Raw genomic sequence first — 70891 nt, 5'->3', positions numbered from 1 at the left:
GATATTGAGGTTTAATTCGATGTTTCTGATGTTATTTTGGTGATATGAGTGCACGAATAAGTCCGTGGTATATTTTTGAGGTTGTGTGTATATTTGGTTTGGAGCCCCGAGGGCTCGGGTGAGTTTTGGATAGGCCACGGGGTGCATTTTGAACTTAGAAAAGTTATAGATTTCAGCTGTGCATAGCAGGCCTGCAGGCTTCGCATTTGCGAAGCCTGGCTCACAAATGCGATATCGCAAATGCGAGTGGCTGATCGCAAATGCAAAGGAAGTCAGGACATCTTAGTCTTGCAAATGCGAGATTTCTTTCGCAAATGCGAAAATCCCTGTCCCAGCCTTGAGTTGCAAATGCGATGAAGTTGTCGCAATTCCCAAGTCGCAAATGCGACCGGCTGTTCGCAAATGCGAAGATCCTATTTTCCTGAAGGGTTCGTAAATGCGAACCCTGTTTCGCATTTCCCAGCTTAGCAGAGGTCGGGGTTCGCAATTGCGAACCCCTGTTCGCATTTCCCATACCTGCGACCATCAACTTTATACTTAGACAATTTTAATCCCATTTTTCACATCTTTACAAACACAAACTCCTTTGGGCGATTTTCCAAGAACAAATCTTCTTCCAAATCGATTGTAAGTTAATTTTAACTCATTTCCTTCAATCATTAACATCTTTTAACATGATTTCAACTCAAAATCAATGATTTTTATGGGGGAAATTGGGTGTTTTCGGTAGAACCTAGGTTTTTCAAAAATTGGGGATTTGAACCTCGATTTGAGGTCTGATTTCAAAACAAATTATATATTTGGGTTTGTGAGGGAATGGGTAATCGGGTTTTGGTTCGAACCTCGGGTTTTGACCATGTGGGCCCGGGGGAAATTTTTGACTTTTTGGGTAAAACTTTAGAAAACTCATTTTCATGCATTGGGGTTGATTCATTTAGCGTTTATTGATGTAATTAAGTAACTTGTGACTAGATACGAGCGAATTGGAGGTGGAATCAAGGGGTAAAGCTATAATTGAAACTTGAGTTGTATTCGTGGCATCGAGGTAAGCGTTTGGTCTAACCTTAACTTGAGAGATTAGGAGTTGTGTCTATTTGCTACGTGTTAATTGTGGAGTACGACGTATAGGCATGGTGACGAGTATCTATACGTCGGTGTCAAGCATGCCCGTGAGTCTTGTATTATAAATTGTTATGACTCCGTTGTGGTTTATTGTGCCTCACATGTTATTATCATCATTGTTCCCTTGCCGGGATATTGTTGAGATATCATTGTTCTCCTGTTGGGATGTTTGTTGACTTCCTTCAACCTGCTTGTACCATAGATTTCCTTATGTTATTCCATAACATCAAGCAAGACACCACATACCACTTTGGTCAAAGGTGCTCAGAAGAACCTCCGTGAACCTCCATAACAACAAGCAAGACATCACATACCACTGTGATGACCCAAATATTCCTTCCGGATAAATTTTTTTCAACTATGTATTATTCTGAGACCCATGAACAGAAGATAATAATATTTTTCATGGGAAATCAAGAATATAGATACCCCTGCTATTTCTATGAATAGAGTAATTTATGGCAACTGTGTATTTGCTCGTTTCTTCAGTATAATTTGGACCATGCCAAAAGAAAGAAGGGAGGGCCTTAACATAGATGTTTCTTGAATTATTTGAATGAATCTACTTCTGCGAAATATGAACGAAATTACATTTGAATTCCTTGAAACCTTGGACGAACTGTTTTGTTTTGAACGTTTTTGATCTAAAGAGTGGATTTACACTTAAAACTTGTTCCAACGTAAGTGGCTTTTGTTCCTAGCTTTTGAAATTTCTATCGAAATTTTCTAAGGGGTTGAGTTGTTTTGGACAAAATTGCTTCAAGTGAAGCTTTTGTTGTTGAAATGGAATGCTTCTGCTGACAATGTCCTTGGCTTCAAATGCCAAAGGCAGATTTTTGGTTTTGAAGCCTTTACAAGGCATTCCCACTAAAATGTTATGGATATGATTTACAAGTCTTTAAGACTAGACTTATATTATGGCTTGGTTAGTTTATTTAATAGTCATCTGGCAAAATGACTACTTAGTCATTTCAACCTTTGTGGCTTCTTGCCACGTGGGGGGTATTAATTTTTTTATCCACTTATTAGTTAACTGGGTAATGTCCTATTACCCGGTAATTAATAAGTTACTCGCATAATTTAAAAATTACCATAAATTACTTAAAATCTATTTATTTTTAAAAATACTTCATATATACTTTATATATTATACTATCGTGGTCACATGGTACCTTGCATGGTACTAGTTCATAATTATCGGGTATTGTTGCCCGACCTGTATTTTATTCCAAATTGTCCACTTTCAACGAAGCTCGTTTTCATTAATCCGTGTACCCTTTTATCCTTCATAACACTTATTTATCGCTTGTTAAAAATAACGTAAATACGTTAATGTCAAGATGATCTCATCCCCGAGTCCACATCGGTTAACCAAAGACAAAACTTTTAACATATGAAAACGCGAGATGTAACATCAGTGTTGTGTTACAATGTTTTTAGTAATCTGCTCAAGTACTCCATGACCAATACAAAGAGAAATGGGTACACGGGATCACCCTGTCGCAAGACCTTCTTAACTTCAATGGCTTGGTCAGGCTTCCATTTATCACAATTGAGTATGTGACAATACTAATGCACTTCATGATCCATTTAGTAAATATGGTAGGAAAGTTCAATTCATTCAAAACTTGCTCCAGAAATACTCACTCCACTGAGTCATAAGCCTTATGCATATCGATCTTCATCGTACACCTAGGGAAAATTCCTTTCCTCCCATATCCTTTGACCAGTTTATGGCTGAGGATAATATTGTCAGTTATTATCCTTCCAAGTAACTCCTTGACTGCTATTGACCAAATCATCAATCATGCATTGTAGTCTGCTAGAAAGAATCTTTGAGATAATTTTGTAAAGGACAGTGCAATAAGAGATTGGTCTATATTGCTTCACGCTTGAAGGATGTTTTACCTTAGGTACGAGGGTAATTGTTGTGCAATTTATGGGTTTATACAGTTCACATGTGTCAAGAAAATCCATAATTGCATTAGTGATATCTTCTCCTACAATAGGCCAAACCCTCTTGAAAAATTGTGCATTGAAACCATCACATCCAGGGGCTTTTTGATCATTGATTTCTTTGATAGCCTTATTTACTTCGCCTTGTGTTATAGGAGCAATGAGCTTCAGTAGTTGTTCTCTTTTAAGTACGGGGCCATTCCTCATTACAATTGTTGAACACAAGGCAGTTGAGATGTTGAAGAGCCTAGTGGATGCTTGTAGTAGCCAGTTATTTTCTCTTCAATAGCTTTGTCATTCTGCATAACTGTAGACATATGATTTTTTACCCTCCCCAAGATTTTTCATATTTTAGCACGTAAATATTTAATTTAGGCCTAATATCATTATTTTAACTAATTTTGACTCTTTTACTTTATTTTATTACAACAAAATGAAAATTACAAAAAAATAGTTTCATTAATGTTTTGTAGTCATTTTTAATCTTGAAAAATACCAAAAATAAAAATGACTATTTTCCCTTATATCCGTTAAAACAAAACTATTTTTGGTATTTTTTAAGATTAAAAATGACTATAAAATATTAATGAAACTATTTTTTTTGTAATTTTCATTTTGTTGTAATAAAATAAAGCAAAAGAGTCAAAATTAATTGAAATAACGATATTAGGCCTAAATTAAATATTTATGTGCTAAAATATGAAAAATCTTGGGGAGGGTCAAAAATCACATGTCTACAATAACCCTTCCATGTTCATCTACCAAACTTCTGATATGATTGTGAGCTTCTCTATTCTTCATACAAGCAAAGAAAAACTTAGTGTTTGGGTCCCCTAGTCGCAACTATTGGACGTTTGATTTTTGTCTACCGATGCGTTCTTCTACCAAAGACCATTTCTCTAGTTGTATCTTCAGGCCTTTCTCTTCTTCAAACAAACTACTATGTTGATTACATGTTCTTATCTGCCCCTACAAGTCATTAAGTTGCTGCCTCGCTATTTTAATTTTATCTTCAACCCTGCTGTATTGAGTTGTAGATAAATGTTTTAGTTCCCCTTTCACGGTTTGTAATCATCTACATACTTGCTGTATTTCACTTCCTTCACTTGTGCTTCTTCAGCTTTATTCTGCAATTCTCATGAAGTCTTGGTGATCCGCCAAGTAGTTGAAAAATCTGAAGGGTTTGATCCTCTAGGTTTTCCTCCCCCTAAGTTTACACATATGGGAGCATGATCAGAGAAAGAAGGGTCTAATAGTATTGCTTCAAGGCGAGACCATTGTTGCATCCATTCTGATTTCCCTAATGCTCTATCAATACGACTGTACACATGATTGTTGGCCTAAGTAAACTCTCTGCACACAGTTTTGAGTTCAGCCATCGTAACATCCTGTATAAAGTCATTGAAGTCTCTCACTTCTGCTTCTTGTACAGGGCTACCGTTTATTCTATCATATATGCTCCTAATAGCATTGAAGTCCCCCATTAATAACCACGGGCCTTTTTGAAAAGTAGCCAACCCATTTAATTTATGCCACAATAGTTTCCTATCATGTATAGTGTGTAACCCATAGACTCCAGTAAAATTGAATTCAATGTTTGCTAGCTCGACTATTCCATGCATCCATTGAGTACTATATGCTAATAACTGAAAATCACATTGAGTTGGATCCCATAGTACCTAAATTCGCACCTTTCCATTGGCCTGATAATTGTTGCACTATTTCCATCCTCCGGCTATTTTCTTTATTATCGCGGCAGCAACTGATTGGACAACTCTATGTTCGGTCACCTCGCAACCCTACTTTATTCTCCTTCATAAATACATTTAACTCCTTCTGCTTGTGAACTTTATTTATGCCCCTAGCATTCCAGGCTACAATCTTCATATTAGATTAGGCAAGTCTTGAAGTCAATCAACCCTCACATAACTACAATGCGCCTCATCTTGTATGGCCTCTAAAGTAGCATTTATTCAACACTCCAAAATCATTTGTTATGGCAACCGTCTTAGATAGCGGCCCTGGGGCATTTTTTACTGCTTTGCCTTTAACCTGCTTCCAATCATTCCTTGTTTCCTGATTTGCTCCTTGTGTGTTAACACTTTGTTGTACATGGAGAGTATTCCTACTCCGTGCACCTTCATTGTTCTTCTTCTGTAACCACACTGACTTTGTTATTTTTGGTTTCTGCTGGTTATCCTTTAGCTGTAGTCCAGATTGCATTCGCCCTTGTTCCCTCTGTTTTAGTTTATGATTCATCTGGCTTTGCTTTTTTCCATCATTAGATTGATGTTGCTTCGTTTGACATTGATGCGCAACTTGTAAACATGCATGACAGTATAATGGTTTCCAGTCATATTCTACCACTTATGTGGACGATTTACCAGTTGGATCCTGGACTCTAATGGTCGATGGTAGCTCATTCGCAACATCCATTTTAACAAGAATCCTGGTATATGATATGCGCTCAACAGCTGAAATGCATTCATCTGCATAGGGGTGCCCCCATTCCACTCCCAATTCTACTGAGGGTCTTCATTCCCCAACAATTAAGCGGCAGGTTTGGCAATTGTACCTATATAGGTATAGTGCGCAACACTTCATCATTCAAATTAAAATCAGTCGCTCGTGCCTTAACAATTATAGGCCTGTTGTTGATCATATAAGGTCCCGAGAACAACACATTGTCCTTATCCTCCACACTAGTAAATCTAATAGCAAAGTAGTCATCATTGTGATAGTATACCTTAGGTTTAGCCGCGAAATTCCAATTTGTTAATATAAATCGTTCCACTGCTCTAGTTGATGGTGATTCTCCCACAACATATAGTATTAGAGCTTGATTCCACTTTGTCGTTTCTTCTGCAAGTTCATCTTCTTGCAATTGAACTACTCGTTCCCCTTCCTGTATGACTGGAGGAACATATGTCAATTTCATACATCGGGCTGCTATTCGCCCAGGTTTTCCCTTCCTGTTGTGGTTGCAAATCAATTTTCCGTTGTGCTACTGGCAGGTTGATCTGCACCTTTCTCTCCCTCCTTAGCACCAGTGAGGCCGGAGTAACCTCATTCGTTTTCCCACTTCCTCATGTGCCAATAACATGTGTTGATTTAGGAGTTATGGTAGAACTCACTGCAATTGAGGACAACTGTGCGGAATTTGGAATTACAGTTGAGACCCCCTCCGCTGCAATTTGACGTTACAGCAGTTGCCCCTTCCATCAAAGAGTTGCCTTTCCTCAATATCCGTATTGTGTGCATCATCAGAGCTTTATTACCATTCCTTTTCGGCCTTCCCCTAGGCATTTTCCGGCACCGACGCAGTAGAACACCCTAGCATACACTGATTGAAGAAGTATAATACCTCCAACAAAGAGCTTGGAAGCTACGCCTCTGTCCATATATCTTTTAAACTACTTGTTTTAGAGTATGTTTGCATGTGTTTGTCGCGTCAATTAATAAACATCATATACAAGACGAAGACAAATGAATTATATAAAATATAAATTGACATTAAAGTATATGTGCAATTCTTTAAACAACATAAATAGAATGTTATTACTTGACGGGGGTATTGAATTTAATTCTGAAGATTCTCAAATAACAACAATTACTCCTACAATAAATATTTACTTTTTAAATTTCTGTAGTAACATAAATAGAAGTTAAGATGGCTAGCCTCGTAATAAAAAACGCATGTGGATAATCGTAGTGTTGATTAAAATTGAATTTCAACTTTTATATATTTTTTGTGGCAATTTAAGGTTTACTTTATTAAAAGTTACTACAAACTATTAGAAATTTCGATTGGAATATACTTCCTCTGAATTACTCTTTTTATAAATAAAATAAATAATGATTTCATATTAACAACTACGTGGTTCTAGCACTTCTCCCGCCTTGAACTCTTGACCTCATACTTCACACTTCTCCGGTCAATCATTCTGATTGCTTCTCGATTTTTATGTTATGAATAAATTTTGTTTTCTTGCTCATTTCTTATGGTTTCAAATTATTCTCCATTTTGTAATCCTCCACACTAGAGTATGTTGTGTCCTTAGATCAATTTTAATCACTATGTCAAGTTTCTCCTCGTGAGAATCTCACCGTTAACCCTAAAAAAACTCTTCACAAATCAAAAAGATAAATCATTAGTTAAATTATAAAATAAAATTAATCAGAAGTAACTTTCTTTTTCTATTTATGGAGGTTGAAACAATAGTAACTTCCATTAGGAAAATTCAAATATGAATACGCCAAAAATCTGAAATAGGTAATTAGATACCTCAGGCATGACGATCTTAGGCTAAAACAATCATTTGACACATTGAATATCATAGTTAACAAAATTAAGGTAAGAGTAACAATATTCTACAAAATGAACATACAAACAAACACAAAATAAAGAGCTTAGGAGTCTCGCTTGCCTAGAAGGTCAATTTCATGTGTTGTTGAAATAAGTAAATCCTTTTTTTTTTGTGTGTGTATATATATATATATATATATATCCAATATCTATTAACATAAATTTAGAATTTTTAATAATTATTAAAATTTCAAATTGCAAGAGGAAAATTCAATATATTACCTTAGACATCATTATATGTACAGTAAAATTAAGAGTTAGTAGAATTTGTAGAGCGCACACACTCTCTCTCTCTATATATTGTATGGCATATTTATCATTGAATTCTCAACCTTCTTAAGGGATCTAAAATCTTCTCATCATATTTTCGAGATAAAATTACCATGCTTGCAAAAATTTTAAGGAAAAAACAATTAGTGAATAGAAAATTAGACCAATCTCACCAGCACAACAATGAGTGCAAAAAGCATCAGATCAACAAATCAATCGCCAACATGTCTAAGAGATAATTTTTTCCTTCTTAATTATGTTCTCTTGGTTCATACTTCGTATTATATAGGTGTTGCTTACTAGACTTCTATTATGACCTGAAATCGTTCAAGAGGCACTTAAAAATGAACTCCAATTATGAGCCAAAATCTATGCAAGAGACATTGATTATATATTTTCGAATGTGAAGTTTCGTGTGTGTCGTTAATTAGCTGAAATCGGAACTATGAATAATAATAAAATTATTATGTAAGTTTTATTAAATATTCAAAGTTCTCATATAATTCAAACAAGAAAAGATTTAATAATTAAAATATAATTATTTTAAAGGTCCTAAATAAAAAATAAATAAATGACTATTTTGTCAAGTGTGAACCCTATTTTTAAAAGATTAAAAAAGCGACTAATATCTCGTTAAAGGCCTTAGTATTTTTAATATAAGTAGTCTTAGGATACACTTTTTGCGCGCATGTCCTATATCAACGAATACATAACTAGGAAAAGTTACATAACTATTATTATAAAGTGTGTTTTAGTTATAAAATTAAAAAAATTAAAGAGAAAGAGTAAGTTCCTAAAAATGATGAATCTAGCTCACAGAAAATCTCATGCCTTATTGTGATTTTTGATGACTTCTAAAGAAATACTTAATGAAAATTATTTTTATTTTTTATGATGTAATGCTGAAAATAAATAAGTAACACAAAAATTACTTTTATCACGATTCTTTAAAGATTTGTCAAATTATACAAATAAAATATTAAATATTTTGATCTTTTCGAGATTGAGAATGAGGTTAGCCTTCTAACGCCTACAAGAAAATTGACAAAATAATAATATAAAATTTAAAAATGACTAATATTGAGTTAATATTTTATAACAATTAACATATTAAAATATTGATATTAGGACTTCCTCAGGGAATTTTTGTTGATAAGTGACAGTTTTACTAACCATATGAAAGTTTTCGTGATATCAGTTGGCTTTGACCTATGTGTTATTGGATCTTAGAACTCACGCAAAGTTTAGTTGATAAGTGACAGATTTAGATGATAGTGATAAACAAAATTTTAGTTAATTTCAAAACCGTAAATATCAAAAAATGAGCATGAAAGATATTATGCTACATAGTTCAAATAATTCAAGAATTTTATAAGATAAAATCTAATTGACTTTAAAATTTTAAATATTAGATTTTTTATATAGTAATTTAAATAAGAACTTATCTTATGTGAAATCTATTTTTGAAGGATTATTTTTTTAATTAATTTAAATAACAAAAAGTTTCTAAAAATTAAAAGTGGTAAATTTATAGTTAGAATTTAGAATCCGAAATATGAGTTCCCTAAATAATGGTTCTATCCTATTCAAATTCTATCTCTTGCTGACTTTTAAATTTGTCGAGGGATAATTTTGACAATGGAGATAAACTTTGCTTACCCACTTTAGTGTTGACGTAGCGATTCGATCTGTCTCTTTGCTTTCTAGAACCATGTTTCCCTGAATAAGACTTCCCGTACTTGCTTTTACTAATTTATGACTTGCGGGGATGGTTGGTTCGTGATTTGGAAGAGTTTGGGTTGAAATCAGAATATTTGGTTCCTTAAGATTGACCTGAAAGGCCAAGTTTGACTTCGGTCAACATTTTGAGTAAATGACATCAGAATCGGAATTTGACGGTTCCAACAGGTTCGTATGATGATTTCGAAGATATGTTCGAATTGGGTTTTGGATGACCCGGGAGCATTTTGGCGCCTAATAGTGAAAGTTGGTTCTTGAAGTTTTTAGAAGTTCTTTAAATTTGGGTTGGAGCGGGTTTTGGTGATATCGAGGTCCAAATGGAATTTTGAGACCGGGAATAGTTCCGTAATGTTATTTAAGACTTGCATGCAAATTTTGGTGTCATTCCGAGTAGTATACGTACGTTTCGGCACATTGAAAGTAAATTGAAGAACTTGAAGTTCATAAGTTTGATTCAATTGGTTTTAGGTTTTGTGATTCTTAGTTTTAATGTTGTTTCGGGCGTTCCGAGAGTTCGAATGGTCTGTTTTATGATTCCAAACTTGTTGGTATGTTCGGGCGGGACTCCGGGGGCCCCGGGCGTCAATCGGACGAGGCTCGGACTAAAATGAAAATTGGAGCAAGAGCTGAAGCTCCAGTTGTTGTCATAACCGCACCTGCAATTGGTCAGCCGCAGTTGCGAGCTCGCAGGTGCGGTTGGAGCCTCGCAGATGCGGCCCAAGGAGAGGAACCCAGGTTCCGAAGATGCACCTCTTTTTCCGCAGAAGCGGACTGTAGAAGCGGGTATTCGTCCGCACGTGCGGCCCCAGCCGGCCCAGCCCAACTCCGCAGAAACGGACCCTCGTCCGCAGAAGGGGGTCAACGCACTGCAGGTGCGAAAATCGCTAGGGCAATGCACTTCATTAAATACGGGAGTTAGGCATTTTTCTCCCATTCTTTACACATTTGGGCGATGAGGAGCTCTCAAAGAGGGAATTTCGACTTAGCATCATGAGGTGAGTAAATTCTACACAATGTGAGTTAAATACATACTTTATGGGTAGATTATAACATGTAAGTTAGTGAAAATCATGGGTTTAGGTGAAAACCTGCTTTTGCTAAAAATGAGATTTAACCACAAAATTTGTTATGGAATAGTAGAAATCATATATTTATGTTCCTAAGGTTATAGGTAACAACTTTCTTTAAAAATTCCTGGAATCCGAGCATGTGGGCCCGGTGGTGAATTATAAGAATCTTGCAATTTAGGTTGGGTAATCACTAAAATGGTGGAATTGTGAACTTTTGAGCATATATTGATTAGTTTATGTAATGTTTGACTAGTTTCGAGTCATTCGGCGTCAAATTTAGAGATTTGGGTGCGTTCTTGAATTGTGAAGTAGGCTTGAGACGAGGTAAGTCTCTTTTCTAACCTTGTAAGAGTGAAATTTCCCCATAGGTGAACTTAATTAATATATGATTAATTGTGGCGGTTATATACGCACGAAGTGACGAGAGTTCGTACGTAGCTACTATTCTTGTTATGTCCGGGTAGTTCTAGGCTTACACCACGCTTTGTGGATACTGTTATCTAAATATATTTGTTGATTTGCTTTGAATGGAGCTAAGTTGTGGATTTCAAGATTTCAAAGGTTTCAAGTAAATTATTATTTTGAAAAGAATTGAGAAAAATTACGTTATATTTATATTTAACCGCGTTGCAAGTATAATCCGCGAGCGGGGTGATTATTTTCACTACTCTCATGGGAACGGGCCGTTCGCCTCGACAGGTTAATAGATGCATCTATGATTCGTGGTCGTTCGACCCTCAACAGTGCATATTACTTTTATGTTGAATCGGGCCAAATGTCCTCGGTGACATTTGTGTGTGATAATAGAACGGGAACTCTTTATAGTTCGTATGATTTGTTGCTTGAAATGTCACTTGTTTTAAATGAAGAAAGTGCATTGACTTCTTAAGCATGATGGAAGGATTTTCTAGTTATTATTCTTGTTTTGAGCTTGTTGTTATCTATATACATCATGATTTTCAATTTGAACTTCATATTATTATATTGTTGGCCCTAGTAAGTGTCGGAATCGACCCCTCATCACTACTTCTTCGAGGTTAGACGAGATACTTATTGTGTACATATTTTATGTTCTCACGCTACACTTCTGTACTTGATTGTACAGGATTTGAGGCAGGTGCATCTAGCCATCAGTTCGGCGCATAGACTTGACTCCCCAACTCGAGACTTCCCGGTGAGCTGCCCTTTTGAGCCGTTCTACATCAGCTGGAGTCTCTCATATGTCTTTATTTTTCCTGTCTATTTCTTTTTCAGACATTAGGATAATATGATTTTGTATATTCTACTAGATTGACCACATACTTGTGACACTAGGTATTGGTACACACATTAATAGACTTATGATTTGGTTTATTTACATGATTATGATTCGTATTTATTGCTTCCATTTATTTATATTTAAATTTTAAACTCCTAATTTTTTATCAAATAAGGGAAGCTATCACTTACTAATTAATTAAAATGGGAATTTACTAGTTGATTAGTGTTGGCTTGCCTAACAACGGTGTTGAGCGCCATCACGACCTATAATGGAATTTGGGTCGTGACAGTTGATTTAATTAATATGTTACATGTTTGTAATAGCTAAAACTTACGAGTTCTTATGTAGTTCAATAAGGAAACATTTAATACCCAAAATTTTAGGAAATTTAAATGTTTCAACTACTAGAAAAGTAACTTAAATTATTATTTTATCTAATTAATTATTTTAAAATAGTAAAAAAGACGAACAATATTTGGCTTTTAATATAATATAGAAGTTTTTAGCCAAAATTGAATATTTTGGGAAGAAATTCAATACTTGAGTGAGATTGTGAAAATTTTGGGGTGCTAAAACTATTTTCCTATAGTTATGAAACTTGAAACTAAATTTGATTTTTAAAGGTGTAAATCATTAGCGGTAGAGGAGAAAACAGTCAAATAACAAAGAGTAGGGTTTTAAAGGGTTTAAGGCAACTTCCTTTAATTCTCATTTCTCACCCTTTCCCCAAACTTCCCAACAAACCATTACCATTTGCAATCCAATACTTCGAACTAGCTAATTTCTATGGCTATGGAGGAACCCAATACCACGTATATGGAAGTAGAAGGAGCTGAAAACTCAGACGACGACAGGGAGCAGAACTGGGACGATTGGAAAGTAGACGAAAACGGAGACGAAGAAGATGAAGCGGAAGCTATGAGCTCAGAGTTACTCTGCTTGTTCTGTGACTCGCTATACAATTCCAGCAATGCCCTCTTTGAACACTGCTCATCCGCACACCGCTTCAACTTCAACACTCTCAAGACCACTCTCGCCTTGGATTTCTACGGCTGCTTTAAGCTCATTAATTACGTTAGGTCTAAGGTACTCAACGCATCAATTTTGTTATTACGTGTCTAATGACCTTTTTTCTCACGAGTTTAAGTTGTAGATGGTGTAAAGAATATTTATACAGCCATGTCATTTATTAGGTAATTATAGGTAAATCTCCGGATAAACGTTAATTGATAATTTGGTAAAAATGATAATTAACCTGCTATTACAGGTCAACATTTACTGATTGGTGTAGAAAAAATGTATATATATAAACCCTTTTTTTATATATATTTTGATATTAGGTTGCTGAGAACAAATGTTGGAGTTGTGGCATTGTCTGTCGATCAAAGGAAGATCTACTGAATCATTTGCACGATGTTATTAATTTTGATGAGGGCTTATTTCCTTGGAATGATGATGAGTTTTTGAAGCCTTTCTTGAATGAGGATGCACTTCTGTATAGCTTTGATGAAGATGATGAAGGTGATGATGTTGAGGATATTATGTCTATCGACAAAAAGGAGTTAATTAAGGATTTTGAGCTTATTAGCATTGATGAGGATGATTTTGAGTCTGAAACAGAAGAAAACAAACCTATAGCTTCCAGTCAACATGGAGGGAAATCTGCTTCAATGACTGATACTACTTTCAGCAATGGCATTGTCGCTGCAGAAGCTGGTGTTTCTTCGTATAGGAACCCGGATGACCTAGATTCCAGCGTATATATAGCAAAAGTTGCAGCAAATAAGGTCAAGGACGTAAATAAAAGCTATTTTGGTGGTTATAGTTCATATGGTATTCACAGGGACATGATAAGTGATAAGGTAATTCTTATCTTGATTAAGCCTTTTCTACGTTATTAGGTTCTGCTTTGGCCCAATTTTTGATGTATAACAACCATCTTTTGTTGTTTAGGAAGATATAGTCAATCAGATTGTTTTTCCCATGTTGAGCTAAATGTTGATTGGACTTTTTCAATCTCTATTTGTGGTATCCTAGTTTACCAGACCCAGCATTTACTTGAATAGATTTTGCTTGTAATTCTTGTCCAACAAGAATGAACTGCTGCTTACTTCAATACAAAGTGAACATACTTCACTAACCTAAGGAAAGAAGAGAAGACCAGACCTGATCTAATCTAGTTATTCTGCTTCTCTAACTGGTCCTTGGTAATTTTTTTAAAATTTTTGGATCAGGAAATACTTTTAATAGAAGAAGCACCAATAGAATGACAACTGTCACACATCAAAGTATGCTAAGCTCCAGAACAAACATTATATACCGCCTAGCACCTTGTCTTCATCAGAATGTATCAATATCCCTATTATAAACCACACTGCTCTCCATTCTCTTTAATTGACATTAAAGTGAATTTTCTTTCATCAGCTTTTAAATCTGATTGACATCCATTTCCTGCTGTTGCCTTCCAAGCTTTGTCCAATTGTCGTGAAGCTGATGTATGTTCTTCCATGGACTCTTGATAGTTACATTATTGGCAAAAACTATCTCATTATGCTTCTTTGTGCCATATAAATGTTTGCCTTCTTTCAGGAAAAAAGCTACTGCTGAAATATTTGGTAACAAGATTGTTGATATTGTGGCTTATGCAGGTAAGAACTGATGCTTATCGGCAAGCCATTTTGGGGAATCCTTCTCTCGTAAAAGGTGCTGTAGTCATGGATGTAGGTTGTGGTACTGGCATATTGAGGTTTGGAGAGATTTTACTCATATTTACTTTATATCATTACAGTTTTTACTCGTGTAGTTGATCATTTGATGCAGTATTCTGATGATTTTGGATCTTCTAAATCCTTTTTAGATCCCTTTGTTTTGTGAACACTTGAATCCTTGGCTGAGCTTTCTTGTTCTACTTTTAGGGGAGAAATCATGGAGAAAAAAACAGGAACAGTAAAAACTACGAAAGGAGGTAGTTGGAAGTGAAAGAAGATAAAGTGAACAAGCATTAAGCTCTGAATCTATTTGCTTTTTTATATTACAGTACCCTAGCTGAAGAAAGGAGAATTAAAATTTCATCGCCTTAACCATAAGGTGAAATAGTAGTACATGTATCTATTTCTTTCAGCCTTTTAGATGAGCCACTAGCAGGAAGAGCAATGAGCAAACCAAGGAAGAAAACACTTAAAATCCCTATGCAGGGACAGGGAATAGAGGAAAAGACACTTGTATGAGGTAGTATGTAGACTCGCCCACCAGATGATCTCTTAGTTGTCCTATTCTATTCTATGCTCCCATATGTTTTTGTAGTGAGCGAACCATCCTCAGCTTCAAGTAGGTCATGACCAAAGATATGTGAATACTGGTGGCCAAACTTCATCTTACAAATACTGATTTTAGTATTTGCAAGTGAGGTCAGGACCAAAGATCCCAAATCGATCAGAATTTTTTAAAAGCATGCATAACAGGTCACTTATACTGTTAATCTTCGTTTTTGCATTCACAATTAACTATTGAAGGAAAAAGCTCAACTTCTAAATTTAAAAAGGAGTCGTTCAGTAAGAACTAATTCATGCCGTTTTTAGTCTCTTTGCAGCCCAGGCATGTGCATCAAGGGTGATTGCAGTTGAAGCAAGTGAAAAGATGGCAGCTGTGGCAGCTCAGGTCAACAATCTTGCATTATTAAATTGTTATGCTGCTTTCCAAATTTAACAGTTTTATCTTCACATTTTGCAGCTCCAGTATTATTTACTAAATTCCATTACTTTCCTAACTTCTTACTATAATTTTAGATTGCCAAAGACAATAACATTTTGCGGACTGGAAGCGAGAATGAAGGTTCTGATCCGAGCAATGGTGTAATGGAGGTTGTTCAGGGCATGGTTGAAGAGCTACAGAGTACTCAGAAAGTTCAGCCACACAGTGTTGATGTGTTGGTGAGTGAATGGATGGGTTATTGCCTTCTTTATGAGTCAATGCTCAGCTCTGTCCTGTATGCTCGCGATCAATTTCTGAAGCCTGGAGGTGCTGTTCTTCCTGACATGGCAACCATGGTAACTCTCAAAAGCTTTTCTTGCATGTGTTTAACTCATCATTCGTTTCTAGGTTGAAGCTAACCTCTCTCCCCACATAACTTTTCTAGTTTGTTGCTGGATTTGGAAGAGGTGGTACAAGCATTCCATTTTGGGAAAACGTTTATGGGTTTAATATGTCTTGTATCGGCGAGGAGATTGTTAAAGATGCTTCCAGAATTCCAATAGTTGATGTTATTGACAGCTGTGATATAATAACTAATTCAACAGTTCTCCAGGTTTGTCTTTTAATCTGCGTGGAGAACCATGAAAACTTTATTGACCTTTAAATGGTCCTTATTTTAATATCAGTTGTCTGCATTACAGCATATTGGCATCGTCAAGTATTTAGGTTTTAGACACATCATGACAGTCTAAACTCAAATATGTTAATTCCAATATTTGATTAATATTATATTACCTCGGTCATCTTTCCACTCGATTCTAGGATTCACTTGTGTTTTATAAGAAGCCCATAGAAATTGTTTGGGTTTGGCAGGGTATATGGACTTTGTTGTAAATTTTAAATAGTTATGTGGATGTATTGTGTGAAAAATAAGAGACACAAGAGAGTATTGAGTGAAACCGTGAAGACGACTGTTGCTAGAAATGATTTTCTCCCTGGCTTTTCCCCACAGAATTGCTTGCCTCATGAAACAGTGCTTTTCGGGAGGATAACCATTAAACATATTTAAAACTGAGGAAAAATCTCTTTATGATTTTACAATAATTCTCTGACATCTCAGTATACTTGAACAGAACTTTGATCTGGTGACAATGAAGCTGGAGGAGATGGATTTTACTGCTAAGGTTGAACTGGAGCTGAAGGGAGAAACTTCTGCAAATGGGTCTACAGGTTCAAAACCGAATACAACTTGGTGTTATGGAGTTGTCATTTGGTTTGACACTGGATTTACAGAAAGATTCTGTAAAGAAAAGCCAACTATCTTGTCCACATCTCCCCATACTCCCAGCACTCACTGGTCACAGACTATCCTCACTTTCTCGGAACCAATTGCAATGGTATCCTCAAGGAAGTTAAACGTTGATAAAATGGCAGCGGTTGGTACTGAGGCCTGCCCCGCGGTTAAAATACAATGTCGCATCAGCGTAGTTCGTGCTGCTCAACATCGAAGCATTGACATTTCCATGGAGCTATCAGGAATTGGGTCTTGTGGTAGAAAACGAAATTGGCCAGCGCAAATGTTTAACTTATGATAAGTTAACCCAAGCATTGACTGCAAGTTCAAGTTCCTACCATACATTTCCGCCTGCACCTGAGCAGGTCGTCTCAGTGTGAGTGAAGGGATTATTTCCATCTCTATCTTAAGGTTTATACTAGCAATAGTTCTCCTATTCTTGGTGCATGATGAAGATGTGGATCATTCCAAGTTTGTTGGAGTAAGCACAAACCATATATTTACTCGCCCTGTCCACCTTTTTATTTTGACACTGTTGATATTGAGCACTTTGGTGAGCCAGGAATTGTAGAAGAGGGAATCAGCATATTCCAACACATGAGAAATGATTTCTTTCTAGTAGTAATATTTTTGATATAATCTTATCCTATACTTATTTCTTCCTGGTAATTTCATTGACAAAGTTATCCGGTTGCTGAGATATTGTAGTAGTCCATAGAGGTAACACTGTCTATTCCTTTCATCCAATTTAATTTTTTTGGTTTTGCTTTTCCAGAGGATCATTTTGACCAATTTTTGTGCTGAAATTAAAAGTAAGGTATTTCATTTTCTGATTCTTTTTTTTTTGAGATTTAAATTTTTACATGTATGATTTTTTATTTGTTTCAGAATATCTAAATATTATATTGATCTCCATTCTAGATTGGTCACACCTCACTCCATTTGCAGAATCTTAATGTGCGCCTTGCTAGCTAGTCTGACTCGCGACTTGTTTATTATAGGAATTTTTACCTCGTATAGCAAAGGTTAATACCTTATTTATTTTAAATATATATCATTTAAAAAAATTATATTCTATAGATACCTTTTAAGGTTTATAGCAAAATATTTAATTTTGGTTACCTCCTAGCCCTAAGCCACTAAATACGCTATTCAGTTACACTATTTTCTTTCTCTTTCTACTTTGATACATCTCATTCTCTTTCTCTATCCCATTAAAATTTCCCCTTTCCTCCTTCCATCGAATACTCGAGTACTGAATGTATCCCGCTCATTCTGTGTCGATTTTAATAGTTTACCTGTTTCGATTATTTATCCATGTTTTGTGTGTTTGAAGTCTTTAAGTGTCAATGGACTTTCAATCTCGTCATTCAAATTCAGACCCCACAAATCAACTTTCGGGTACCTTACCGGACTCTATGGGATTTCGGGTACTGGACTCTCCAATGCCACGGGGGCAAATCCAAAGGAGATGAAGCCTCTGATCGACGGCGGCGTAGGAACTTTGAGATTCAGGGTTTTTGCTCGACGGCAGATTCGCCGGAAATTAGAGTTTGTTCTTGAACAAAGACGACTGATTTTGGGGCCGAGCAACTTGATTTCCTGTTAATATATTTCAATGTATTTTCAACATATCACGCTGTATTTTCATGTATTCCATTGTATTCATTGTCTTTTTTCCCATTGTAATTCAATGTATCTCGTTATATTCCATATATTTCATTGTATTCACTGTCTTTTTTTCTCATTGTATTTCAATGTATCCCGCTGTATTCTATGTATTTCATTGTATTCACTGTCTCGCTATATGCCATGAATGTATTCATATGTTTTTTTAATTAATATAATTTATGTATTCAGATGTATTATATAATTTCTCTGAAGATTGCTACGTTTTTGGGGTATTTTTCGGTTGAGAATCTTTTTTATAACTAAAAAATACAAAATTTGTGTGTTATTGTTGAGTTATATTAGGAGTCTATTATGTTAATTGATTCACTTTCCATTTTTAAAAACAGTGTAATCCCCTATTTCATGCCATGAATACAGTCAAATACAATAATCTGTCCAGCTGTAATCCCATGTTTCACTCCATGAATACACTCGAATACAACAACTGATTAGCTGGATTTCCTTGATTCACGCCTATTTTTGCTATTGTATTCATGAATACAATAGCTTAAATACATCAAATACATCTTATAATTACAAAAAAGGTATCTAAAATCCGTAATATAGCAAATGGTATCTATAGATGACTAATTACTACTAAAAGATAGTGGTTTATGAAATTTATATGGTTCTCTAGCTCTGTGCAAAATAAAATGTCTGACCATTTTCCTATTCAAGAAGAGTAAAGCGCAGAGATGAACATGGTATAAGCACTTTGCATGTTCAGCTTCTTCCAAACTCCTGCTGTAAAGTGAATCATTTCATTGATTCTTAGCGTTCTTTTTCTCCAAGGAATTAATTAATTGGAATTCAAGTGTTTTGTTCTTCCCTTTTTTCTTTCAAAATTAGCCAGTCACATGTATTACTCTCGAAAGGCAAAATATGCAAAAATCACATCCTAAAATCTATATGGCGCCAACGTTGTGTATTTTCTCTTATAACTTAATTGCCTGTTATTGTTCTTTTAAATCTTTAGTTCCAAAATAAAGATTAAATAATCAGTTTATCAATAATATTTCGAGTACCAAAGGATTCAATATTAAAAAAAAGTGAAATAAGGCGTCACTTAGGTGTCTGATCAAAGAATATTAATATTGCAAACATTTGAGTGGAAATGACACCAAATAGCCATTTTTAAGTATGTTGTTTAAAATATATTAATGTATTTAAAGATTAGTCAATTTCACTCAAACTTCAGGACACAACGTCCTATAGTTTAACCCTCAAAATTCAAACTTCACGACATCGTGTCCTAAAGTTCGAAAATTGTGTCCTGAAGTTCGAATTTTATGTCCTGAATTTTAAATTAATACTTCAATAATTCAGGACAGCTAGTCCTGAATTTCAAATTAGCAGCTCAAAAATTTAGGGCACTAAGTCCTGAATTTCCAAATTCAGGATACTTAGTCCTGAAATTTGGATGAATTGGCTAATCTTTTACAATACATTATAAATTGTGAATATATTTTTAATAGCGGGCTTTAAAGTGGCTACGTGTGTTACATAACCCAACACTTGTGCATGCATAGAGCGAAAGTGCTTGCTTGACATGTACTCCAACTTTTTCCGTTTTCAAGAAAACATTTGTATGAGCCTCTTCTCTTCCTTCTTCTTTTTTTGCACTAATAGTAAGCTAATAATGCAAGATTAATCAGTGAAAATATAATATAAAAGTAATGTTATTAATAAAGAAATATGCTATAAAAGCCTATGGTTCCTCTTCTTATTGACAAGGAATTTACTTGCATGAGTACTCTATGCTATGGCTTCTCTCTTTCATTTTTCTCCAATTATCTCCTCACTCTTTCTGATCACTTCTTGCTATGCATTAAATCAGACTCCCAAGGTAAGTTTCTCTTTAATTTGGGAAAATTAGAAGAAGAGATTTCGACTATTTGAACAAATTGCGAATCTGTAAACATATTTATATTAATTCTAGTTGGAATGTACTTTGATCCTGGTATTGTGATATATGAATTTTTTCTCTTTTCTCAAATCATATTGAACAAGTTTTCCTTCTTTGTTTTTGGATTTTATATTCTTTTTTGCCAGCATGCAGACTTCTTAACTAGTGTTTTTCATATTTATTTTATAACTGAAAGGAGTTAAGCATAGAAGATTGTTTATTTTATGTTATCTCTGTTTCAATATTTTCTATCTGCATATAGTATTAAATCCTTCTCCTTTTTCCTTCAGCCTTACATTGTGTACATGGGTAGTCCTTTGAACAACAGTGGAGACAGCGCTGAAATTGCAGAGCTATCTCATCTTCGAATGTTGTCGTCCATTATCCCAAGGTTATAATACTATATATATTTAAACAATTTTTTTGTTTTTATCTTACTTGCACTTGAGTATAATTTCAGATGAATTCAAATCCCTTCCTTACCCAGTAGCGGATTTATGTTATGGGTTATGGGTGTTTGAACACTCATTATTTATATAGAAAAACTAGTAATTCATACAAATATATTACTTGAGCACCTAGTCTCAATAGTAATTTTCAAATAAAAATAGTTAAGTATATATCCATGATTTCTGGATCTACCAATTGTCCTTACCTTTAGCTTCGCCACTATGCTAGTATTTATTATATGATGCTAAATAGCAGCTTGATCCCGGTGCAATCTGATGATATATAAATTAAAGGAACTAAAAATAGAAATTTCCCGTTGGATATTATAAAGATATGAAAGATGAATTTTCTGCTAGTATTTTTAACTGATCCCATTTAGTTTTTTTTTTCCTTTTAACCTTAATCTATATCTATATTTATACTATATTAAAAGCACGAAGACGCTTAGCGAAATATCGTTCGTTTTTTTTACCCTTCCAAAACATATTTTCTGCTGGATAAAATCGTAATTTAAGTAACTTTCCTAAATTTTAGGACTTTAAAATCAACTAAAATTTTGCTTATTAAATCGTTCCTTAATTGATCTAGATACGGAGTCCTAACACATAGGAGTTTAAATTTACCTTATATAGTTTATTTAAATATCTTAATTTTCACAAATTATAAAAATTATGAAGTGACTCCTATGAAAGATGAATTCAAACTTACGTGAACTTGAAGCGAGGGAAAAAACCTAATTTGATATGACTAAAGCATAATTATTTACATAGCGAATACTAAAACTTGAAGAAAAACAGGGTATCATGATAAGATAGACTTTCGATACATGAGCAATATATTTAAGGATTGATGAGGAAACAAATTTCAATATACACAACTACAAAATCTCCAAAAGAAAAGACTACTCCGACTTAATATATATTATAGCATATGATCTAGGTTAAGACAATTAACTGCTCAGAACAAATTAAACTAAGTTAATATGTCCATAGTTTTTCTTTTTTAAGAACTAATTTTACAAAAAAAAAATATTTTTTATTTTATATATTTAGGTTTTTTTTATATTCATTTATCAAGGTACGCGCGCAGCGCGCATAGCCAAAAACTAGTAAGATAAAAAAAGCTTGACCATGCATGCAATGAGACAACCATGAGTTAAAATCTATCAAAATTGTAAATGAGAAAAGGTATAGCAAAGGAGGAAAAAGATACATTTTAAGATGTTATTATCCCATACGTTTAATTCGTTGATGATGATGATTGTAACTGATTCATCAATATTTCAATATTAATGATAATCTTATTTGTTTCACAAATAAGATTTTCTCCCAAAGAAAAAATTTATACGAGTTTCTGCGCATGTATCTTCCACTCAATAATAAAGGTATATATGCCTTGCTGGAAATTATTTTCTTTTATATATGAGAAACTAAAAATAATATTTCTTTTACTTTTTCGAACAGTGAAGAAAGTGAGAGAATCTCAGTGAGGCATTCCTATCATCATGCTTATAGGGGCTTTTGTGCCTTACTTACAGAGGACGAAGCCACCCTATTATCAGGTAAGATTCTTTCTTTATTCTTTTCTTATTACTTTTTAATTTCTTATAGTGTAAAAAGTATTTAAGTAGAAGAAAAAAAATATTCTAGGTGTTTTATTTTGTTCTTTAAATTTTTAATTTGTATGTTCCCTAAGATCTGAATTCATATTTTGTAGTTTAAGTAGAAGATATAAGAAATCGCTTTTAATTTGGAGTTAATTAACTAATATTTTAGCATACTTAATAAACTTAATTAAAACCTATATACATGAACATTACGCCATTTGTCATCAAAGTAGGAAAAAATATATTAACAAATATATATTATATTTAATTGATTTCTTATACAATCATACTATTTTCGCTATGATTTTGTTTCGCTAGAGTATTATATTAACTTCGGAAATTTATTGGTAATTTAGTATTTGTAAAACCATTAACATGCATCATTGCCTCATTGGTGCATTATTCGACTCTCACAAGATATTAACCCTCCTCTTCCCTTAAACATTTCACTCCCAAAGTAATTAAAAGTGTTGTTGATTTAATCTTTGTTAAATTATCTTAAATTAAGATAGTCGTTTATTTTTGACACACACGATCATTCGTTTATTTCACAAATTAAGATAGTGTATTAACTTTATTTAATTGGAAAAGCAGGTCATGAGGAGGTTGTATCAGTTTTTCCGGACCCCGTACTTCAACTTCACACAACACGCTCCTGGAATTTTTTGGGTCTTGGATCGTCTTATTATTCAAGATCCTCTAGCTATCGCTACAACCATGGTTCATCTTATGACATTATAATTGGAGTTATTGACACAGGTCCTTTTTACTAATAAAATAAATATGTTTCTTTTTATTTTTATTTTTTACCTTTTTTGTATTAAAAAAAGCCACTTTGATTTATTTATTCATTAAGCAAAATTGTTGGATTTATTTATTTAATGGAGGGAGTAAAACTTGGATTGTTTATAGTTTCTTCCCCCCCCCCCCCAAACCCCCCGCTTCATTTTTTTTTGCTTTTATGTAAATTGTCTTAATTACTCTTTATTTTTAGGCATATGGCCCGAGTCCCCTAGTTTTGATGACCAACATATTGGAAAAGTACCATCAAGATGGAAAGGAGTCTGCATGGAAGGATTTGACTTCGATAAGTCAAACTGCAATAGGTCATCACTTTTCTTTCTCCTCTTTTATTTTTCATTTTGGTTACTCTCGACCCCTTTGTCGATTTTTTTCCCCCTTTTCTTTTGGGTTTTCTTTTCTAAAAAGCGTTTGTCTATGAAATTTTGTAAGTTCTTAGAGATTTTTTGAAAATGAGTTCTTTTTAAATTTATGGAATTTTTTTCCTCACTCACAAAACTGTAGTATTTTTTCAAGTGAAACGCATGTCCAAACATAATTTTAAATTCCAAATACCATTTCTCAACTTAACTCCAAATACTACTTTTTCTTAAAAATTAACAACTTTTATTTCGAAATGCCTACTTAATGTTCAACACATTGCCAAGAGTTTATATAGACAATCTTGACTTGGAATAAAATGCCATTTTTACTTTTCACCAATCTCAACATTATGACTTACTCGAAAAAAAGTATCAGTAATCTCATCAGTCATAATTCTCATTTGAATCAAATCCAAATATCTCAGCATTTGAAAATATGATGCGTCCTAAATAATATTGGCAAATCATCAAACCTGACCTATAACGTCACATATTCTCCTGAAAATTAAAGTCTATCTCAAAATCTATATATTGTAGGAAGTTGATAGGAGCAAGGTTTTACAAAATTGAAGATCAAGAATCCAGCTTCACCAAAATACCTAACATTACCACTAAACCATCAAAACCAAATGGAACTCCAAGGGATAAAGTAGGTCATGGAACAAACACAGCTTCCATAGCAGCAGGTGCAATTGTCCCTAATGCCAATTACTATGGCCTAGCAAATGGCACAGCTAGGGGAGGGTTACCTTCTGCTAGGATAGCAACGTACAAGGCATGTTCAGAAGGAAATTGTCAAGGTTCTGCAATACTCAAAGCTATTGATGACGCAATTAAAGATGGAGTTGACATAATTTCCATTTCCATTGGGAGAAGTTTTGTGTTTCAAACTGACTTTAAAGATGATCCTATTGCCATTGGGGCTCTTCATGCTGCTGAAAAAGGAGTTATGGTTGTTTGTTCTGGTGGGAATGAGGGACCTGATCCTTATACTGTTACCAACTCTGCTCCCTGGATTTTCACTGTTGCTGCTTCTACTATTGATAGAAAATTTCAGTCCACCATTGTCCTGGGAAACAATGTCTCTTTGAAGGTAAACATCCTTATTACTCCATCTGCTTTTTTTTTTTCACTTAAACTTTTTGGTGTTTGAGACGCATTTAATATCTGGATTCGCACTACATAGGAAAAATTTAAGTGGGAAATGTTTCCTAGTAGGAGTTTCTTTATTCCAAAGACTCGAATCCGAGAGTTCTGGTTAAGGGTGGAAAAATCTCATCCATCCCACCACATCCCTTGGTGATTATTACTCGATATGTTTTTTTCCTTAATGTGTTGGTTTACTCATTCAGTATTCAGGATCCGTTGATCCGACTAATCCTAAAGCAAATTAAATGGAAAAACACTTTCTATTAGGAGTTATCTCCATTCCCACAACTCAAATCCCGCCACACCTCGGTGGTCTAATCCAAGTGTCTCATTCTATGTGTGACTCTTCTTTTTATATGTTTTAATACGAATAATACCTCTCTATATTTAAATACTTTTTAACATCCAAACCTTAATGTCACACTCTTATAGTTTTTATTATATAACATCTTTGGTTATTCAAATAGGGATCAGGAATAAGTTACAATCCTACTGGTCGCTCTCGCTCCAGAACTTATCCCCTTGCTTTCGGTGAAAACATTCCTTTCCACCCCTCGTTAACTTCTCAAGCCAGGTAATTTTCTAGCTATGTATTTTTCTTTTTATTATTATTTTTTGCTCTCGCTTTCTTTCATGAAATAAGCAAATAATTGATCATACGCATTCAATCAGTTGCATAATTTTATCTTATTTAGAATCTCTAGTAGCCCCTTTGTTCCAATTTAAATGACACATTTATATATACTTGAAGGTCAAAACTACGAGGACAAGAGTTAGCTTCTTAAAATATTTGTTTTCCATTTGATAAGTGCTTCTTGCTCTTAAATTTTGTATGTTCCTTTCTGCAAAAATGCAAGCAGGAATTGTATGCCAGGGTCATTGGATGCTAAAAGAGTTACTGGGAAAATAATTGTTTGTATGAATGATGACTGGACAATATCAAGAGAAATCAAGAAATTGGTTGTGCAAGATGCCAAAGCAAAGGGTCTGATTTTAATTGACGAGGCAGAGAAAAGTTCACCATTTGATTCAGGCAACTTTCCCTTCACTGAAGTTGGAAAGTTGGCTGGGGCTCAAATTCTTCAATATATTAATTCCTCCCAGTAAGAATTTATACCGCTTTTCTCTTTCAAATATGACTTACTATTATTTCTTTACAAAAGATTATCATGCTTTTATCATTATTACAAAATATTATGATAAAAATTCATTTGCACTCAGTGTTTACATCAAACTGTTGAATGATTTATGATTACAGGAACCCATTGGCAACTATATTTCCGGCAAATGAGATTCGAAGGTTTAAGCCAGCTCCAGTAGTCGCAGATTTTTCTTCACGCGGACCCGCAACACTAACCGAAAATATTCTTAAGGTTCTAAACACTCTTCTAGACGTTTCTATAACAACATCCCTATATAATAGCTATTCATTATAAAAGCCACTATGCTAGTATTTATTATATGATGCTAAATAGCAGCTTGATCCCGGTGCAATCTGATGATATATAAATTAAAGGAACTAAAAATAGAAATTTCCCGTTGGATATTATAAAGATATGAAAGATGAATTTTCTGCTAGTATTTTTAACTGATCCCATTTAGTTTTTTTTTTCCTTTTAACCTTAATCTATATCTATATTTATACTATATTAAAAGCACGAAGACGCTTAGCGAAATATCGTTCGTTTTTTTTACCCTTCCAAAACATATTTTCTGCTGGATAAAATCGTAATTTAAGTAACTTTCCTAAATTTTAGGACTTTAAAATCAACTAAAATTTTGCTTATTAAATCGTTCCTTAATTGATCTAGATACGGAGTCCTAACACATAGGAGTTTAAATTTACCTTATATAGTTTATTTAAATATCTTAATTTTCACAAATTATAAAAATTATGAAGTGACTCCTATGAAAGATGAATTCAAACTTACGTGAACTTGAAGCGAGGGAAAAAACCTAATTTGATATGACTAAAGCATAATTATTTACATAGCGAATACTAAAACTTGAAGAAAAACAGGGTATCATGATAAGATAGACTTTCGATACATGAGCAATATATTTAAGGATTGATGAGGAAACAAATTTCAATATACACAACTACAAAATCTCCAAAAGAAAAGACTACTCCGACTTAATATATATTATAGCATATGATCTAGGTTAAGACAATTAACTGCTCAGAACAAATTAAACTAAGTTAATATGTCCATAGTTTTTCTTTTTTAAGAACTAATTTTACAAAAAAAATATATTTTTTATTCTATATATTTAGGTTTTTTTTATATTCATTTATCAAGGTACGCGCGCAGCGCGCATAGCCAAAAACTAGTAAGATAAAAAAAGCTTGACCATGCATGCAATGAGACAACCATGAGTTAAAATCTATCAAAATTGTAAATGAGAAAAGGTATAGCAAAGGAGGAAAAAGATACATTTTAAGATGTTATTATCCCATACGTTTAATTCGTTGATGATGATGATTGTAACTGATTCATCAATATTTCAATATTAATGATAATCTTATTTGTTTCACAAATAAGATTTTCTCCCAAAGAAAAAATTTATACGAGTTTCTGCGCATGTATCTTCCACTCAATAATAAAGGTATATATGCCTTGCTGGAAATTATTTTCTTTTATATATGAGAAACTAAAAATAATATTTCTTTTACTTTTTCGAACAGTGAAGAAAGTGAGAGAATCTCAGTGAGGCATTCCTATCATCATGCTTATAGGGGCTTTTGTGCCTTACTTACAGAGGACGAAGCCACCCTATTATCAGGTAAGATTCTTTCTTTATTCTTTTCTTATTACTTTTTAATTTCTTATAGTGTAAAAAGTATTTAAGTAGAAGAAAAAAAATATTCTAGGTGTTTTATTTTGTTCTTTAAATTTTTAATTTGTATGTTCCCTAAGATCTGAATTCATATTTTGTAGTTTAAGTAGAAGATATAAGAAATCGCTTTTAATTTGGAGTTAATTAACTAATATTTTAGCATACTTAATAAACTTAATTAAAACCTATATACATGAACATTACGCCATTTGTCATCAAAGTAGGAAAAAATATATTAACAAATATATATTATATTTAATTGATTTCTTATACAATCATACTATTTTCGCTATGATTTTGTTTCGCTAGAGTATTATATTAACTTCGGAAATTTATTGGTAATTTAGTATTTGTAAAACCATTAACATGCATCATTGCCTCATTGGTGCATTATTCGACTCTCACAAGATATTAACCCTCCTCTTCCCTTAAACATTTCACTCCCAAAGTAATTAAAAGTGTTGTTGATTTAATCTTTGTTAAATTATCATAAATTAAGATAGTCGTTTATTTTTGACACACACGATCATTCGTTTATTTCACAAATTAAGATAGTGTATTAACTTTATTTAATTGGAAAAGCAGGTCATGAGGAGGTTGTATCAGTTTTTCCGGACCCCGTACTTCAACTTCACACAACACGCTCCTGGAATTTTTTGGGTCTTGGATCGTCTTATTATTCAAGATCCTCTAGCTATCGCTACAACCATGGTTCATCTTATGACATTATAATTGGAGTTATTGACACAGGTCCTTTTTACTAATAAAATAAATATGTTTCTTTTTATTTTTATTTTTTACCTTTTTTGTATTAAAAAAAGCCACTTTGATTTATTTATTCATTAAGCAAATTGTTGGATATATTTATTTAATGGAGGGAGTAAAACTTGGATTGAGGGAGTAAAACTTGGATTGTTTATAGTTTCTTCCCCCCCCCCCCAAACCCCCCGCTTCATTTTTTTTTGCTTTTATGTAAATTGTCTTAATTACTCTTTATTTTTAGGCATATGGCCCGAGTCCCCTAGTTTTGATGACCAACATATTGGAAAAGTACCATCAAGATGGAAAGGAGTCTGCATGGAAGGATTTGACTTCGATAAGTCAAACTGCAATAGGTCATCACTTTTCTTTCTCCTCCTTTATTTTTCATTTTGGTTACTCTCGACCCCTTTGTCGATTTTTTCCCCCCTTTTCTTTTGGGTTTTCTTTTCTAAAAAGCGTTTGTCTATGAAATTTTGTAAGTTCTTAGAGATTTTTTGAAAATGAGTTCTTTTTAAATTTATGGAATTTTTTTCCTCACTCACAAAACTGCAGTATTTTTTCAAGTGAAACGCATGTCCAAACATAATTTTAAATTCCAAATACCATTTCTCAACTTAACTCCAAATACTACTTTTTCTTAAAAATTAACAACTTTTATTTCGAAATGCCTACTTAATGTTCAACACATTGCCAAGAGTTTATATAGACAATCTTGACTTGGAATAAAATGCCATTTTTACTTTTCACCAATCTCAACATTATGACTTACTCGAAAAAAAGTATCAGTAATCTCATCAGTCATAATTCTCATTTGAATCAAATCCAAATATCTCAGCATTTGAAAATATGATGCGTCCTAAATAATATTGGCAAATCATCAAACCTGACCTATAACGTCACATATTCTCCTGAAAATTAAAGTCTATCTCAAAATCTATATATTGTAGGAAGTTGATAGGAGCAAGGTTTTACAAAATTGAAGATCAAGAATCCAGCTTCACCAAAATACCTAACATTACCACTAAACCATCAAAACCAAATGGAACACCAAGGGATAAAGTAGGTCATGGAACAAACACAGCTTCCATAGCAGCAGGTGCAATTGTCCCTAATGCCAATTACTATGGCCTAGCAAATGGCACAGCTAGGGGAGGGTTACCTTCTGCTAGGATAGCAACGTACAAGGCATGTTCAGAAGGAAATTGTCAAGGTTCTGCAATACTCAAAGCTATTGATGACGCAATTAAAGATGGAGTTGACATAATTTCCATTTCCATTGGGAGAAGTTTTGTGTTTCAAACTGACTTTAAAGATGATCCTATTGCCATTGGGGCTCTTCATGCTGCTGAAAAAGGAGTTATGGTTGTTTGTTCTGGTGGGAATGAGGGACCTGATCCTTATACTGTTACCAACTCTGCTCCCTGGATTTTCACTGTTGCTGCTTCTACTATTGATAGAAAATTTCAGTCCACCATTGTCCTGGGAAACAATGTCTCTTTGAAGGTAAACATCCTTATTACTCCATCTGCTTTTTTTTTTTCACTTAAACTTTTTGGTGTTTGAGACGCATTTAATATCTGGATTCGCACTACATAGGAAAAATTTAAGTGGGAAATGTTTCCTAGTAGGAGTTTCTTTATTCCAAAGACTCGAATCCGAGAGTTCTGGTTAAGGGTGGAAAAATCTCATCCATCCCACCACATCCCTTGGTGATTATTACTCGATATGTTTTTTTCCTTAATGTTTTGGTTTACTCATTCAGTATTCAGGATCCGTTGATCCGACTAATCCTAAAGCAAATTAAATGGAAAAACACTTTCTATTAGGAGTTATCTCCATTCCCACAACTCAAATCCCGCCACACCTCGGTGGTCTAATCCAAGTGTCTCATTCTATGTGTGACTCTTCTTTTTATATGTTTTAATACGAATAATACCTCTCTATATTTAAATACTTTTTAACATCCAAACCTTAATGTCACACTCTTATAGTTTTTATTATATAACATCTTTGGTTATTCAAATAGGGATCAGGAATAAGTTACAATCCTACTGGTCGCTCTCGCTCCAGAACTTATCCCCTTGCTTTCGGTGAAAACATTCCTTTCCACCCCTCGTTAACTTCTCAAGCCAGGTAATTTTCTAGCTATGTATTTTTCTTTTTATTATTATTTTTTGCTCTCGCTTTCTTTCATGAAATAAGCAAATAATTGATCATACGCATTCAATCAGTTGCATAATTTTATCTTATTTAGAATCTCTAGTAGCCCCTTTGTTTCAATTTAAATGACACATTTATATATACTTGAAGGTCAAAACTACGAGGACAAGAGTTAGCTTCTTAAAATTTTTGTTTTCCATTTGATAAGTGCTTCTTGCTCTTAAATTTTGTATGTTCCTTTCTGCAAAAATGCAAGCAGGAATTGTATGCCAGGGTCATTGGATGCTAAAAGAGTTACTGGGAAAATAATTGTTTGTATGAATGATGACTGGACAATATCAAGAGAAATCAAGAAATTGGTTGTGCAAGATGCCAAAGCAAAGGGTCTGATTTTAATTGACGAGGCAGAGAAAAGTTCACCATTTGATTCAGGCAACTTTCCCTTCATTGAAGTTGGAAAGTTGGCTGGGGCTCAAATTCTTCAATATATTAATTCCTCCCAGTAAGAATTTATACCGCTTTTCTCTTTCAAATATGACTTACTATTATTTCTTTACAAAAGATTATCATGCTTTTATCATTATTACAGAATATTATGATAAAAATTCATTTGCACTCAGTGTTTACATCAAACTGTTGAATGATTTATGATTACAGGAACCCATTGGCAACTATATTTCCGGCAAATGAGATTCGAAGTTTTAAGCCAGCTCCAGTAGTCGCAGATTTTTCTTCACGCGGACCCGCAACACTAACCGAAAATATTCTTAAGGTCCTAAACACTCTTCTAGACGTTTCTATAACAACATCCCTATATAATAGCTATTCATTATAAAAGCCGAGATTTCCTCGGAACCGATGATTATGTTATGTTATAATATTTGTTCTTTATAACAACAAAAAAAATATCGGAACAAACGATGTTGTTATAGAGAGGTTTGACTGTACATTAATTTCAAAGCTATTACAGTCAAACTTCTCTATAACAGCCTCGTTTGTTCCGAATATATTTGGATGTTATAGCGAAGTTTTGTTATAGAGAACATATATTATAACATAAAATGAAAATTGGTTCCGGTAAAGCTTGGCTTTTATAGTGAAGTGTTATTATATAGGGATGTTGTTATAGAGAGTTCTGACTGTATATGTATATATTCTTAATTATGTTCAACTTAAACTATAGATTTTACTACAGGCTGGTGGAGGTAAATTATTTATCGACTTATACTAAACTATAGAGAGGTTTTTGACTGTATATTAATTTCCAAAGCTATTATATATATATATTCTTAATTATGTTCAACTCAAACTATGAAGATTTTACTACAAGGTGGTGGAAGTAATTTATAAATTGCTTATCGACTTATACAAAAACAATTATATACTATCAATTTGAAAAGAAAGGAGCAATAAACTATGAGTTTACTACACAATAATATGACCTTTAAAATTTTGTGTGCAGCCTGATATAAGTGCTCCTGGTGTTGGCATATTATCGGCAATGATTCCAATTGTTGATGAAGTGAGTAGTAATCTTTTACCTGAAAAAAAATCATCATCCTTATTTGGCATCACATCTGGAACATCTATGGCTTGTCCACATGTTACTGGAGCCATGGCCTTCATTAAGTCTATCCACCCTACATGGAGCTTCTCAATGATCAAATCTGCAATCATGACAACAGGTATATCACATCTTTTGGCTATTAAATATTTAATATCATTTACAAATCGATGAAAAAAAAGGACAACCCAGTGCACTATAAGCTCTCGCTAAACGTGAGGTTCGGGGAAGAGCCAGATTACATTGGGTCTAATGTATATATATAGCCTTATCTTGCACTTCTGCAAGAGGTTGTTACCACGGCTTAAACCCGTGACCTCCTGGTCAACCTAACTGCTTCATTATTTTCTTTTGCTGGAAAAATGTTGTTTCATTTCCTTTATCTAAGCATTAATTTTCTACTTCAAATTTTGCTGATGATGGAAGTTTCTTTTTCTTCTCAAACAGCAACAATATCCAACAATTTGAGGAAGCACTTGACAAACACGTCAGGTCTTTATTCAAATCCACATGAAATAGGTGCTGGGGAATTACGCCCTATTAAAGCTCTAGATCCAGGTTTAGTATTTGAAACGACCATGAATGATTACTACAACTTTCTTTGTTATTATGGCTACAAAGAAAACGAACTTAGATTAGTAGCATCAAAGAATTATAAGAATTTCGGTTGCCCAAGAAATGCTAGTACTAGTAAAAAGGAACTCATATCAAACATAAATTACCCTTCAATCTCTATAGAAAAACTTAAGAAAAATGAAGGGGTTGTGAAAGTGAAAAGAGTTGCGACGAATGTTGGTTCTGATCGAAATTCCACGTATACTTGTTCCACCATTGCTCCACCAGCTGGTTTGGTTGTTAGGGTTTCTCCCAGAAAGATTGCCTTTGTGAAAGGAATAAAGAAAGCTTCTTTTGAAGTCTCATTTGATGGTAAGAAAGCATTAAAGGGTTACAATTTTGGGATTATAACGTGGTCGGATGGCTCTCATAAAGTTCAGATGGTATTTGCAGTCAACATTGAATAGTTTTGCAATTTGTATTTTGTAGAGGGAGATATATCATTGCCCTAATTTATAGACCGGAACAAAATAATGCCAATTTTCAATTCCAGTAATGTTCTTATGACCATCAAAATGCAGTCTAATGGTACTTGTAAAAATTTAGAATTTCTATATGGTCAGTGTGCGTTCAATTTTCATTATTTCCTCTCCCTAATCTTTAATAAATCTCTTATTAAAAAAGTGTTCTTATAATCTCTTGAATTTTCTAGCCTTTGCCATTCATGAAACCACAAAGCGTGTGAGGATGGTTGAAAAAGTTCCTAAGAAAAGAAAAAAAAGCTACTACTTAAAAGGAGGTTGATATTTTTGTGAGCTTGGCTCAAAACGGACAATATCACAATATGTTAAAAGTATTTTTAGGCTATTTTATTCCAACAATATGATCGTCTCTTTTCCTGCATTTTTTTTATTTTTTTGAGAATATGTGGTTTTGCTGAAAGTTACCAACAAATAGTGCAAGAAATCACCGAAAATAAACTAAAGTCCACACACCCGTACGCTAGTGAGAGTCAAATAAGTAAATAGTACGGAGTCATATTTTTATGTAACATATATCTTGTAAGTAAGATTTGAAGATATGAATCGACCAGTTAATGGTGTGTCTTTTTTAAAATTATTAATAAATCAAAATGGAACAAACCCCTTGATAACGAAATATATACGAGGGTGTTTGGCTAAGCTTATAAGCTGGTCGAACTGGCTTATAAGCACGTTTTAGCTTATCTACGCGTTTGGTAAACATCGTAAGTACTTATAAGTCAAATGCTTATAAGCTAAAATCAGCCATAAATCATAAGTTGGTCACCCCCAACTTATGATTTTTCAGCTTACAATCACTTTTAGTTTGACCATGACTTTTACTAGTTTATCCTTAATAATATTTTTTAATTCACGAAATATTTTTCTCAAAATAAATTTTCTGACTTTCTCTTTGTTCCATATTCGTTGTTCATCCTTTTCTTTACAAAGAAACTTTTTAATTTATAATCTTTTATCAAAAAATTAAGGGTATTTTAGTCATTTAAATAAAAGAACAACTTATCAGCACTTTTCTGCCAAGCACCTGGTTATTATCAGTTTCATCACGTTTATCCAAACACGTAAATATACTTAATTAAAAAATCAATTTCAGCACTTAAAAAACCTTTTCACTACTTCAAGTTTATCATCAGTTTACAATTAGCTAACCCAAACGGGCCCTATATGAGCAAATTACTAGTCTCAAACTATTCACCCTTCAGCATCTATTAATTGTTCTCATCAAAATAAATTGCAATGAAACAAAGTTCTACGTAGTACTATTACTAGAAAAAGATAAAAGAGAGAGGCTCGATCGGCCAGAATCACTTCAATGGAGAACCTTGACGAGTGAGTAGCACCAACACCAGGCCTACCGTGCTTGACAGGCTCGTACGAGATTGAGAACTCAGCTAAATAATGTCCAATCATTTCAGGCTTGACCTCAATTTGATTGAACCGCGCGTTTTCCATTGTAAATTCCAATAACGCTTCCAATCATCTCTGGTTTTCACTTACTTGAGCCTCAAGTTTCGCCTTCCGCAGCTTCTTTATCAAAGCCATAGGCCAAACCCTTGTCGAACCTTCGGCGAGGACGAGCAGGGAAAAGCTTAACGAGATCAGTAATAGCCATGTTAAGAAGAGTATCCTGATCCACTCCTCGATCTGTAGCTGAACTTCTTAAACGTTCTCTTCTTTCGCTGGCCGCCGGCGGCAATATCAGCACCTTCAACGTCCGCCATTGCGACTAGGGTTTTGAGGGAAAGATTAAGAGTGTTTTTATTATTGAAACAATATATACAAAGTATTTACACTAGAATGACTTGGTCTCCAAGTAATGAATGGCTTGGTCCCTAAGTCAAGAAAATTAATCTACAAGTAAAAAAGGAAAAAGATACTACAATAATATTACATATTCTAATATTAAAATTAATAGTCTTATTTTCCTTAATACTGGACTGATAGTTCTGAATTTCTAGAAAATAAAGGGGGCCTCAAATACTTATACACGTAATATTAAGTTAACCAAAAAAATAGTTGATCTTATAAGAAATCCACTACATAAGTACTTATCTTTGTATATTCTGAATGAAATAAAACTCTGAGTTCAAGAATAAGATATGACATGATGTGATAATATAGGTAAATCACGTACATTTGAAAAAGAATTAAAACATCATAGTAAAATAAAATACTACTAGTATACAAATGGGGCTGATTATTTAAAAGGAAATTTAAGCATTGCTTGAGAGGGTAGGGGAAAATGTCTTGGAGAGGCTAGTTGGTTTTCCACAAAAAGTTTGATAGGGAATGATTTTCATCCGATTTCACAAATATTTTTTACATAAATGATGCTTTTCTGTTTGTTTTAGTGCAAAATGAAGTTCCTTCATTCTAACTTCATTAATTGAAATTTTGTTTAATATATGCAATTTCAAGTATATATTCAAGAAAATTATTTAAAAAGAGCACAAAAAACCTTCTTCCAGACGTAAACAACATAGAAAACTTGCACAAGAATGATATTTTGAGTTAATATCATTACTAGTCCTATATTTCACTTTCACAATTTTCGTACTTTAACACATGACTAACATTATTTATTCATACCCTTATAGTTTAGTAATCATATCATTATTGGATGGTAAATATTTTTCACACTTAATGTTTATATCAACACAAATATTAAAATATTTGAGATGTATCTTAACATGTATTATTATTATTATTATCATTTTATGATATATAATTAATCCATTTTCCTTTATTTTTATACTTAATTAGAACAATAAGACGTGATTAGTATACATACGGGATGCAAATATTTAATTCCTGGTTGAATTGCCATTTGCCACTGCCAATGCTACAGTGAGTCAAAAGGTGGCTTGGATATTTTCTTTATTCATTTGTGAAAAATATCCGAACCCAATATATCATATTTTGTGGACATGCTTTCTTCGTTAACCCAAAACTTGCACGTGCGTCGCTAAACCGCACGTGTAAAACATATTTTATGGAAATATTTAATTAAGGGAAAAAGATTAAATACGTTACTAAAAATAACAATAAAGAATAAAGAATTAACATTAATAATAAATGAAAAGTACAAGTATAACCTACTTTACTTCTTCCCTTTCTTCTTCCTAGTGCGCAACTCAGATCACAAAGGGGCTGAAGGTTTCTAATTCTCTGATACCTTTTACTTTTTATCTTTAATTATTTAATATGTGTGTGCGCGCTCGTGCAGATGGCAAAATTTTATGTTTTTTTTTTGTTGTTGTGAATTTTAGTCAGTGAATGTTGTGTGTGTTTATGTAGGAAATTTGAGGAAGGAGATCTGATGTACTTGCTTGTGGATCTTAATTATTCGGGAGATCATGATCGCCGTAGAGCATAAAGGTATGGCTTTTATTTTATTTTTTAATATGGGTATTTAATGCTGTTATGTTTTATGTGTGTGGAATTTGCCATGGTGGGATCTCGACTTTTCAGAAATTATGGGGTTGAACTGAAGGATAGGAATTGTGGGTTTCATGTGTATTTTTTGAATGCAATGAATAAGCATTTGATTCACAGTGGTTTTTGGTTTTGAATGGATGTGAAAGAGGAAGTTTTTGATCATGTAGTGCTGTTGGTGTTTCTTTTCTTACTTTTTATGAAGATAATACATGCAATGCTATTGTCGGGGGAAGACTAGGAAGACTTTAAGGTCGAATAATTGGTTACCGAACTTTTTTTTGACAACAGTGGTCGGGGATAGCGTCCTTTCTAGTTTGTGCGCATATTGACTATTCCACCGAGTACATGCTACCTCCCACCGATTTAGGCAGATGAGAATAAATCACCTAGTTTTTTGCCGTCTCTGTTGAGGTTTGAACCCTAGTCCCCCAAGTTTACACTCACTTTATTGACTCACTACGCCAATACCTTGGATAAACATAATTTCTGGGGTAGGGAGTGTTTGGGGGGGGGGGTGTGTGGATAAAGTTTGTCTTTAGGTTATGGATATTTTGCTTCCCCCTTTTTCAATGGGAGTTTATGTTGGAACTTAGAACTGTAAGTTTTACTGCTGCTATTTGACTTTAAAGTTTAAATGGACATACATAATGTTCTTCCAAACCTATCAAAGAACAATGGTTCTTTCATTTTGGAGATACTATTTTGTTGAGAGAAGTTATTTGGCTAGGTCATTCCATTGTCAATTGTTGGAGTAAATATAATATTGCACTAAATCCACAATCCGGAGGGGAAAAAGCAACTACACCTCAATCCAGAATAAATTGTTGTCTATTATATGAACCTTCATTGACCATATTGTTCCAGTTAAGCTCATTTTAGATAAATATTATATAAATTAAAAATAAAAAGTACTACACGTTCTACTGGCATATAAATCTCACATGACTAAAAGACTCCTAGAAAACATTGGATCTAAAGTAAATGTATTACTATAACTAAAATATATTCCCAACTAATTAGTATCGCGTATACATGTCGTTTTCTTCCATTATGCCCTATTTTCCGCTAGATTTGCATGGATTCTCTAGAGATTGTAGGTCTTTCGATATAACTTATGTGATTTTAGGTCTACCTCATCCCCATCAATACCTTTGCTTTCACACTCATAGACTGGTGCATCCGAAAGTCGATATAGGACACGATCAAACCATCTCAAATAACCTTCTCTTATTAATTCTCGAAGTGTGCTACTTGCACCTTCTGGTGAGCATGACCATTTTTAATCTTGTCTAATCTTGCATGACTGCACATCCTTCCTATCATCTGGATCTCTGTGACACTCATCTTGTGGTTATTGTTTGCATTTAGGCACCACAATCCTGTCTAATCTCATTTCAACTTCAATCATGCATATATTTAGTCTTACGCTGCTTCTCCTAAAACCCTTATCCTCAGGAGGATCCTTGCTGTTTTCCTATTTTTTGAGCTGTGATTCTTGGTTTAAAAGGTGATTTGCTGGGATTCAAATCTTACCTTATAAAAAAAGATGATTTGCTGGGATGAACTGGTGAACAGTTTACTTGAATGTGATTTAATGGCAATTTAGAACTAATAATGTGTTAGTGCACTTTTGGGACCTAAAATTCACCGCTATGTGAAAATAAAAAGCTCTAGCAAGTTCCCCCCCACCCCACCCCCACCCCCAAAGAAAAGGAAGAAGCCACTGACCCCCACTATATTGGCAACTGGTAAGCGTGTCTGTTATTTGGCAAGCAAACCCTTGAACAGAGGTTTCCAGATGTAAAATTTTCATTTTCTGAAATACCTCCTTTTACTGGAAATCTGCTAGTAACATTCTATCTGTGCTTGCTGTAAGTAATTAGCTGGAAGTGATCCCTTTTCTTTTCATAAATTTTCTATTACTAAATGCTAACTCTTACTTGTGTTTCCAATGATACACCAACTAACCACCTGTCTTCTCACAGAAAAAGGACCAGTGAATAGGCTTATTTTTCATAAGTAGGACCACTGAATAAAGCTATACCTTTTGGAAAATATGAACTTATAAAATTTGCCTCCCAAGAGACGTCTTGATGCCACGCAAGCTTCTTGTTTCGGGTAGTTGATAGCGATTGATGATCTACGTGTTTTATTGGGTATGAGGAATAAACTCACGATCATTTCTCCGATCATATCACTTGATGTCCACTCCTTCTACTCCATGACTAGTTGAGGTGTACCACCTGCCCTCAAAGTAAAGTCAGTGTCCCAGTATCACATTCTGATTTATGTGTGGAAGCAAAACTAAGCTTGAGACTTGAGTAACCACAAATGCTATAGTTACCCCCCTTTTAGTTTTTAATTTATGGAACTAGTTGTATTTTCCCTCTCCTACGTTCACTGCATGAAGCAAAACTCCATTGTTGAAGGACAATGCTTATTTGAGAGGTGAGCAGAGTGTCCTTTTGCATACAGCAGAGTGTCTCCTCTTAACAGCCAGAGATCTACCTTAATAAAAAAATTCAAAACAAAAGCCAGAGCTTCTGGACTGTAAAAGCTTGGGAGGAGCTTTGCCATTCTAGTCCATGAAGTCTGTTCGAGATAAGCATCAAAGAATTCGCATGGTTCTCATGTACTTAAGTTATAGACTAGTAACTAGTTCATTTGAGAAGTAGTTTGATTGCCTTTTATAGTAGTTAGGGCTGCTACCTTAAGGAGAAAAGCTGCAGATCTGCATTAACATTTAACTGGAACTTTGGCATGGCCTCTTAGTCATCTCATTGTTCAGCACTGTTTTGTTTATCTAAGGACCATAGAACAAATAACGGACAAGCTGCAATGAGATTTAAGTTTTTAGTCCTTTATTATAAGTCATTATGTTGTGTTTATTTAAAAATCTTCTTTTGGGTTTGTTTGATTTTGTGGCAATTATGTACTTTGGAATCTTAATTTATTCATGTTTGTGAAACACTTTCATTAGTACCTATGTGATGTATTTGTTATTTATTCTTGGACTGCAGATACTATGCATACGAACTGTGAGGCATCCGTAAGATGCCTCCAGAATGCAGGCTATCCCCATAATCTGCATTACAGTAGGACCGCTGTCAAAGTCTTACCAGAGCCTAGTGATGGCGCCTATATTCATCCAGGTGGGGATAGCTTGGACGGCACATTGAGTGGTGAATCTATTGACTCTTCAAAAGAATCGCCAAACCACACTGTTTATCAGAATGGCTTTGGTTTATGGTCAGCCTTTTATCCTAACTCAAATATGCATCTGCGCTCCGTGAATGCTATTGAAAGCCAGATCTTTCCATATCCAATGGATAACCACTACCATTATAGCCTATTAAACATGTTCCCTCAAAATTATCAGTATGATTATCGGTTCCAAGATTTTCAGTATTTTGTTGTTATTGACTTTGAGGCAACATGTGATAAGGAAAAGAATCCTCACCCTCAGGAGATAATAGAGTTTCCATCAGTAATAGTGAGTAGCACGACTGGCCAGCTGGAAGCTTGTTTTCAAACTTATGTGAGGCCAACGTGCAATCAACTATTGAGTGATTTCTGCAAAGATCTGACTGGTATCCAGCAAATTCAGGTTGGTTGCAAGTTTTGATTTGCTACCTATTATAGGATTTCGTCTGAAATAGATGAGAGTTTTAACTAAATAATGGAAGAACCTTGGATAAGCATATTTTTAAACATGTAGCTTACTATCCTTCCATATTATGAAGATTGACTTAATTTGATGGGTTGAAGTTGGAAACTATCTGCTAGTAGTTATGTTATTCATTTGCTCATTGATTGCTTTTCTAGCTTTATTAGTATAAAAAAATTATAAATAACTAGAGCAACAACAAAGAAAAATAAGATTTTTTACAGAGCTTATGGAGGTACTTTCTGTCCTGTGCGGGAATGCGTGTTGCAGCTTGCAAGGTTAAATGAGCAATCATGAAATGGAGTAGTTGCAATAGAATGCTATCATTTGTTATGTCAGAAATTTGAAATGGCCAACATGTGGTTTGAGATGTATCCTCCATATGGCTATTAGATATTTGAGAAGTGAATGATAGATTTTGGTATATTGTTTCAGTTATGTGGTGCAAATGATTGAACTTTTAAATTTATGATATCAACTTCACCCCCCTGTGATGTGTAGTATCTTATTCATGGTTTTAGACAATATAGAAGGGTTTGTCTCTTAATACACAACCTTTGCTACCTATGTGCTTGTGATTACCAATTTTATTGACCACCATTGAAGAGATTAATCTAACTAGATGATAAAAAAATGAGTTCGTAAGATGAGGTGGATATGTCCAAACTCCTAAGAGAACACTAGTCTTTCTTGAATTTAAGGTGATTGAGTTTCGTCCATTGCTAGGCATGTTTTGTTCCAATCTGACTTAAGTATTTCGATCTAGCTTTTGGACACATTTCACTCTCAAGCAGGTATGATCCTTATTTTCATTAATAGAATTTTTTCAAAGGAAGTCGAGAGAGAACCCTGGTCTGTCGTAGAATTTAGTTTTCTAAAAGGAATGTCTTACTGAGGTTTGAACAATGGTGCTCGTGGATTTGTCCTGAAGTTGACGGCACTAAACAATAAATATCTGCCAAAATCATTGATTGCTAAGAAAACATTCTGCAATATATTAATATTAGAAACAGGAATAAGAAATTAATATAAGAAAACTTGTTACTAAATCTCCTTGGTTAAAAAAAACTAGTTACTGAATTTGGAAAAAGAAATTTTTAAGTGCATTTTTGCATCTGCATCAGAAACTTGATACGCACGGCGTTTTAACTCCAATGACATGGTTTTCACTTCATATAATTTACTTAATTACAGTATGTTTTAAACTTTCTATACTCGTGTTTATATATATATATATCATACTATATTAAAAGTGGGAAAACCTTTAAGTTAAAAGCTGATTTACAAAAATATCCTTTAAAAGTTGAGTGGCCATTTTATCCCTGATACAAAAATTATCATTTTCCTTTTTTTTTTCGTCATTAATTCATAATTTAGCTTATTTTAAAAATTCCAAAAGTGTCAAAATACATTACAAAATTAAAGGAGGAAGATGAAAAGACTTCGGTTTTCAAAACTTTTTATGGTCCAAGACTATTAACGTTTTAGAACCTTTTAATTTACTCTTATATTTCATGTTGCAATCTATATTGTGACACTGAATAGTATTAGACAAACTGTAGTGGAAGATAAAACTTGAGGACATGATCCCACCTTCTAAAATGGAGTTTCAAAATCATAAATCTGGGAATTTCAGTTTACATAAGTAAGTCGTGGCATGGTATATATATATTTTTTTTTTGGTTATTAGTTGCAGAGCTTTTACTTGCATGTATTTTATTCCTTCTTTTTTTGCAGGTTGCAAGCTTATGCTTCTATTAATTTCTTCTTCCTTTTTGTCCTCTTTATGAATCATTGTGTTTGATTGTTATGTTCCTTTTAGCTTCTGTGGTAATATATTATTGGATATCATTTTCACATTCTTATTACACCTTATATTATAAGAGTAAATAACAATGTGTCTAATTACTTCATCACATTATCATATTTCTCATGTTTCTGTTGGAAATTCTTTTCTCACAAAAATTCTGCTTTTTTATTTCAATATTTCACTTAGCAACACTTGCAAGCGACTGGTAAATCTATTTACTTTTTTTTTTTGGCCTATTAGATAAGTTTATTTTCTTCTAACTGCTTATTATATTGAGACTTGTATTTATAGGGTAGCATGATATTTTAATAGTATTTATATTTATATTGTTCTAACAAGTCTGTATTGATCATATGGAATACACGTGCATCGCACGTGTTCAGAAACTAGTATATATATATCTCATATTTTTCTTCATCTGTGCCTTTCTTTGCTTAAAGCATTCGCTTAAAGAATAATGCAGTTTTTAAGGTCAGGCTTGGAGTTTGGAGTATCTTTTCTATTGAAACTTATTGTGCTGCACCTTCTTTCTTGAGTAGGTTTGACCTGTTTTGTGAAAATTGGCCAGTCTATTGCTACTTTCTTTGGGTTTAATGTTGTAACAGCTGAGTCATGCAAGGTTGAATTTTTTTCTTTGACAGGTTGACAGAGGAGTTACTCTAAGTGAAGCTCTCCTTAGGCATGACAAGTGGCTTGAGAAGAAAGGGATAAAGAATACCAACTTTGCTGTTGTCACATGGTCCAGTTGGGATTGCCGTGTGATGTTGGAATCAGAATGCCGATACAAGAAGATCAGGAAGCCTCCATATTTCAACCGGTAGGTTTATATTCTTATTTGTATCTGTGTTCTAAAGTGGAGCACTTTTTCTTTGGGTTAACATAAAAAACGTATTCCAGATGGATCAACTTGAAGGTTCCTTTCAAAGAGGTTTTTGGAGGTGCAAGGTGCAATTTGAAAGAGGCGGTCCAAATGGCTGGCCTAGCATGGCAGGGCCGTGCACATTGTGGTCTTGATGATGCCAAAAATACAGCCCGCTTGCTTGCTTTGCTCATGCACAGGGGTTTTAGATTCTCTATCACCGATTCTCTGATGTATCAATCTGGTGATGAACCCTCTACATGGAAGCTACCCCCAGATCACCCATCGTTTCCCTCTTATCAACCTCAAAAGACGAGGGATATGCCTCCAGGATTGCAAAATCATCAGCCTTACTGTTTCTGTGGAGTAAGGAGCAGCAAAGGGATGTTCCGGAAACCAGGTCCAAAGCAAGGAAGCTTATTCTTCGGGTGTGGGAATTGGACTGCTGCTAGAGGTGCCTGTTGCCAGTATTTCGAGTGGGCCTTGTCCTGAAGGACCAGAAAAAATGACGTAACATTATTCAGCCGAATCATCATCATTTCTCTCTCTTTCTCGCTTCTTTCTCTCTATGTAAAAAGTGAAACGAAAAGACTTGGTTGATGACTGTTTGAGGAAGTGAGTCTACACTAGTGGAGATCTTCACTTCCTACCAAAGTAAATATGGATAGTTCAATCAAACCCTTTGGTTTCCAGTTAATGTTTATGAGCGGTAAACTTAGGAAATGAAAGATGGAATGATCCAACCATTTTAAAACTGACTTGTTGACAGTGATTGAACTCTACGGATATGAGTAATGGTGTAGTTAGAAGCATGCATTGACATGCCCAGACATGTTTTATTGTGTTAAAAATAACGTGTGAGCATTTGCTATTCAATGGGAATGACAGCAGAGTTGCTTGCTCATAATTTCTCCTTATGCCCCTCCTCTCACCTTTTACTTCTTTTCTTAATTTGACTTGTATATTGGACCTGGAAGTGTTGTGCCTTAGTGGACCTCAAATTATTCAAGATTGAATTTTGTAGTAATTTCCAGTTATCTTTTCATATCATAGCTTATCTTGAAGATGAAGGGCGTTACAGGAAGAGTTTTATAGGCACATTATTGGTAGATATTAAGTGTCAATAGGAACAAGCCTTAGTATAATTGTCTGAGCGAAAAAATTTACCAAGTTGAAGCGGCCGCATGCATTTCAGTAGACTTCTTCTTTCGTCAGTTCCATGTCTTTAATGTAAATTTGCTTAGCCTTTCCACGAATAGAGTAATCATTTGAGGAATATTTTCATTCAGCAAATTTGAAGTTCTTTAGTTCAATCTTTGATAAACTTATGTCACTTACATTTGGTTATCATTGTTATATACTCTTCTACACTCTTATATGTTGTAATTTATTTTATTCCACCGCCACTTGCTTGCTTCTCGTCTATCACTAAATGATTTAGCCACTATATATTTTCAAGACAAGAGAGTACCCAAAAAATGTAGATTTAGCAAATACCAGCTGGATGGTGATCGTTGCATCTTTCAAAAGCTTTTTTTTTTTTTTTGAACTTTTGTTTCTGAAAATTCATAATGCATACGAATCAAAAGCATTTCTCAACCCTGACAAAAAGCAAGTGAATGCTTTGACATATTTTTCCCCACCTAATTGCCCAGCAAATCAGGAAAACGAGTAAGAACTGCAGAGGATAGAGGCTTCAATATCCGAAGATTGTTACAAGAACCATCGGAAATAAGCAATTAACTTAATTGTCCAAAAAATGGTAATCGAATAAAATTAGAGTCCCATTAGCAAAATAACACAAATTTGGGCATCTGAGTAAATTTTGAAACTGCACCTCAAATGTAACGGTTTTGTACTCGATACTTCCCTCTTATGTTTTAAGTTTTAAGGTCTTATTATGAAACAAGCAAACAAAGGTCATAATCACCTCTTTTAAAGTAATCTAGTGTAGGAAATTCAATAGACTTGCTACTAAATAAACAAACCATACACTTTGCTTTTATCAAAAGTCTTAGTTTAACAGCAAAATTGTAATTCCAAAAAACTCGTAATACATAAAGTCTGGAGGGCAAAATACCACAAGCATATAACTCATCTACCTAGGTAAGACAAAGGATCTAAGAATCAGCAATAGTGACCTCAACCTCAACACCAGGTTCAATGGTGATTGAGGTGATTTGTTTGACAACATCTGCAGAGCTGAAAAGGTCAATGACTCGCTTGTGGACACGGAGCTCAAATCTGTCCCATGTATTTGTACCTGTGTGTAGAGACAAATGAAGGAGAAGATTAAACTTTTTGATGAAAATAAAACTCCTCGGATACACAGCTTTTTATTGATAGAATCACAGATCATCAACATGACACAAAATTAAAAAAGGCAATACAAGAGGCTCCGACTTCATAGATTACTTAACGTTATCTTCTAAGACCTAGAGAATAAGCATAAAAATAAAGAAACTAGTGGGGGCTGGGGGAATCAAAACCAACCAGCAACCCAATCATCACCACGGTAGGAAGACAACAAAAAAGAGCCTGGAATTTTATCATGAGTTGATGTAATGGAAATGTGGCTTGTCGGTATGGGTTAAGTGGTTTTTTTTGGGAGGGGTGGGGGGGGACGCATGCCTGACATACAGTTGTGTTGGGGGATCAAATGTAGTTGAGGAAAAGGATGTCAAGTGATTGATTGTTCGATCCAAACGCCGTTCTGCTTTCAGATTGATTGTTCGATCCAAACGTTGTTCATGTTTTCAAACTCTTACCACCAGTAACACCGGGGGGTAAGCACCCACTCTTATCCAGCAATTGAACTTTCGAAAAAAAGTTCTTTATTAAGGACTTTGGAACACAAGTTTATATATTATATAACCACTTACTAGAAGAATAACTCTCAGATGTAAGACTACAGAGACTAACCTTCCAAATTACCAATTTAAAAAAGTTCAGACTAAGTTGAAAACAAAATACTCTCTCCTATTGATACAAGAATCTCTGGATTGGATTCAGAATCAAATATCTCCAGTTCAAAATTATGTTATTTCAGAGAGGAACAAAAAGGCATAAAAAAGTATGAAATGGTAGTACCTTCACCACAAGGAGACTTTCTAGTGGTAATGTTAAGGACCTTTGTGGGCATCCTCACTGGTCCCTTCACCCTGAGCCTCTTATCCTTGGCACCACGAACCAAATCAGCACACACTACATGTTTTTAAATCATGTCAAAGAATAAGAGTGTATCTCTTAATAATTTATACAAAACCACAACCACAAGTAAACCATATATGAAATTGCAAACCACAGCTCTGACTGCAAAAAGTCATTCCCAGCTGAAACACAATGCTCCAATATCTACTTTTACCAGTAGTTACCAGAAATAGGGTACATTTCTTCAAGGTAGACAAACTAATAGTCATTGTCTTTAAACATATCAACAAGTTCTACTTCAAGCATGTGAAAGTCCAAATATAAATCAAATGTACACATAAATTTAAGAAGAAAGAAAAATTTCTGTCAGATACCAACAAAATGTAGCATATGACCTGTACCAATGAGTAATGAAATCAAATAGTAGCCATGGGGATTCATACAACACGGGCACAACACAAAACAAGCAAATGCAAAATCATAAGCCAGTTAAATCCTTCTTTCAACAAATTCCAAAAATTGAAACAGAATGCTTTAGAATATTCTTTTTGACTACCAAATGAACTCAATACCATCAGTTGATTTGTTAGAGAACAATATATCTCAAATTAAAGCTGAACTAGCAGTGCTAGTACTCCAATAGACACACTGCTACAAATTCAATTACTCTATTATACTAATTATATTTATACTTTCACAATTTTCTCATCAAGTCTATGCCAAAAATCAGAACCATAAAGAGTTGGAAAGCCTTTGCACTGATCCAATGAGTTTCGCATACACACAACTGAAGCATAAAACAATCACATACTCATGACATTGAAAAAATAAAGAAGCATAAAAGGGGAAACCTTTTTCGAGATTCTTAACATTTTTGGAGGAAAGAGTGATCCGAATCTTGTGAATCTGCTCCTGTGGCTCCTCTAGCCCTGGCTTGGTCGGCTTCATCGCTGCATATGCTGCCATCTTTCTGCACACAAAACGAAATCCATTTTTCCATCATACACACACACAAAAAAAAAAAAAAGTTTATTTACTAAGAGAGAAGAGCGGTGCGTGGAGATTACATTACCTGAGAGTGGAGAGAAGAAGCTCAGAATTTTGCAACGGAGACTGACTGGTACTGCTGCTGCTGCTGCTGCCGCTTCAACCTCTCTTTCCAAAGGCAATAGGAGGCTTTTGAGAGTACTCTGTCTGCTTTATATACCTTAAACCTAGCTAGGGTTTTATTTTCTTCTGTTTGTTCGGGTAACTTACTGGACTTTGTAATAGAAAATCATAGAATTAGTCCATTATATCTAGGTTCGTTTAAAATAGTCCTTTAAATGTATATTTGAGCAATTTTGGTCCGCTATGTTTATAAAAAAAAAATTGAACACTTTTTATTCCTATTATATTTAAAATGTATGATGGTAATTATCATTGTAAAAAAACATATGGAATACCACTCTTAACTCTTAAGTTGATGAAAGAATGTTCTCATATATAAGAAACAATAATTCATGTATATTTCCCATATTGATTTGCGGGTTGTAAATAATTTTCATGGATCAATAGACCAAGTAGTCGACTAAGTATCTTTCTCCAGCAACCTCAACCTTTAGTTTTAAAATAGTTATATATAGCATGGGGGAAAAGGAAAGAGATATATAATGGGGTGTTATGAATAGCTTATAGCGGTGCTTGAGGATGTTAAGCGTTGTAACATTCAATAAGTGTTGGAACACCAAAGTTGAAAATTTCTTTTGAATTTTAAGGTATTCGGTGATTACATTACCTTCCTTATTTTACTTGCTCTACCATTGCCCCCGCCTGCATTTTTGTTTCTTTATCAAAATCTAAAATTTGCATTACCCAATACTCACTAGAAATTATTCAATTAGAGAGAGCAATGGGTGCAAATCAGAAACAGGGTAAGGCATGAGAATAGTCATGCGGAATTGGGCAGGTTGAAACAATTGTTTTGAAAATCCAAAACAAGAATGGAGCAGAGGCAGGTTAAATAACATTGGAAAAGCTTAAACGAAGTAGGGTGAATCTATCCGAGACTGGTAAAAACTAAAAATAGAGAATATCGCAAGGAGGGTCGGCCACAAATTTAACGGTAACACCCTCTCCTTGCCTTCTAGACCCTTATGATTTGTGAAAATATCGTTATGTTATTTTCACTTGACATCGCTAAAATACTTGAAAATGATCTATTAATGCTAAAAGATTGAAAAGAAAAAAAAAAACTCACAGCACAGTTAGCGTTAAGTCTAAATAGCATGGTTTTTGCGTTGTTCATGAACCGTTCAGTATCAGTTCTTCTTTTCATTTCTAACTGATAAAAAAAGGTGCACGCAGAGATACAAAGTTGGATTAGCCTACAGCATCTAGATCAACATCCGCATCTGTTTCTCCATCAATCATCCCCGTCTCTGCTTCTGTGTCTGCTTCCATCTGCCCTGCTTCTTGAGCAACATCTGTATCAGAGCTTTGCTTCTGGTTATCTTCTGGAGTTGGAGTTTCTTCCTGAGATATGGTAACAGTAGCAATTCTCGTGTCTGTGTCAATTGGAGCAACTGATGCTTCAGGATCAGCTCGCCCCCCTTCATTGTCCATCTCACTTGCTGCTGTCGCGATCTAGCCATAACATTACAGGATAAGACCAAAAGAATTGTTAAGGGCAGAAATGGGAGGACTAATGAACTAGGGAAAAAAAAGAAAAAAATATGCACATATATATATATATATATATATACACACACTCAAAAAACAAACTAGAAAATATTCCAAAGTATGAATAATTGAAGCATCAGACAGAAAGAAAATCAGATTTTTAGTAAATTAAGGATAATAACCATTAGTACAGTACATCAAGACCAAACAAAATACTACATTTTAGCATCTATACCTCCAATAATGATATGATACAACCTATTTGGTTCACCATTCTCCAAGAAGAATCAATATTTTAATTATACGGCAATTGTTGAGATGATCATTTCCAGATGTGAATATATGTTGCTTGGTATTTCCATGGACGTCTTCACAAGTAGGAAGGTTTGAACAGAACATGATGATGTGATAGTTCACGAAAGATATAAGCTGTCGTGACAAAGACAGGCCATAATGAACTATAAAAGGTGATTAAAAAATTTTGTTTTATAATTGAAGTTATATTTTCGGGAATGGTCAGCATTTTACAAATGTAAGTGTCCAATGTTATGGGAAAGGTTTTCTCCTTCAGACTATGTAAAAAGCATGTGGTACAGAGGACGTGAAAACTGTGGTAATTTCAAAACGCAAAAGAATACTTGATTCTTATGGTAAAGCCAATTGCTATCTTCAAATCAGCAGAGAACTGCAACAAGGATTAACTTACAGGGAAGAAAAAAACGAAACGGGGAACATAAGGTTAAGTTCACTTTCAGGTACCTGATTTTCTTCTGCTTGCTGCGCTGAGGTTTTTGTTTCCTCCTTCTTAGCTCGCTTAGTCCTTTCACTTGGCTTAGCTTGATATCTGGCCCGCACTTCAGCAGGCAAAAGTTCCAGAGGCACAACCCCCTCAATACCGTGCTCTGTAAACTGAAAAAGAAGCATGTAACAAATTTCATTGAGAAGTTTAAAATTTAATTATAAAGACTGGAAATCACACCCATAAGTTAGCTCATACTCTGGAAAATCCCTCCAAGTCTTGGCGGGCTGAAAACCGCAAACCTTTCCAACAATAGACCTGGATAGATCCCAGGATACATCGTTACAATCATGCATCCAAGAAAGAGAAGTTATAGAAATATGCATCGTGAGTAGAGCATAAAGATATATGATGATATCAACACATAACAATTTTCTCCGCGAGTTCTCATTTTTACTTTAGAGAGAATTATTGCGTACTGTTACATGTAACATCTTCCACATAGCATGAGAACAAAGAATCCTTAATACACCTGCTTTAGAAAGTGCATTGGACCACCACACTATCCCACAACAAATGAACAGAGAGTGAAATATTAGGCAGGGTCACAAATATGTCAGATAGAACATCTATTTAATCTTAGGCATTGGTTTTCATCCCCGAGGGGAGGACACTTATGATGAACACATAGCTCGTGTCGAACAGCTGAAGGAATCTTAGCATTCCAATTACTTTACTCACACAGGGATTATGACCCAAAATCATTCTATGCAATGGGTTTAGATACATGTGCCATTTAATTACTAATTAGAAACTACAGAAGAAAAAGAGTTGATCATGTGTTGGAATCAAGTGACAACTTGGAATCAAGTGTTATCAAAGGCGAAAACCGCAAAAAAACTCTAAGGTCCGTTGGGGCTTTAAGCGCAAAGCGCAAATAAAGCGTGGGCTTTAATGAAAAAAGGCTCAACCAGAGAAAAAGTAAAAATATGTATATGTAATCCAAGACTAATAATTATAAGCATGAATAACAAATATATGGACAAAAAAATTGGAAAAAAATTACGATAAAATGAAATATCAATTGTTTAATGTCGCATTTTCATGATTACACTCATTAGCAAGGAATAGTATGCCTTAGAGCTTTGATGCGATACTAAAGTGCCCACAAAGCGAGGCGAAGTGCTCAACATGTTTTGAGCCTCGCTTCGGGGCTTAAGCTCGTTTTAAGCGCGCTTTTGACAACACTGCTTCGAATAATGCAAGGGTGTTATGCCAAAACATTTCAAGAAAATGTTTTGTTTAAAAATAGAAGTACACAACTTGTGTTCTAATAGAAGATTCTGAACTATCAGCTATACACCGAGACAAACCTTTTCCTAATCTCTCTTTTAACAGCAAATATACCTTTTAATTTTTTTATCTGATACAAGATCTTTACTTAGTCCAGCTTTGAGGCTCACACAAGTCCTTTATATTTTTTTACTAGGTACAAGTTCTGTATATGTAGAGATAAATATGCAGTCATCTATGGCAACATGGTTCTATTATATTCTAACGTAAATGAGCTTTAGCTACTTATCGTGTGTTTATAACCTTATGAGTTGATCAGTTCTGCATTAGAATATATTATGATACAAAAATGAATCCTAATATCACTGTTTTTGGTGTAAAACAAACTGTTAGAAATGAATCCAAATATTTCAATGAAATAAACCAGAGTTAGCTAGCACTATGTTGCTATAGTGTCTTCTTAAACATGCCATTGTTCAAATAAGAAAAATAAAAGGTCACTTAAGCTGTAACCAAGAACATAATGAATGTCATGGTGGTAATAAGAGGTGTAGGGGAAAATCAAGCAGAAAAGATGAAGACACTAACCCGGTTATTTTTGTGATGGTATTCCGCTTCTATTCCAGCAGATTCATCCATCTAGAAGAGAGAAAAATCAAACTGAGAAACTCAGAAATCAAGGAATTACTACGAAGATACCTGTTCCTATCGAATGAAAGGAATTACACAAAGTAAAGATTAGAAGAACATCTCCTACAAAAGTTGTTTTTCTTAAGAGATTTAATGGATACTTACATCTTCTGCCAGAGGTTTCCAGTAATCTGTGATAGAGGGAGTGCGCACACGTTGAGTATCAGTTAAAGCATTCTGGAGAAAGAAGAGCACGAGAAGATAATTACATTTAGCCATTCAACATCAAAATATAAGCTCCGTCTTCTTCAGAGTCAGATACCTTGAATAAGACATGTTAGAAACTACATATTCATGGTTTTAGTCTTTTGGATGATACAATTTCAAAGTCAAGATTGAGAATCAGATGAAACTAGATTTCTTTCAGAAAGAAATTAGTCATACACAGTTCGGGAGCTAGGATAAATAATTTAAAATAGGAGCACGCGACAAATATTTCTTGGTGAAATCATATTATAGATGATCGCTCAGTGGTGGGGATGCAAGGTCCATATGGAACTATGGAAGACCAAAGCACCTAGGAAAGAGGGGTCCTTATTTGGATGCCATCTTAAAAGTTAACATATTATGAAATGGAGAAGTATGTTACGAATCAGTGCTGTTTGTACAAAGTGCATGGGAATGATACGGATCATTTACTAATAGTGCAGCTTGCAACATAGCAAACTGATCTTAGTATATTCTATTTAGCATAAAGGCTATGGAAGGCAACACCTCTTTATATATTCCAAACAATCTGAAGAGGAAACAAATAGAACTACAAAAAGCGAGACCTGCATAGAAAGTCGAAGGAGATCTTGTTCATTTGTAATTTTGGGGTAAACAGAACATTCTTTCTTGTATAGATAGTTGGAATAATATTTTGTATACTTGATATCACACCTTTTGTACAGCTGACATTGTCCCAATGTGATGAAAAATGAAATGATTTTCAATTATCAAAAAAAAAAGAAAAAAGATGAAGGGATTATTTTCATTTTATTTAGTTGTTTTACATTTAAAAAGCCAGAAATAAATATTCATATCTGGAAACACACAACATCTCTAACAAGTATCTTAAAATGTGTTCAATGTGTATATGATTCATACGGTCCATGATGATTGAGAAGATAATTGGTTTTCACAAGTGCATAGTCCATAGAAGACCATCCATTACAAACAAGCTCATTACACATTATTACTCACTGCAACTATTGTCAGAGGTTTAAAATGAATCATCTATGATGAGAATTCATTAAGAAAAGAGTTGTAATGATTTTGTTGTGTAATTGTGACAATATCAGCAAGTTCCTCATACACAGCAACTATATATATCTTGCTACATGGGACTCATGCAAGTAATAAGTTGATAAAAACAAACCGGATACTGATCTGCCCATTTCCACAATTGAGAGAGTTCTTTGTTTCCGAGCCTCCATCGTGGCCGACTGCGAGTAAAGGAAAAAGAAGATGGTTAAAATCACCTAAGTTGTGGGTAAAGGGAGCCAAAAACAAAAGCAACAGTTTGAGTTCCTGAAAACAAGATAAGTAAAAAGGATTAGGAGGAACTAATGACTAAACATAACTATTTATGCTCCTTGGCTTCTCAAGGCTAGAATACAAAACTTTTTGCGGTCAATTGGTTACATAGGCTGCTGAGGATGGGATAAGCAACTATCCAGCGCAGATGGGTCCACAATGGATTAAGATGAAATAGGTCATAAGGGCACCATTTAGCAGAACATGAGTTTTGTTTCAAAAGGATTTGAGAAAACACAATTCAAATTGCTGAATGACTTCATCTCCTACAGATGTGTGATGTACATAGATAGAAATTTTCAGACAAATTCTTCTGTTACCCAATGCAGTAAGTACCAAATATCACAAACAAACTAATTTCACAAGATTGAAACATCTGCCAACTGTTCTGTAAATAGTTTAACCTTAAGCAGTGGATTTAAGAACTGACGATTATACCAATCACACAAGGAAATCTGGGAAGACTTTAGAAGCACAAAACTACGTTGGCAGGCTTTCATTACGGAAAGCTGTGATATGGTTTGCACGTGATCTTTAGTTCACAAAAGTTTACTACAAAATCTACAGGCCACGTAAGGATATTCATCCATGTTATATGTCCAGAATAACAATGGGCCTCATCCACTTTTAAGTCATTGCCCGTAAGGAAGAGAACCATGAAGCATGTGTTCGTTGGTTGAATCCTTTCCAATTAAATTCACAACTTTGGCTGTACTAAATGCTATGTTACATGGATTCCTTTATGTTACATACTAAGCATGGTGTGTGGAAGTATTTGGTACAGGTATATCAAGTTTTTTGCTTAACTTTTAGGATATTTTAAAGAATCCGCACGGAATATACACTCTTATCACACCCCTCCCGAGACAGATATATCAAGGCAAATGAAGGATTCATGTAACCTAGACTAAACGTGAAAAGCTTTGAAGAATCTTGCATGCTCTCTGTTGAGTGGTGTATTAGACTTCAGCATAATGCAAAATATTCCAGGACAAAAGTATTCATCCAGCCTTAGTTTGGAAGGGAATAGTTCTCTTAGCATTGCTATGGTGATTGCAGAAGGATTGTATTCTGGAGTGGAGTTGTTGGATCTTCAAAGGGATTGGCATACTCCTTGTTTAAACTTTTCATTACGCGTCATTTTCTGATATGTCACTAGAGGGCACTTAGTCCTCCTATGCATTTTCATTCTTTTTAACAAAACTTTTTCAATGCGAGGGAAATGCAAAACTAAAAAAAATATATGATCTGGATATGTTAACCAATATATTATGCATTGTAAGGATTAAACGCAACAGCGCATGCCAATTTGTAGTTACCGTTTTTTTGTTCCACCTTGAACCGGCTTTTTCTCTACCGGTTGCTTCTCAAATGGAGCGCAGCCATCACGTTTCCACCAAACCTATGGAAAGAGCAATCATTCGTACAGCATAAAAAGTCGACCAATAAAAAGATCTCCTGCATGAAAAAGCGAATAGAGAGAGAAAACTGATGCTCACCCAATTCCTTTCACGCTCCAATATGTGCTCAATGCTACAAAGGAAATCTTTTCCTTTGGGTGGAGTCATTTCAAGAAGCTTCTTTACCCGCTCTTCACTAGTCTTTATTTCCTCCTTCTATAATTTTGAGGAAACAAATTAGCTTGTTGCTCAGGTAAAGCACAAAATCTCTGAGTGCCACATAAATGATCAAAATATTTCTGTCTAAGGAACAAATTTAAACACAGAGCATCTTGACTTGCAAACTAGCAACACCAACAAAATATCAAACCCTACAGAGGAAACACCATAATCTGCAAGAACTTCATAATGGTAGAAAGAAACAAATGAGAAATATGTGATATATCCCGTTAACCAATTTATTTATATATTTCATGTCCTCAAATTATTTTAAAAATTGGCATTTTCTCCTGACCATAAAATCTATTAATGATGAAAGATGATTATAAGTTCCCAACAAGAATATGCCATGACCACATTTTCATTCTAGAACATGCATCAAAATAAGGTGCATGCTACCAATTTTTTGTTGGTTCCGAGGCAGTGAGACATGTAATTGATAGAGGTCTTGCAAAAGCGGACAAGTCAAATCATTGAGGTCATGGACTCATAGGTCTTCTCCTCTTGATCGCAGGTAAAATTTACTCGTATTTTAGTTAAATTAGATTCTTCATTTATTTCTTTTCCTTTTGATAGCTGCTGTTCCTGGGTCAGCTCTTCACGGGGGACGTATTTGATTCCTCTTTTATGAGAGTAGTTCCACAAATAGTAATCCACCTAATGGTGGGTTTACTTTTGCTCATTGTTCCCTTAAAAGTAATTAGAGAAAAGGTAGAAACAAAAGAAAAGAAATTGAAGCATGTTTTCCTCCAGGCAAAAGGTAACACCTGCTAATGAGAATGAAGTAATTCATCAAAGGAAATATAGTCCAGATCAGCAACATCAGAAAGTACCAATAAAAATACTCTTTGTTATCCACTGCATTATATCTTAAGAGCATGGGTTAAAACATCTAAAATTACGTTGCAACATTCTAGAAAAGAGCAGTCTAAAGATTGTAAAAGAAAATCACTTCTGTTAACAGTATGTTTCCTTCAGAGAACTTCTATTCAGAACATAAATTATAAGCTGAGGCCTCACTTGTTCCCTGGTTTTCTTCTGGAAGGAACATATAAATAGTATTCCTCCCGAACTATTAATTTCCACAGTTTTACTTTCACATCTAAGGATTGATCACCCTCCCAGAAGAATTTTATATGCATGAGGATGTGTGTGCCACACACACACACACACACACATATGCAAGCATGCATGCATTGATACAGCATGAATGAAATAAACAAAGGCAAGACCAACCATTGCTTCAGAGGGCAATTCCTTCTCACTTTTTCCCGGAGCCTGCATGATTACGAACAAGTAGGAGTTTAGACACTATCTGGTTGAAACTGAAAAGGAGAGCATTTGAAATTATCCATCCACCTTGTACCCAAATCCCTGTTACACACCTGTTGACCACGGGTTTAACGTTACACACCAAACCTTTCAAAAGTGTGTCAATGACACACCACTTTTGACCCATGACAGGCGCGTGTTCTACACCAAAAGTAGGCGAGTGAATAACAAAAAAATGTATCTGAAGCCTCATTTTATCGCCTTATATGTAGTTTTTTTTCCTTTCATTTTTTTCTATCATCATCTTCATTATCAGGAACATAAAGAAACAAGCAACAACAATGGTTAAGAAATTACTCGAAAAGAAACAAAAAAAAAAGGCAGAGAAGAAATTGAAGAAAACCCAGCAATGGTTAAGAAACCCATTATCTCGATTTCTTGACTCGCAAATTCAAATCATCCTGAATCGGGTTGGTGAAAATTGATTCAAAATCTACCTAACAAAATCACCGATTCTAGGTGAAACAGTAGTTTTTTAGTAATCGTCGGCTTGGTTTTCTTGACCATCGGAGGAGTTCTCATCTCTGGGATTAAAAAAAGTTAGAGTCGAAATCCATCATCAAAGCTTGTTTGAATGGTTGTTTTTGTTTTTTTTCCAGTGCAATTTTGGGTCTAATTGTATCTTTTGCAGTCTTTTTCTGGTCAATATCTGGTCAAGCTTTCACTGTTCTCGTCCCTGCTCCAGCGATGGAAATAAGTTTTATGGCCACCGGTGGATCTGAAAATTATTGGGAAGATTACAGGGGTGGAGGGTGGGTTAGAAGAAGCCGGTGTGCAATTGATAGTGGAGGAGGAGCCAGTGTGAAGGTAGGATAGGGGGGAAGAGGATAAACCCAGGGGGTGGGGGGTGTTGAGGAAGACACATAGCTACTTTTTCTTTTAAAGCTTGTAAATTGAGGTTTATTTTAAGCTTGGGTCGGGTTGCCCATTTTTTATTAAAAAGACATTTGTTTTTAATTCAAATAAGCGCGTGTATACACAACATTGAGTATTAACTAGGCTGGTCAAAAGTGGTGTGTCATTGACACACTTTTGAAAGGTTTGGTGTGTAACGTTAAATCTATGGTCAAGAGGTGTGTAACAGGGATTTGGGTGCAAGGTGGATGGGTAAACTATGTATTTTGCCAAAAAAATAGTATTTGCAAGTTGAAGTGGTGGTTGGATATATTTCAATGGAAAAAAAGTTGGAAGTTTTGTGAGTGAAACCATCATTTCACTTGACATTCCTCAAGAAGCTTTTCACTTCAAGTTCCCTATTTCAAGTTGAAGTTGAATTAATGCACAAATACTGATGGCCAAACTTCAACGTGCAAATAATGACTTCATTATTTGCAAGTGAGTCATGGCCAAATGGGTCCTAAATCATCATGATAAGAGAAGAGATCAACAGAAAATAAAAAACAGGGACAAACTCATTCTAGTTTAGTTACAGAGCACCTAACCCACTGCTATCTCTCTTTCTCTCAGTTTTCTACCATGTTTTTCTTTCTCCTTCCTCGCCCTCAACTAACTTTACTCTCACATCTTCCCTCGGCAAAGCTCCAGTGCTGACCACATTTGGCATGTTTTCATTTGCTCTCCTCACTGATGGAAACCACACCTAAGACATTTAAGTATCATACTGACATTTTATACTAGAGAATCTTCAACTTACTGATTAACAAACAATCATGCGGATTATCATCATCATGATTGAAATCAAAGATAATCCTGAATTTTGATGCTTTGAATATGTGAATTCAACTAGAAAAGCTTATCCCACATGCATATAGGAGAGACAAAATAACCTTCCAACTTTAGTTGTAGTTCAGTCATTAGTATTTAAGGTCATATTACTACTAAAAGATCAACTCGCACATCGAGCTCAGAGCTAACAAAATGCATATCATTACCTTCAAATAGTCAAACAGAATGAGACTTTGAACCAGAACGTGGCGCCTGAAACTAGGATCTTTCAGCTGAGACAAAAAGAACGATCAGAAATAATATGCCATTGAATTTGCTGCTCCATTTTGCTTTAAAAGAGCTTTCTAAATTGAGAAATGCTCCCATACCTCGAGACCCATAAGTTTACTGCTGGTAAGATATTTTATGTTAAAGGTTGCAGCATCATCCTCAAGGTTATGAGCATTGCCCTCTTCATCGCTTAAAGGCTGAGCCTCAAAAGTGTTTAGCACGATCTTCAAGCCCATAAAATCGTATAATCACACATTAGATATGGTTAATGAAAAAGAAAAGCCACAGAAACATCTCAAATAATTAAAACAGAGAAAGAGGTGTACCATCAAACCGGATGTAAATTTATGCCACTTGACAGGAGCATTAATCAGGGATGGCGGATTGCAGAAGTATTCCTGAGTTAGCAAAGCTAAAAATTATAAAACAAGATAGGAAGGTGGGGGAAGCACATGCAAAGAGCCTGTCAGAGATACTTCAAAGACAGTGATTCATACAGAAATAAAGGTTGCTGAATTCATCAAGAGATAACACCTTATAAGATCACAAGGAAATAACTTCAAAATTAAGTTCGGAAGTAGCTCTTTTTTCCTACCCCCACCCCTACCTTTCTTTTGTGGTTTTTTTTGGGGGGGGTGGGGGGGTGGTTGTAATCAGGTTTGACAGAATCAAAGAGCTAGAACATGATCCTATCAAATCAGCATCCTTTATATCTCCCATGTGAGCAGACTGTATAAGCAAATACTACATAAGGAAGGCTTTTGTAGCTATATGCTTTGCCAACACAAGCTAACTCCTTACTAAATCAAACTCATGGACACTGATACTTACTGTGTTTTATTGGGTTTCTCTTTGACTTCCCCCCCCCCCCTCTCTCCTCAAATATATATAATATCTCCTCATGTTTTCTCTTCAACCTCTCATCCTCGTCATCACTAATCTTTTCACTTAATATTTCCTTGGGTTCTATGTTTGCCTACAATTCTGTCCCAACAGCTCACCAATGGTCTCATGTGACCTTCATCTATCAACATCAACTAGGATTTCAATGTCACAAAGACAACTGATGACTTCACTAATAACGAAGTTGCTGTATTGATGATAGAAGTTAAAACTCATGATTCAGTAGTATAATCAATGGCAAGATGGGAAGGGCTTCACAGAAATGCTTCATATTTAGAGTTTTTAGTGGTAAATTCTTTAGAAGTTGCATCAGGATCTCCAGCTCCCACTTAGATTGTAAAAGAAGAAATAGTAGGATTTCACCCCCAGTAAAAGAACACTAATGACACTTCTTCAGGAATAACAAGTACGAAAGCAGCTGACCATGTTAACAGGAAATGCAGAAATAATACCATAATACCAGGTTTTCAGAATGCTTATCAAACAGACTGGTTTAATCACAAGCATTCCCTTAAAAGTACAAATGCCTGATACCGACCTGTAAACTCCAAAGTGTCTTATAGAAGTTGAAATCTATAGAAATACCTGAAACCAAACAAATTGATGCACTGTTAAGCACTAAATAAAATACAAACACAAATCACCAATTGATGCCTTGTTAAGCACACTAAATAAAATGCAAACACAAATCAGCAAGAAAGTGATGGGGAAAATATATCTACCCTCAGGAGCTTGTGTCTCATATTTTGTCTCATTCGATGTATTGAAAACTCCCTTTATATTTACAGCTGTGGGAATTCAAGCAAACAAATTAGCACCAATATACGGGCGGGGGGAGGGGGGGGGGGCTGTGGACTTCTAAGTATATACAGAAAAAGAAAATTAAGTACCTGAACGCTCGGATAAGGGGAAGAAGTGAGCAAGAAACATGATAATGCGCCCACAGAAAACAACATCATTAGCCTGCATTACAAGATGTTTACACAGGACACAATTAGAACATTTTGTTTACTTAGTGAAGAGAGAAGGTAAAAATGCCCACAAGCATTAATCAGGTTTTACCAGTCATACAAAAATGGAATGAAATACAACGAAATTTAGATTTAAGTACTGACTCGTGATAGGTAAATTGGCTTAAAGAAAATATTTTAAAGCATCAAGGAGAGAAAAGACGATGGAAGCAATGACTTCCACGACCTTGTGCATTGCTTTTTCTTTATTGGCAATCTAATGATTAATCAAATGGAGAGAAACTTCCACGCTAAGTTGCTCTGTCCCAATTCTAAAACCTTAATCCCGCCTAAAGTCATAGCATTTTACTTAGCAACCCCCCCCCCACCCACACACACACACACCCAAAATTGCCAGAATGAATAAAAATGGAGATAATGGAGCCACCTTCTCAAACCTCTGCATGTAGGAAAAAATCTTTAGATGTCCTGTTTATAATAACTGAAAACGTTACTGTAGATATGCAACATTTCATACACCCAATCCACTTTTTCCCAGACCCGATTTCTTTACAAATTTAGCCAAGTATGATCAATTAACATAATCATACACTTTCTGTATGTTCAGCAGCTTCCCCGTGTCTCCTACTATCCAAGCATTCATTTGCAATAAGCACAGTATCAGTAATCTGCCTTCATTTAATAAAACCCATTTCTGTTTCAGCAACCAAATATTTCATCACCTTTTTTTCTCTCTGCCAGCAATTTGTGTTAAGACATAATATTATTAACAAAAAATATGCTCTCCCTAACAGCTTAAGCTTTTCAATGAGATGGCCACAGAGTTGTACTCCAAGTTGCCGGTACTCGAGGGGTTTGGGTGATTGGGTTCAATTCATCCTCATGACTTGGATCAAAACCACTTGGATTCATATTAATAGCACTGGTACAATACGAAGATCCTATTTTAATTCTATATGATACATCTTCATCTATCATGTTATCACCCTGAAAGACAGGGCAAAATAAATAAACATTACAAAACAAACATAAGTTTTCATCCCAAAAAGCTTCAGTACATCTCTTCTTCTATAGCTCCATAACAAACAAAGAAGGAGGTCCCCCCCCCCCCAAATTTATTTAATATGCGTCACCCAAATGTAAGCAAAACAAACCAAGAAACTACAAGTTAGAGGACTTTCTTGGGGGGTGGGGGGATAAGCGAAGTATTCGAATTAAGAGATACTTTAATAATAGCAAATATTTCTTTCATTACTCCATATAATAACTTGAGCTAAACTTCTTGATCATTAAGAAATAGGAACAGATATTTGAAATTGGAGCTTGTACATGGAAAGAGAAGAGATATTTGAAATTGGAACTTGTACTTCCAAGATAGTGCCGTGATCTAATACAGAGGGAAAGATTTAGAAATATACAATAAATGGAACTTTTTACCATGATAAAATGAAAACAATGGACAATGCCATTATTGGATACCGAGGCCCTTTCGGTTTCATTGCATTGACAATAAAGTAATGACTTATATTTGCTGCAAACTTATTCATTTTCACGATGTGCACCAGATGAATTAATGCGCAAACAGAGACAGATATTTCTGATATCTATTACAAGATGAAGCTGAAGGGAAAAGCACTGTGTACCTTTGATAGACGACGAAGCAACTGATTACACGTCCTTAACATAACAAGCTTCCCTCGTGCAAAGAGTTCTGGCTATATGTCACAAAAATGAACATAAACATTGTAAATGTTAAGAATTTGCCTCACCAAATAAACACAAACCATCAACAAAGTCAGAAATGTTCATAGAACTGAAACCAGCAACAATTATGCATACCTTCCCCAATATGTCTTGTTTGCTCTCTATGTACCCAAAGATATCCTCACAGTTTCTCATTGTTGACATTTCTGTCAAATCTTCTAAAAGTTGAAATATCATGCCACCCTCCACATGCTCTTTCTCACAAAGATATAGAACAATATCTATCAACAAATCAAACAAGGAGAGGTTACTAGGAAAGAACAAGTGACCTTCCATGATAGCTTCATATAGAAGATTAAGATAACATAAATGCATCTCACCAACTCCTATGTGAATCATCCAGAGCATTCATAGGCTTCCTAGAATCCAATTACACCTACCATTATGTACCCACTCATTAGCAATTAAGGCATATCTCAAGGATCTCTCTACCTCTACTGCTACACCAGTTGTGATCTAAGCTGAATTTTTCTATGGGGTTAAACAATAAATGTACATCAATAAGATGAATTATTTTTTTCTACTACTAGTAGTACTATTTACAACCACAGAATCTCAAAGGATCACAATTTCCTGATAATAACCCAAAGGAAAAAACATAGACAACCTTAAGAATTGAAAAACAAATGTATCTCAAGTTTATAAGCTCAAGAAAATGAGTCTTCCACAAGGAACTAACAAGATTGGAGGCAGATGAATTTCAACGAGTCAAAGACGCGAGGGGCAAGTGATGGCTATATTTCTAGGAGCGAACTCCGGGAAACTATGAAGCGTTGATGTTCCAAAAACAGAATACCACACTCACTGGTCATTGGTCAAGACTTGTGGAGATGGAGGGCAAGAAGTGATGATGCTTTTCAGCACAATCATACGACCATAAGCATAATGATGTCATATGTTTCTACATTTTTCTAGCACTCGAAAAGCAAGAGTTTCCACGTCTCTCCAACCACCGGGAACTTTAAACAACTGCATAACTTATGATTCCCTAAAATGAAATACTTCAAACATAGCGAGACCAAGAAACAAGCTAATAGGACATATGTCTTCTTGGCAGTATAATCGCCAATGCTACCAGACACTCACCAAGAAGGCGGGGAATCTGACCCTGACTTGATTCACCATCAACAATCGACATTCCATACTCCATGATCTTCTGCCCCGACTGAACTGCAGCAGCCTGTGACAGGATACAATTGTTCGCTAATCATAAGACAGACATGTTACCCACAAAACTACTCAATAGCATGACCAAAGGTGAAGCTCAAACAAAAACAAGAAAAAAACTATTGTTTTAATGAAAAGGTAGAGCAAAATATTCCCCCATGATACACAGCTCAGGAACAAGAAAGAACCAGCTTCACCCTTTAATGTAATGCAAGGTGGTACAGTTATAGAATGTCAGCTACTGCTAAGAAGTACTCTGGTAAAATCATGTTGTACTCTCTGCATTTCAAGTTGGAACTCGAATCAGTCACAACTGGTCCTAGAGGTGAAGTCAGTGAACTTGATCTAGCCCAGATAACAAATTCTTGCAAGGACATGAGCGAAAACGATAAGGGGGAAGAGGGGGGGGGGGGCTTAATCTCTTCATGCTTATCCCCCCAAAAAAAGGGATGTAGTTCCTACTAGATTTACTAAGTCCAATTCTCATCAGTCAGCCTTTTCTACCACAAATTGTACCATTGTTATAGCACACGCAAAAAATCCAGGTATTAACGATGATGCAATTCCTACTAAGAAAAAAAACACATACCACCAGTTCTTGAAGTAGCGACCTGAGAATATTCTCCAGCAGCTGATTCTCGTCTTGGACTAGCTTTATTTGCTTCTGCAGATGACCAGAAAAAAGTCAAGAAGATGAAGGATAAGAACTCCATGGCAGTAAGCTCACATCGGTAAGCATATCTCATTCATCATTATTTAACAAGACCTGGATGTATAATTTATCAAATAAGCTACAATTATGTTATGCAAAAATGGACTTCTTTATAAAAAATGTTACCCCTCAAACCAAGAAGAGAGCAAAATCTACAGACATGTCACCAACACAATCAAATCGCACAGTCAAACCATGTTTGGGAAACACTATCAAGTCTTAACTACTTGTAACATGGGAAAAGGTCCATTTTAAAGCAGGGAGCGAGTCCTTATGTTGAAACTTGAATATTCCGTCAACGCACCCCCAATGCACAGGAAAAAAGCAGATTATGGCCAGGTAAAGTGAATGGGTTAGATGAATTTTAACCAATAGCAACATCTGGTTGACATTCGAGTTTTAGGTCTACAGAAACGTAAACAATGTAAAGGACATGCATACACTTACTATATGGGATCCAATAGATGAATCTTCCTTGATGTGCACGTTGCCATGTATATTTGTTTAATCTGTCTTTTTTTTGTTTTACTTTCCTAGAGTAAACGCTAAATTGTCTCTGTTTCGGTTTCTCATCTGATCTACCCCAGCAGTCTGAATATAGAACACACATAGATACACCTCCATAACACGCTACAAGATGCATATACACCTTTTTGCATCTACCCACACCTGCGAACAAACACGCAGATCTATGGACATTTATATGTTCCCTCCATCCCAATCCGAGCGTCCTATTTAGCTTAGGGAATTAACTAAGCGTTGAAACTGTAATCTTTAAATGAATGAGGGTAAAAGATGGAGATAAAGCTACTAACATTCACCACATTTGAACAATTTTCTATAGTATTAGTGGGACCAAAGTACCTTTTACACAACTCAATAGTGAAAAGAAGTGAGTAGCATAGAGAGCACTTTCTCTTCAAAAAAAAATGTACACAATTTGGGAACAATTACTATGCATAACAGAAAGTAGGACAACTAATTTAGGGTATACACGTACTAAACAGACCTGAGGTTTTATTGCTTCTTGAACAGTTCGAAGTGCGAACTCTTCAGGAGTCCCTGGGCGCAGAATAGCCTGCCTAAACAAATCCTGTAAAATAGCAAACCAAAACTTTAAGATGTTAATAGATTTTCAATACATAAACTAACTGTTTTTGTGTGTTTGTGCGGAAAGTTCCAATGTCTTATCCCCATTTTAAAGACTGCAAAAATGGTGACGAATATCAATGGAAAACTACCACAAGAAAGAGAAACCACATAGCTTACCATATTGAGGATTGAATGGCTCTTTTTTCAAATTTTCTTTGGCGAGAGACGCTATAAAATCGTGCGAAAGCGATACATCTGTTTGTGAGAGAAGGGAAGCAGAGACTGCTGGGGGTTTTGGGGGTTTTTCTTGAATTTACTTACCTCGCTTTCTTTTTCCGGCTTATGCAAAGGAAAGAGTAAGATAAATAGAAGTAGAGTTAATACCTCAAAACACCCCCCCCCCCCCACACACACACACACACACCCCGAAACTATATGATTTTTGTAAGTTTCCTACCTAAATTATGAGTGTCCCCGAAAACCTGAACTATATCGCTTAAGAATAAAACCCCCGTCTCATTAGCCTAGTGCGTATGATACCCCCTCTAAATAAATTATAAAACTTGTCATATTGGTATGCCACGTGGATAATTAATCTAATTAATCTTAAAATGGACTTAATTAACCTACAATAATTTAATTATGTTGAGTGGGTTTTTCCTCTTTCTATTCAGTAAAGACGGTCATTTACTCTCAATCAAAAAAAAATGTCATTTTACCCTCATCGAAGAAGAACTCTCATCGGACCGATTATCTTCTCTGATTATCTTCCTCCGATTTCTCTTCAAAACTAGTCGTTGTTATTTTGAATTTGGAGTAAAGGTGAAGTTTTGATGGTGAATCATAACAAAATTAGGGCTTAGGGTTTTGCTGGTGAAATATCTTCCTCCGATTCTTTGAAGATTCTGAAGATTATTAAAGAAGATTGTTTCAATACATGTTTTATTCTTTATTTCCTATTAATTTGTTGTGAAATTATGATAGGTAGGTGTTGCGCTTTAGTTCGTAGTAGAAAATTTTGGGTATTTTTTAGGTGTTACATCGTTCTGCTTGTCGATGTTTGTTTGTCGAATATATAGTTGCATGCATGTTGTTTGTTGTTAGTTTTAGATTTCGGGTCTTTTTATGTTAGATTAATAAGGTGTTCTGTGTTTTTGGCCTTATTCTTTGTTGTTTTTTATTGTTATTTTAGGGTAATGACATACAAATATCTGAATTTGAGATTTCATATTGGTGGTATGCTTGTGAGTGAAATAGGGCCAGTTTATGTTGGGAGAAATATTGAATATGCCTTTAATGTGGATACGGACAAACTGTCTATTCCAGAAATTGTTGATTATGCCAAAGATTTTGTGTTTACCAATGTAGGAAAAATGTTTATTGTATCTTCTAAGGGTGGTAGTTAGGCAGAATTGAAAAATGATAGGGATTTGTTGGTACTTGCTGAGTTGTTAAGTAATAAGGATACAATAGACATTTATGTATGCCATAAGGGAGATAATGTGGTCCAAAATAGTCATGTGACTTGCGGGGTCGTTGAAGAATCTCCCAGTAGGGTTATTGAAGGTTTAAATGCATCTTTAGGTTCCCAAATTGAAAATATTAATTGTAGTGGTCAAATAGAACCTCATGAAGAGTCACATGTTGCATAAAAACTTCCTAGAAACTCCTTAGTAGATGAAAATGATTTTGACATAGAAGATGAAAACTTAGAGGAAGATGACATAGGTAATGCTGCAAATAGTGATAAATCTAGCAGTTCTGATGATGAAGAGCATGAGGTTGATTATGGTAGTGATGTGCATGAAGAGTTGAACATAGTTAAAACATATTTGAAGGCTTATAAGAAGAAGAAAAGAACACTAAGAAAGAAAGTTGTTGCTGAGTGTTTTCTTAGACCAGTTGGGATAGATCCAGGTTTTGAAGACACAGATAAAGGGAAGAAAAATATTTCTGGTAAGTTAGTTGGTGATTAGCCTTTTTATGACAGTTCAGATGCTGATAGTTTTTAGAGTGACACTGACAATAAGAGTGACAGTGAATCAGGAAACAGAAATGGTAACATGAAAGCAAGAAAGGAGAACAATAGGGTAATGTATGATCCAAAATGGGAAAAGGTGGTTTGGCAACTTAACATGGTCTTTGAAAATGTATATAAGTTTAGGTAAGTTATCACCAGGTATGCAATAGAAAGAGGTTGTGAGCTCGAGAAGATTACAAATGATAAAAATAGAGTTAGGGTAAAATGCAAAACTAATGAATGCCCTTGGTTGTTGTTTGTAAGCTGAGAGTCCAAATCTGTTGATTTCATTATCAGAACTTATAATCCTAGGCATAACTGCAACAAGACCACCACAAATTCAAGGTGCAATACCAAGTATCTTGCAAAGTACTAAAGAAGTAGGATAATTTCACAGCCGTGCATAAAGGGTTGGGAGATGCAAGATTTGGCAAGGAAGGATTTGGGTTTATATGTTGGGAAAAAATTTGTTTGACGGCTAGGAAACAAGTATTGAATAAGTGATGGGTGATCATGTGAAGGAGTTTGGCAGGATTTATGATTATAGAGATGTGCTCCTTCAATCAAATCTAGGGAGTACATATGTGGTAAAAGTGACAGATTCTGAAGATGGGAAAAAAATATTCTCAATGTGGCAATGTCGTTTCTTTCTATTTCTTTTTTAGTGTCAGACATATTTACTAGTTATCACTTTTGTTTTGCAGTTTTCTTCTGGATTTTATGTTGTTCCTGTCTTTCTTATATTTTCTTATGATTTCTGTGATAATATTGATATTGTCTCCTTTTGTCTTCTTGAGCCGAGAGTCTTTTGGAAACAACCTCTCTACCTTTTTGGGTAGGAGTAAGGTCTGCGTAGATACTACCCTACCCAGACCCCACTAGTGGAATTTTACTAGGTTGTTGTTGTTGTACATTTGCTTTGCACCAATGAAAAGGGAATTTATTGAAGGGGTAGAAAATGTATTGGGTTAGATGGCACTACAACATTTTATGCCTACAGGCACACCAATTTAGGCAACGCTTAAAAAGTGTTGTCAAAAGTATCTGTAGAAATACTTTTTAGGCGTGGCCTTTTAGTATAGTCTTCGGCCACAGCTTTTAAGGCAACACTTATAAAGCGTTCCTTTTAAATATAAAGACAATATTTTTTAAGTGTTGCCTAAATCTAAAAATTTTGGCCACGCTTCTTAGGTGTATTGCTACCTTTTTAAAGAGTTATTATATTGTCATATTAAATAAAATACTTTACAAGCATACCCTAAAAATTCTTTATAAAATATTTTCCCACCAAAATTGCACTTTATAAAATATTTTTCAATTTTTAGTTTTGTTCTTATACTTTAAGATTCAATTTTTTCAGTTTCTTACTAATGGGGATGAAAAAATAATCTTTTATTGTGTACAATATCTGGGTATCTCTGTACAATCTTTGTTTTACAATGAAGTAATTTTGTTTTGTTTAATTTTTGGGTATGCTTCGTTAATTTGAGTTTTCGTTTACACTAATTTGGCTTCTGGGTAACTGTAGATTTATTGATATGTACCGTTTTGGACCTTTATTTGTCTGCTGCTTTGTGTTTTTTTTTCTTGGGTTAAATAGACTAATTTGGGTTCTAGGTAAGTGTATTTCGTTGGTTTTCTTGTGATTAATTGTTTGTGGGTTCTTTAAGATAAACTTTTTATTGATGACGGGTTTTTTCCTTTAGATTTGTAGATATTTAAGTACTTTTTTGGACCTTTATTTTGTCTGTTTCATTTGTATTTTCTGTTAATTGTTTGTGGGGTTTTAGTTTAGGCTTGAAATCCCAACGAAATTGTTCTCCGAAGCATTATGTCGAACACTCAATTCCTTAGAAGAAAATACGCTGCCTCGCTTGTGGTTGTCATATGTAGTAGCTGGAATTATTTGTTGAAATAGTTTAGGATCATTTAGAGTTGATGAGTTTATATCAACACCCTCCTCATCTGCTAGGATTTCAAATCCGTTTGAACTGGTGACAGTTTGTAGAGCATTTCGTCGATCACCTGAACCCCTCGTCTTTTGTTGTTGTGTCTTTGCACCTGTAGGTGTGTTCTGCTTGGTAAAAACTTTCCTTACCACAGTCCAATCATTCCCAGTTGTGTTTTTATTAAGTCCATTTTCATTAGAGGAAGTTGAAGCATGTTCATGTCCTTCCAAATTATTAGTTGCAACATTCAAAAAAGTTGTTTGTACCCCAGCATTGGCCTGAATATTTACAGGATTTTGAGGGAACTTATCCTCTTTATTCACTACCTTTGCACCTATAGTAGTTGTATTATCCAAAGCATCACCACATTCTTGTGCACCAGATTTTAAAACCTCACCAGTAGATATAACACCTGCTGCTTTTTCAACATCTTTAATCACTACCTAAGCCCCTATAGCAGCTGCATTATCCAAAGCACCAAGACCTTCAATCTGCACAGTAGAAACTTTAAAATCTGTTGGTTTTTGGTTAAGGCATAATGTTTTTCTACCTTAGCAGAAGAGAATGACTTTGAGATATGACTTGACTGAAGAGTTCTGTCTAGAAATGTATATGAGATTGATCTTTTCTATATCCTTTCAGGTTCAGCCTTAATGGTGGTCATTTGATTAATGTTATTGTTTGTCTGCCCTCTAAAACATAAATGTTTCTCTAGATCTATAGAGGTTCTTCTGTAGGCTAAGAAGTAAACTTTATACAACAAATTTTGTTGTTGTCGATGGTGGAAAACCAAAAAGATACTCATGCTACTTTGGTAGTTATGTATTTTTGCATTCTATGCTATTATTACTCACGCGCTTCTAGAATTATGTGTTACGAGCTTTTTACATTTGTTCCTTGCTGTCTTAAGTTATACACTAGTTGTTAGGCTAAAGTAATATAATTTTTTTTGTATGTAGGATGAATCAAGCGGCAACTCTTAAGAAAAAGGTTCAGAATCCAAACAAAGCTCAAAGTCCAATGAAGAATATAGGTTTTGATTTCCAATACCGATCAAGTACCGAACTAGCCAAAAAATTCAGATTAAAAGAGAAAAGCTTGCAAGTGACCGCAGCGATAAAGCTGCTAAAGAGCATGTATTACTTGGAGTTAAAAGGAAGAATTATATGTCTTTAACATTAGAAGGACAAAGTAGACAGGGGTTAACTCAATCCGATGTGTCAGTTCAAAAGTTAGGAAGCAATGGATTACCGATGTACAAATCAATCCAGTTGTCCTCAAGGGAAGATCTGAATACTTCACATAATATTGCAAGTAAAGGACAAATTAAACAAAGGTCAATTCAATTGAAGGAGCCCATTCAAAAGCAAGGAATGAGTAAATTACCCGTGCCCATATCCATGATCCAATCATCTACAAAGGTAGATCCTAACACTTCACATATGATTAGAAAAACACAAGGTGAAGGAGAGAAACAAGTTGATATTCATGAGCTACAAAATTGCAAAAATGTAAAGCAAACTCAGTCCTACCGTCGACGAGTGTTAATCAATTTCTAAAAAAATATGGGATACAAGTTGGTGGTGAAAAACATCCTGATAATCACCTAAAAAATGAAGTCAGATTTATGTCCTCTCCTATTATTAATGAGCGTGAAATAGAATTGGATTTTGCTGCACAAGATGAAGTTGGTGACGATGAATCTATTGGAGATGAAGATATGAACATCGATTGTGCTACAGGTGGTATGTCTTAAACCTTATAACTATTTTACATATTTTAATTTTTTTTCTTCTTATGTCTTGCTTGGAATTTTAGAACCATTGTATAAGTTTTATGAAATATTGTATTTGTTCCATATTTCCATCCTTAAGGTTACAAAAAGTCAGGTATTTTTCCAAAATGTCCTCTTTTTATCAGTATGCAAAATATCAGTTGTCAGTTTGTCATTTGAGAAGAAGTTGCTATTCTTTCCATTCCATATGCGTTTATGCATGTTATTTTTATGTTTGCCAAAATACATCTCCGGAGCAGGCACTGTAAATTTTAAGAAAACATCTTGGATATGATTACTGCTAAATTACTTATATCAGTAAAAGGAATGACTTTTCCCTAGATGTTTGTTGCTTATATTACAGTCTATAGTGTCTGTTCTTGGAAAAAAGAACAAGTTGAGTTGCAGAGAAGGTAGAATTCCCAACTATCTCTCTGTTAACTATTCTGCAGATTGTTGTAAGTTTATTAACTTTGAAAAACTACATTCTCCCCACATCTTTCTAGCTAGGTAGTTGTGGTTTAAAAATTTCTGCCATTGATCAAATTTCTCCTCCTTGGTTTTAGATAATTGTCGCTAGTGTAAATTCACCACCTTGTCTCCTCTGTTCTGAGATTGTATGGATGCTTTAAAATGAATCTTTTGATTTAACTGAAGTTTGGTTGATTATAT

The 70891-nt window shown here is 34.8% G+C and overlaps 6 protein-coding genes and 1 pseudogene across 8 annotated transcripts; 4 read left to right on the top strand and 3 right to left on the bottom strand.

Moving 5' to 3' along the window:
* The first annotated feature begins 12486 nt into the window (after window positions 1–12486).
* On the top strand, window positions 12487–17438 carry LOC104215907 (probable protein arginine N-methyltransferase 3). The gene is made up of 7 exons (XM_009765842.2): window positions 12487–12871; window positions 13126–13647; window positions 14434–14531; window positions 15364–15442; window positions 15571–15831; window positions 15921–16088; window positions 16609–17438. Exons 1-7 carry the CDS (start codon window positions 12572–12574, stop codon window positions 17065–17067), a joined length of 1887 nt encoding a protein of 628 aa, XP_009764144.1. The 5' UTR covers window positions 12487–12571; the 3' UTR covers window positions 17068–17438.
* A 2751-nt stretch (window positions 17439–20189) lies between these two features.
* LOC104215908 (CO(2)-response secreted protease-like) lies at window positions 20190–27486 on the top strand. Its single transcript, XM_070160633.1, has 10 exons — window positions 20190–20286; window positions 20637–20737; window positions 22260–22357; window positions 22997–23161; window positions 23397–23508; window positions 24103–24658; window positions 25182–25288; window positions 25575–25817; window positions 25973–26087; window positions 27401–27486. Exons 1-10 carry the CDS (start codon window positions 20203–20205, stop codon window positions 27401–27403), a joined length of 1584 nt encoding a protein of 527 aa, XP_070016734.1. The 5' UTR covers window positions 20190–20202; the 3' UTR covers window positions 27404–27486.
* Window positions 27405–33199, top strand: LOC104222035 (CO(2)-response secreted protease-like; the record flags this gene model as incomplete). The annotated part of the gene is made up of 9 exons (XM_070160630.1): window positions 27405–27498; window positions 28138–28302; window positions 28556–28667; window positions 29262–29817; window positions 30341–30447; window positions 30734–30976; window positions 31132–31246; window positions 31937–32159; window positions 32486–33199. Coding segments are annotated over 9 exons (2190 nt in total), but the record flags the coding sequence as incomplete, so codon positions are not given.
* Window positions 33200–34246: 1047 nt separating this feature from the next.
* On the bottom strand, window positions 34247–34856 carry LOC104222034 (small ribosomal subunit protein uS19y-like; annotated as a pseudogene).
* A 1347-nt stretch (window positions 34857–36203) lies between these two features.
* LOC104222032 (uncharacterized) lies at window positions 36204–43816 on the top strand. The gene is made up of 5 exons (XM_009773209.2): window positions 36204–36291; window positions 36433–36513; window positions 39594–40180; window positions 42692–42867; window positions 42948–43816. The coding sequence occupies exons 2-5, from the start codon at window positions 36492–36494 to the stop codon at window positions 43399–43401; spliced, it is 1239 nt and encodes a 412-aa protein (XP_009771511.1). The 5' UTR covers window positions 36204–36291; window positions 36433–36491; the 3' UTR covers window positions 43402–43816.
* Window positions 43817–44884: 1068 nt separating this feature from the next.
* Window positions 44885–47420, bottom strand: LOC104222031 (small ribosomal subunit protein uS10y-like). Of its 2 annotated transcripts, none has more exons than XM_009773207.2 (4): window positions 47132–47420; window positions 46911–47029; window positions 46000–46113; window positions 44885–45172 (listed from the first exon to the last, which is right to left on the bottom strand). In XM_009773207.2, the coding sequence occupies exons 2-4, from the start codon at window positions 47023–47025 to the stop codon at window positions 45030–45032; spliced, it is 372 nt and encodes a 123-aa protein (XP_009771509.1). In that variant the 5' UTR covers window positions 47026–47029; window positions 47132–47420; the 3' UTR covers window positions 44885–45029. The 2 variants fall into 2 exon arrangements, with proteins under 2 accessions (XP_009771509.1, XP_009771510.1); XM_009773208.2 differs by having other exon boundaries at window positions 46911–47025; window positions 47132–47324.
* Window positions 47421–48243: 823 nt separating this feature from the next.
* LOC104222030 (THO complex subunit 1) lies at window positions 48244–64873 on the bottom strand. 2 transcript variants are annotated; one of them, XM_009773205.2, is made up of 21 exons: window positions 64654–64873; window positions 64394–64477; window positions 63262–63336; window positions 62592–62685; window positions 61581–61726; window positions 61385–61456; window positions 59661–59733; window positions 59493–59558; window positions 59309–59355; window positions 58194–58265; window positions 57966–58091; window positions 57804–57869; window positions 55816–55857; window positions 54460–54576; window positions 54280–54362; window positions 52803–52869; window positions 51548–51619; window positions 51341–51391; window positions 49718–49777; window positions 49480–49629; window positions 48244–48684 (listed from the first exon to the last, which is right to left on the bottom strand). In XM_009773205.2, the coding sequence occupies exons 1-21, from the start codon at window positions 64654–64656 to the stop codon at window positions 48421–48423; spliced, it is 1830 nt and encodes a 609-aa protein (XP_009771507.1). In that variant the 5' UTR covers window positions 64657–64873; the 3' UTR covers window positions 48244–48420. The 2 variants fall into 2 exon arrangements, with proteins under 2 accessions (XP_009771507.1, XP_009771508.1); XM_009773206.2 differs by lacking the exons at window positions 63262–63336; window positions 64394–64477; window positions 64654–64873 and adding an exon at window positions 61826–61881.
* Between the last annotated feature and the right edge of the window lie 6018 nt (window positions 64874–70891).

Source organism: Nicotiana sylvestris, chromosome 1 (genome assembly GCF_000393655.2).
Source record: "Nicotiana sylvestris chromosome 1, ASM39365v2, whole genome shotgun sequence".
Classification (NCBI taxonomy): domain Eukaryota; kingdom Viridiplantae; phylum Streptophyta; class Magnoliopsida; order Solanales; family Solanaceae; genus Nicotiana; species Nicotiana sylvestris.
Note: the sequence above shows the minus strand (reverse complement) of the source record. Positions and strands in the feature narration are given on the sequence as shown.

What these genes read in the sequence shown, in the direction of transcription:
- LOC104222032 (XM_009773209.2), top strand. Translation starts at nt 36,492, where the DNA reads ATGATCGCCGTAGAGCATAAAG. An exon ending in GATCGCCGTAGAGCATAAAG is followed by an intron (nt 36,514 to 39,593) that starts GTATGGCTTTTA and finishes CTTGGACTGCAG; the next exon opens with ATACTATGCATACGAACTGT. An exon ending in AAGCCTCCATATTTCAACCG is followed by an intron (nt 42,868 to 42,947) that starts GTAGGTTTATAT and finishes AACGTATTCCAG; the next exon opens with ATGGATCAACTTGAAGGTTC.
- LOC104215907 (XM_009765842.2), top strand. Translation starts at nt 12,572, where the DNA reads ATGGCTATGGAGGAACCCAATACCACGTATATGGAAGTAGAAGGAGCT. An exon ending in GGGACATGATAAGTGATAAG is followed by an intron (nt 13,648 to 14,433) that starts GTAATTCTTATC and finishes TGGCTTATGCAG; the next exon opens with GTAAGAACTGATGCTTATCG. An exon ending in TGTGGTACTGGCATATTGAG is followed by an intron (nt 14,532 to 15,363) that starts GTTTGGAGAGAT and finishes TGCCGTTTTTAG; the next exon opens with TCTCTTTGCAGCCCAGGCAT.
- LOC104215908 (XM_070160633.1), top strand. Translation starts at nt 20,203, where the DNA reads ATGGCTTCTCTCTTTCATTTTTCTCCAATTATCTCCTCACTCTTTCTG. An exon ending in TTGTCGTCCATTATCCCAAG is followed by an intron (nt 20,738 to 22,259) that starts GTTATAATACTA and finishes TTTTTCGAACAG; the next exon opens with TGAAGAAAGTGAGAGAATCT. An exon ending in GAAACAATGTCTCTTTGAAG is followed by an intron (nt 24,659 to 25,181) that starts GTAAACATCCTT and finishes TTATTCAAATAG; the next exon opens with GGATCAGGAATAAGTTACAA.
- LOC104222030 (XM_009773205.2), bottom strand. An exon ending in AACAAGACATATTGGGGAAG is followed by an intron (nt 61,457 to 61,580) that starts GTATGCATAATT and finishes TGTGACATATAG; the next exon opens with CCAGAACTCTTTGCACGAGG. An exon ending in TGCTTCGTCGTCTATCAAAG is followed by an intron (nt 59,734 to 61,384) that starts GTACACAGTGCT and finishes CTTGTAATGCAG; the next exon opens with GCTAATGATGTTGTTTTCTG.
- LOC104222031 (XM_009773207.2), bottom strand. Translation starts at nt 47,025, where the DNA reads ATGGCAGCATATGCAGCGATGAAGCCGACCAAGCCAGGGCTAGAGGAG. An exon ending in TGTTAAGAATCTCGAAAAAG is followed by an intron (nt 46,114 to 46,910) that starts GTTTCCCCTTTT and finishes AAAAACATGTAG; the next exon opens with TGTGTGCTGATTTGGTTCGT. An exon ending in AAAGTCTCCTTGTGGTGAAG is followed by an intron (nt 45,173 to 45,999) that starts GTACTACCATTT and finishes CTCTACACACAG; the next exon opens with GTACAAATACATGGGACAGA.